Below are 72,089 nucleotides of genomic sequence, written 5' to 3'. Positions count from 1 at the left end.
AAAAATTTTACTGGATGAAAAGAAACTCATGCCTCTCAACCTTTCATCATGCTAATGTGGAAATGTGCTACTTCAGATATGTAAAGCATCTATGGATAATTGGAAATTTATCAGGCTATGGAAAATAAAGCCTTTGAATCTCAAATCAAGTGCTGCAGATGAAACCCTGTAGTTCATTACCTAAATTTCGATTTGAAATTTCAGTGCATATTATGGGAATGTGGTACAGTCCAAATGATAAACTATGGGAAACTGCTCTATGAAGGTTAGGGATAAACAGCGAAACCCAGGCACAACTGTTCAACCAACCTGGTTGTTTTCTAAACTAGAAATGGTATCTGTAACATTGTTAAATTTTAAATGGACCATATTTTACATGTTTAGAGGTTGACTTAACATTTGAATCTTAACATTCAAATCTTAAATGGTCCCCCGTCTTGAGGTGTAATCACATTTTGCTGCCCAAAGTTTGTTTGATCCTGATGCTTTTGTGACATAAATGTACAGAGGCAAAATTGTCTTGTATGAAGGCAGAATGCTGAGGATTATTCTTCAGCTTTTAATTATATGCCTTTTTTAGTTTGGAGATGGGAACCACCACTAAAGCCACGCAAGCATCTAGAAACTCACTAGCATTCAACTTAGAGCTCCCACACATTAAAAAGTTTGGGCAAATATGATTTTATTCAGTTCCGTCTATAATTTGTATCAGACTGAGTAAAACAAACAGTATACATGTTAAAACTGCATTTATGCATGCAGCATGTGATCAGAGCCCAGCATCACATTGAGTATCGTGTTGTGAAAATGAAGGGCAGTTGCTTGATTTTTTTTTTATCTGAAGCTGTTCAAGATCAGACCAAAGCATCATAGATATAAGGAACACAGATGCATATGCTACTTCTTCATCTAAAACATGGGCAGCCCTGATAGCAGCATGAGGAAAGGATCCTGGAAGAGTGAGGAGTGAGTACTGTTTGTCTATCAGAGAAATGGAGGCAAAGGGAAGATCCACCATACCACATGGGGCACTTCTGTGAGTAGAAGACTGGCCATTGACCACCATGAATAGTGAGGGCTATTGCAGTTTTGATTTTGTGATAGTAACCAGGGCTTGGCATTGCCTAGCAGGTTTAATTTGAAGCTCAGAATCCTTCACCATTATTATTTATTAATAGGAATACAGAATATATCCCATCTTTCCCATGGCTTCACAACGTCAGCGTAGATATCCTAACTTTCCAGGACAGTTAGTATTTGTGTCTGTGCCAAGTCCAACTTGCATTGGCAAAAGCACCAGGGATCAGAGAATGAGTTTGTGGGTTCTCTGCCACTTTTATTGAATGGCAGTCTGCTAAGGATGCTTTTTTAGAAAGCGAGTGAACTATCTGCTAGACCACACTGGATTGGGACTCAGGAGACTTGGATTGCATTCTCTGCTCTGCCAGAGACCAGCTGGGTGACGTTGGGTGAGTCACTTCACCTTCCGTGCCTCAGTTTCCCCAGTTGTAAAATGGGGTTAATGATACTGATGTCCTGTGTTAAGCACTTTGCATTCTATTGCGGAAAAACACTGTATAAGAGCTAGGTCTAATTATTACATCCCTAATGTACTAGTCTGTCCATGATAGATAGCTTCATTTTGTAGGCTGGCAAAGGAAAACAAGGAAAGGTCATGAAATTGAGAGGGAGAGAAAAGCACCCCCCAGGCCTTTCTGGTGGAAAGTCTTCTTCACTGCAGTCTCCGGTGATGTAGAAAGCTTTACTTCCACCAGCACCAGTTGTTTAAAATATCAATCAAGGTCAAAAAGAGTGGGAGGCAGTGTCAGGCCTTGCCCTAGTTGTATGAGGGAGTTCCTGAAATCCTAGAGATGGTCTTTGGTAGGGAGACTGAGTAGCCAAGAACTGGAGGACTCAAAGTGTGAGAAGACCTCAAGAAACTTATCTTCTATCTCCAGTGCAGGCCCATGGTTGCTAAGAGCAGTGGAGCAGGGTTTTTGTTTCCTGTTAGCATGAGATCATCTTTTATAGACTTGTCTTTTAAATCATTCAGTGTACTACAGCACTAGAAACATGGTCTCCCAGATCATGCCTTTAGAGGTGGCCATAAATATATTGTACTTTCATTTACACGGTCATCCCACTCTGATTGTGTATAGGGTAGGGCTGGTCAAGCAAACACAAACTTCCATCAAAATTGTTATTCAATAGAAAACTGGGAGGTTTGATGATACTTTTCAAGAAAAAAACAACAATCTATTTTATGTGAAAAATTTCTACTGGTCAAAAACCAGAACCCCCAAAGACCAAAATTTTTTTGGCTTTCAGTTGTAAATGGAAACATATCATTATAAATTTTTGATTTGGAAATGCTGCTGTTGTGCTTCCTGTCCCCAATCTCCTCTATGGGTGTGGTCCCCCATCTGAACTACATCGCCCAGGATGCACAGCAGCAGTTTGCCCAAGGGGTGGGGGTGAGACTGGGTACATCATGGGAAATATAGTCTAGCTAGGGGGCCCAATCAATAGTGGAGAATAGTGGCAGGAAGCATCTGAACTATAACTCCCATGAGTCACTGTGGCAGCACACCCAAATACAAAAATTTCAGCCAAAAATTTTCAGATTTTGATTTTTAACCAATACATTAATTCAAACAAGCTCAAATTCTAAAGGGAACTTGAAAGGATATAATTGTAATGTATGTCCCTTTTCGTTGCCTGGGCCACAGTGTAACCTTGAATTTGGGACTTTGACATTAATTTTCTGTTCATTAATGAACCGCTACACATGCCTTTATTTTGTAGCCTGGGTTTTAAGTTGAGAGTGTAGCACTATGACAGGTAGGCTTGTTGTTGTTAGAAGTGGTTTATTTCAAGCTTTTTTTACAACATTTCTGACACAGGCTTACTTCTCTCATATCTAACGGACATTTATTTTCCTAAACTGCATTTTTTTCCATTCTTCTTATTCAGAACCTTTAATTTTTCAGACTGAATTCTTCTTGGATAGACAAACAATAATAAAATTTGGCCACATTTACTGTTTAATTTGTTATTCACACTTTACATCTTGCGCTAAACTGATAAAATTGTTGCTTTCCACATGGGAAAAAGGATTTTGTTCAGCAGAAACATGCCCTTTGATTGTAGAGGGGTTTTATGTACTAGGATTTCCAGTCATATTATTAGTTGCCTCTGGGTGAGGAAAAGTGTGTTAATTTGAATGGCTGCTCCTGTTAATCCAAGTAATCTTGGTCTCTAAAGAGTTTAGCGTAAAGCCCATACATACTTGCTTCATTCTGTTCATGCTTCAGTGGTGTGGTTAGTTATGTTATGTTCTGTCTGTGCCTTCAAACAAACAAAACCATTTGGAAAAGGTCTTGTAATTAAAACAATAAGTATTGATTGAGAAAAGAGACAAAGAACTGGATTTGAAATGGATTACTGTTTTCCTAAAAGGAACAACTCAGCTCTCTAGTTGCAAAACTATTAAAACTGTCACATGGAAGTTCTTCCACAGCTCCAGGAAGTCCCAGGCTGACAAAGAGGAACAAGTTACAAGAGGAACAAAAATGCATGATCAGCCAGTATGAAAACTATTTGACTGGTGCTGAATAATATTCCAACTAATTTAAAGAAGCTGTAGTAGGCTTGAATAAATAGAACCCCCAAGACTATCTTCCTGGATATCTTATTAGTGTCAGAATAATACACATGAAAGTTCTTAAAGGGGCATTTTCAGTATACGAGGAAGTTTTCCTTATTTGGGCTGGAGCCAGACCTGATCCCAGGCCAAAAGCTCATCCAATTGAGCTAATTTTCAGGATACTATTTTTCCAGCTCTTGATTAGCTAAAGCCCATCATATTTTGTTACTTAGTAACATGTTACTATTGTAGATTGGTGGATATACCAAAATTATTTGCTAGGGCATACAATGTTTTGGGAGAGCTGCTCTCCAAAAAGATCCTGCAATAAGAGATTTGTATATTACCATCCCAGAACATGAATGTGTGAACATTTAGGAATATATGCATACTTCAAATGAAGTTTCAAATGAAGTTAACTAAACAGTTAAATAGATCCAAGACCCCCATGTTGGTGGTCCTGAACACTGGTATCCACAAGCTGACCAGTGTTAAGCTCATCTCTCCTCTGTAACTAGATACTCCAAAATGTACTAGCTGGAGCTGCTACCCAGACATATTACTGATTTGAACCGAAACTGCCTTGATATTTAGTCCTCTCTTAGCTCAGCTTTTTCTTTCACAAATCCAGCCAGTTCTGGTGCACCAGCAGTTTCATGTTCATTCTGTCTGGTGCACTGTCTGCATTTCCAGAGTTGCTAAAAAGGCCTCCTTTAGGGGGGTGAGCTCCTTCTGTTACTCCTGCATCTGGAGACTTGAATTATCCAGACCATTCTCAACTGTTTCACCCTCTTCTCTGTCATTTCCCCCAAAGCCCAACAGCCCCAGAAATTCTCCAGCATCACCTGACAACATCTGAGCTGTCACACTCAGAACTAGCTGCAAGTCACCTCTGTCTGCCCTTTTGCCTCAGATCGGGTGGCAAGGACTTGGTAATTACAAGGCTTGTCCACACTGACTGAAGTGAGAACTGGCAAGGCTTTCTTTTTCAGGTTCATGCTAAATATGCCTTAGTCTTTTACTTTGACCCATTGGTGAGCTTATGTATGATTTCAAACTAAATCAGGTAAGCCTCCCAGCTCATTTTGATAGCAAATGTAGGTGCTTTCTACCTCATCCATGGCTTCTGCTCTTCACTATCTCCTCTCACAACTGAGAATGTTTCATTCATGTCCCAGTTCCTTACTTGGTTGTCTCTAGCACTCTCAATTAATGAACAGAAACGTCACTATTTCATCATTTACCTCGTCCAGTAGGAACTATAGCTGCCTCAGCCTCCTCATCTTTAGTTTACTGCCTGCTCGTGACCTCATGTTAGCTTGTGTTTTACTGAAAGCAAAGCTCCTGATGTCATGTGATTATATGAAAACAGCTTTCCTTTGTTTAAAAAACCAGAAAGGATAGTTTTAGCCCTTATCCCTGAGGAAAAAAACATTTGAAAACGTGTAGCTTAAAGACTCAAAACACAGAAGGCAAATAAAAAGAACCACATTTTATTTTAATTTAAATCTCATGTTATGGGGGGATAACTCATGATTTTTGTGTGCATTGGTTGGACAGTACTATAATTACAGTCATCAGAAATGAAAGACTGGTATATTATGACACCAGTTCAGCAAGGCACTAATCACAGGTGTAATATGAAGCATGTGAGTGGTACCATGGGCTTCGGGGGGGATACTTACATGCTTAGTTATGTATATGCTTAAATATTTTGCTGTATTGCGGTCTAACTTACTACACCACATCCTGCCGCTATATTTTAAAATTACTATCAGTGAATATTGTGTGCTATGGTGATATCAAGTCTTCAGATCTCCATATTTGTTTCAAAGGTGACAAAGCCTTATTGCTATGTGAAATAGCCTTACTATTCCTTGCAATTTCTGCTATTTATCCAGTGTTTCACTGGAAAACAATGGAGTATTTATTGCTGACTTCTATTCAAATTCCATGTGTCAAACTAATAGCATTTGGAATAGATTTTATTTTAAATTGCTAGTTTAACTGGCAGAGGAACAGAAAACAATTGAATTCATAGACCATAGAGTCACAGTTGCCATGAGATGTTCCATGTCATAACCTATTGAGGTTGTCATAGTTATCATGGTTCACCCCCTGAACCCTTTCATTGTGAACTGTTCTAATTAATAAGAGTTTTGAAATTCTTTACTGAAGTTTAAGGGGTTGAGAGGGATGGGTTCTGAATACTGCTCTTTGAGAAGCAAGTAGTCTTGATCTGAGATATAACAACAGATATCTTCATGTAACTGATTTGTGCTTTAGGTGCCTAAGCACGAACTTGTGTCTTCTATTACATGGGCTCAGGAAAATACTGCACTTAAATATTGATGTGGGGGAATTTCCCTTATTGATAATAGTGGACCCCTGTGTTTAAGTACTATAGAATTTATTTACATGCTTCACTTGATTTCATGTGCTCAATTTCTTAATTAGGTCTCTGTTAGACAATGAAACCTTTTTCCTCCTGCACACGCAACTGGTCTCAGTGCTACTGTAGCTCAAATAATGACTTTTTTTTTAAATGAAAGGCTAATTTGCCACGTAAAGTGTCACGAAGGAAGTTTCAACATTTATATAAAATTAATTCTTAAATTGCAACTACACGAATGTGAATATATAATGCCACATCTCTGAATGTGTAACACTCCCACCTCCACCCCTGCCACATAGGGCCACATTAGAATAATAGAATATCAGGATTGGAAGGGACCTCAGGAGGTCATCTAGTCCAACCCCTTGATCAAAGCAGGACCAACACCAACTAAATCATCCCAGCCAAGGGTTTTTGTCAACCCCTAGGTCCTTTTCTGCAGAACTGCTGCATAACTATTCGGTCCCTAGTCCGTAGCAGTGCATGGGATTCTTCCGTCCTAAGTGCAGGACTCTTCACTTGTCCTTGTTGAACCTCATCAGATTCTTTTGGCCCAATCCTCTAATTTGTCTAGGTCCCTCTGGTGTTTTCTGGTCCCCGCATTCTGCCACCCTTGAATACTGAGTAGCTGTAAGGTGCTACTCAACATCAGTAAGGCTGGCAAAATCTAGCCCAGTAAAGGGTATGTTTAGATTAGAGTTCATGGTCCTGTTTTAGCTCAACTTGATTGCCAGACATTTGGGATTTACCCTAAGGTTCAATTTAGCATAAGCTACAAACAGTTGTGAAACATTTCAATTAACATATTTAAAGGTGTTAGTTAACTGACATTCAATTAGCTGCAGTTAAAACAGCACCACAATCTTTAGCATTGACCCTTCCTCTGAGTAATTGTAGGTTAAGTCACAAGATACCACTTTAACGTTATGTGCTGTATCTAAAGCTTTCTGTGTATGCTGGTATTCACCAGGAATGATTTTGATACCCCCTTCAGTGGTTTAGCTGAACTGACCAACAAGTTTAGATGTGGAGCTAAGCATCCTCCCAATCCCCACCCAACTTCTACAAAGGTGGAGTTAGGCAGGTCAGCAGGGAGCCATATAATATGATTGTGTATAGGAACTCAGACCTGTGCATTCAAGAAGTGCCTGATGAAGGAGAATGGGATATGTGGAGGAAGAAATAACATCTGAATGTTGCAATGCCTTGGATCTCTCATTTTTATGCTTGAACATACATGAAGTGGCATAAGGGTAGATTTTACTCACTTATGCGGGCACATAGCCCAAGTCACATTCTAGCCCTCTGAAATTAAATGTAAACATCTACATTAATTCAAAGTTGATTGTGCAGTCAAGTAGTCAAAGAACACGAAATGCACAAGTTACATTTGTTCAGGTGTTCTCTTATCTATATTCAGTGATAAGTGACTACTTTAGATTCTGGAATGATTTACAGCAGAAGCAAAGTGGATGGACAGTCTGTTAAATCAACTTTGTGTTAGGCATTAGGACACTTGTAATTTTCCTCTAAAACCAATTAATTATTTCTTAAAGCTAACAGGGATGGAATAGAAGGAGATATTGCAGGTTAATAATAAACTATGGAGGCTGACAATTGTGGAGATTGCTTAAAGAGTGCCTGACCTACTACCCTTTGAAGGGAATGGGAGATTTGGGTCAGGGCCAAAGTATATAACTGCATTATACCATCTTATATTCACTTTTATGCATACTAAATGTGCCACCCCATATGTACATTTTTTTAAACTGATCCCAGTGGTGCATCCAAAAGAAACATTGCTCTGAACAATTCAATCCCATCAACCCCAATAATAGCTTATAAAGTGATCAAGAAAACTAGGTGCTTTGCTAAATCTGTACATATTTTAATCAGTTCTTCAAACAAAGAAACAAATGAAACTAAACCCAGATGGAGTAGGATCAGTAACAAAATCAATCCTAGAAGAGACTGAATATTTTATTGAAGAAAATGTACTATGCCTAAATCTGAGACACCTGCCATAGGGTATGTTTTCATTTATTTAAAACAACTAGAAAAATCCATTCCACCAAATGGAATGCAGTGGTGCTTTATCACAATTACTCTTGGATAGTTACACTTCCAGGTATCTTGGGTTTCAAATTAAATGTCAAAAATCATTTGGCACTGAAAACACGATGTCTGTGACAGCCCATTTCAGAAAGCAAATAGCTCTATGTGCCATGCTTTCCATTGGCTAGTTTTGAAAAAGAGCCAAGAATGGTAATACCTCACTACTGTATTTCACAGTCTGGCAATAATCAAGCCAATTGAAATAAAAATGCATTCCTAGATTTATAATAATAACACTTAGCCTTTATATATATGTGAGAGAGATCACTTTGTTAATTAGTTTGGAAATCTAAAAATAAAAATGCAGAGATCGCTGAATAATTACTGGAATATCTTGAATTACAGACCAAATCTACTCATCAGGACCCAGCCTTGGTGCTGGAAAGATTAATGGATTTTTATGGCCAAAAGGGAGTACTATGATCATCTAGTTAACCTCCTACATAACACAGCCCATGGAATCCCTAGTGCACACCTCCATGGCAATGAAGGATCAGAGGATCCCAACAATGACAGATCCTGTGAAATGCCACTACTCCACTCCTGTACCCTGACCCTAACTCACCCTTTAGTTTTGGTGTAGGATTTTCCTTATTTTTATACTGAGGGTCAGAAGTGTAAATCAAGGTTTTATATGAGATCTGAAGAAGGACAGACCTTTTCAGAAGCCAGTTAGAGTGTGGCTTTCCTCCTGCAAACTGTAGCAAGCCCATGAGGTAGGGGAGGAGACTTCCATGTGGAAAAATTCACAAACTGAAAGTTTTTAGATCTACACTTTTTGGACTCAGCAGCAGATATAGGGGATTGTGATAGCGAAGGCATAAATCTCCCCCAACTATTCTAGAAAAAGTGCACAGCCATTAGCATTATTATTTCTAGTGTGATTTTTTTTCTGGTTTCAGCTTCCAGCCATTGGATCTTGATAAGCCTGTATCTGTTAGACTAAATAGCCCTTCTGTATCAGGTAAAAGATACAGAGAAGGGCAACAAACATGATTGGGGTATGGAACAGCTTCCATATGAGGAGAGATTAAAATGTTTGGGACTTTTCAGCTTGGAAAAGAGGAGACTAAGGGGAGATATGATAGAGGTTTATAAATTCATGAGTGATGTGGAGAAAGTAGATAAGGAAAAGTTATTTACTTATTCCCATAATACAAGAACTAGGGGCCACCCAATGAAAATTAATATGCAGCAGGTTTAAAACAAACATAATGAAGTACTTCTTCACACACCATGCAGTGAAGTTGTGGAACTCTTTGCCAGAGGATGTTGTGAAGGGCAAAACTATCCAGGGTTCAAAAAAGAACTAGATAAATTCATGGAGGATAGCCAAGGATGCAGCCCCATGCTCTGAGTGTTCCTAGCCTCTGTTTGCCAGAAGCTGGGAGTGGATGACAGAGATGGATCACTTGATGATTGCCTGTTCTGATCATTCCCTCTGAAGCACCTGGCATTGGCCTGCTGGGAGACAGAATACTGAGCTCAATAGACCATTGGTCTGACCTAGTATGGCTGTTCTTATGTTAAATATTAATAATTGGAGATATACCAATCTCCTAGAACTGGACCTTGAAAGGTCATTGAGTCCAGCCCCCTGCCTCCACTAGCAGGACCAATTTTTGCCCCAGATCCCTAAGTGGCCCCCTCAAGGATTGAACTCACAACCCTGGGTTTAGCCGGCCAATGCTCAAACCACTGAGCTATCCCTCCCCCCTTGGGAGTGTCAGATTTCAAGTAAGGTCCTCTTCTAGGATGAACAGAGAGAAAAGAAGAAGACAGAAGGGACCAATTAAGGAGAATCCAAAATGAGAAAATGAAGAGGGGGGAAAAAGGAGAGATGTAAAAGACTCTGGGGGCGGGGGGCCGACAGAAGCAGAAAGTATAGATGGTAGCACTTTCCTACTTGTCATCAAATATAACATTAACTTTACTCATGGGACAGTCATGCTTCCATTCAAGGACTTTTTCTGTTAACTTCTCTAAGAACAGGATCTAGTCCCAAAAGCTTTATTAAACAAAAGTCATATTCTAGCCTTGATCTTCATGCAAAGTTCCTGTTGATGACAGTGGGATGTCTGTGCTGGATCAAGGGTAGTATGTGGCCCTAGCTAACTTGTGCTAGTCCACGAGCCCTAATTTAAAAACATGATTTGGATCTCTCAAGAGTAATTTTAACTGCTTTGCTTTAAATGATGTGTGTAGTATTACCATGACATCAGTCACATCTTGCTGTGCTGCCAGACATTGAATAGTTCAACATGACAAGCTAGAAAGTAATCAAACATGGTCAAAATAATCTAACAACCTTGATATATGTCAGAAAGCACTGTATTTGTGCAGCAGATGCTTTCTACCTGCCTAGTGTAATTTAAGATTGTGCACAGTAGAGGGACAACAAAATCGGTCTATAGATATGGACACTGGGAATGAAATTCATGATCTCCTATTTAAAACAAACAAAACAGGATTCTATTGCTTGAGATAAAGGACAATCTTCATCAGGTAAAGAATTAGGAACAGTAGTGTTTATAGTGTATCTTCTTTTTAGGCTACTAGAGGCTGAGACTGTCATATTGAGGGCCTTCTCCAGCAATTATTTGGAATTTTGCCTGAGAAATACTACAGGATGGTGCCCAAAACACTCAGATTGATTTCAAAGTAGTATTTTTAATTCAGGAGTTTAACCTGGCATGTACATTTACAATAACTTCTGCAATACTTAAAATGCTGTTATAGGATGGAGACAATCCAACTAACACCCCCCACATTACTTTCACTACAACTTCACTAGTGTCTAAATCCTAAGGTCCTTATTCAGTTTTTACTCCATCCTTTTCTGGACAAACTGATTGAAATTGTTGAGGTCAGAGGGAGTTTTTCTCTGTAATAAGTAAGACTGAGTTAAAAAGGAAAAATGTTTGTTGTGAATTATTGGACTCAACCTAATATTCAAATACTAGTTTCCTAGACATATGTCAAATTACTTTTTTTTGCTCTTTTAGCGTGGACAGTTCAGAGTCCTAAGGACACCATTAGGTGATTGTCATCGTACAAGACTCGAGCTGTTAGGAAGCCAAAGAAATATTATCTGTTAAGGAGCTGGAGTGTTGTGTTTGTGTTTTTTCTTACTTATTGGCCATTTTTATGTCTAAATTAAATAGCCCAAATATATGTCTTTCCTATATGTCAGACAGTTTTCATAGACATACAAACATTTAATATATCTTGGATGACTACTAGATTTTGTATCTTGGTGGAAAGATGACTTTGTGTACTAGCCTCTGGTAGAAAATGATTTCACATGAAGAAGGCAAGGAAGTAGAGGTTATAAAAATCCATGGAGACGTGGACGGAATTGTGCACTGATAACCATTTGACATTGGGAGTTCATGCTGTCAAACTTTGAAATTTCAAGGGCTCAGAGGTTTCACAAAAAACATTAAGGCCCACTCCAGGGTTAGTGATCAAGAAAGTGAGTAATTGTGGTCTCTGTGGCTTGTTGGCTGGGAGACTGGGGCTGGGAGGGTAGAATTACTCATAACAAAGGTGACTGAGATTGCCTTGTAAACTCACAATGATGCTTCTTCACATAGGGCAGAGTGTGAATACTCACTGTTCTCTCATTAGTGAGAGAAGAAGAAGAGGGGTGGAAAGAACAGAAGCAAGGGGAAATTCTCTGGCATAGCAGGAAATTTCTCTGGAGCGTGGAGACAGTGTTTGCAAGAATGCATTGGGGACAATCAAACAGTGTAAAGAAACAGCAGCAGGTGTAGGAAAATATGGGCTTTCCTATGAAGAAACCACTGGCTTTCAGAGCATAGAACGGTAAAAAATAAAGTGAAAATATTTTTGCCTGGTGCTGTTTCAGTTTCAAGATCCAATGATAATCCCACTGAAAAATGCATTAGAGTACATGCCACCTTTTCTTCCATGGCTCACTTGGGCAACAGTTTCCAGGAATTGGCTCAGACAGTTTTATCAGTCAAGATTACAACATGAGCTGATCATTCACTGAAAACTTACAACACTGAAACTTCTGCTGTTTTTAGTATCGGAAGTTTGCCACTGACTTGAGTGGAGCCAGAATTTCACCTTGAATATTTATGGCCAGTACAGAGTCAACTGCTCAGAAAACTGAGAAAGATAGTGATAGGTATGTTAGTGACTGAAGAGTCAGACCTAAATTGAAATTGATTACACTGCAGTTTTACTTGCTGAACTTTTATCCTAGTTTTTCTTGGGATAATCATTGCGATGAACTTTTCCATTAGAGTCGTGCCTTTTATTTTTATTTTTTGGGGGGTAGGGGGAGGGGAGGTTGAGAGCGTAAGATACTCTTTTCCAGAGAACAGTCAGAAAATTTGGGTCTGTTGACTGGAGGTGTGTGGAGTGGGAAGGTTGAAGCTAAAGTTTTTCAAAGAATAGGAAACTTATACTTAACTAGGTCTACGCTAAGGAACAAACTAACACCCATTCCTACTTTTGATTATAATGGACACGTTGATGCATCAGATAAGGGAAGAGGCTCTATAGGGCAGTCTTTTAACTGATGATGTTATATTTTGCTGTGTAGATAAATACAAATTGGAAAGGGACCTCGAACTACTTAGGGCTGCATTTGAGGAAATTGGATTACATATCAGCCAACAAAACATGGAAGACATGTGATGCTTCCTTATGAGGATGAGAAGCCAGTAAAACTGGATAGTGTAGACAACAACTTAAATACCTCTATTTTTGTGTTGAGCCAGGATAGGAATGTGGATGTGGGCAGTAGAAGCAACATAAAGAGCACTTGGTGCAAATGGAGGGAGATGACAGGAATTCTCTGTGATAGCAATATGCCAAGTAAACTAAGGGCAATTAGGCCAGACATGAAGTAAGCATCAGAATGTTGGCCAACAAGGAAGAAGGAAGAACAAATGGTCCATGCTGCCAAAATGAGAATATTCAGGTGGATGCTGGGTAAGATGAGCGCTGATCTGTTACACAATGAAATGATATGAGCCATTATGCACATAACCCCCTTCATGGAAAAATATGGAGTATCAGCTGAGATGACTGGGTCATGTGAGATGATGAGATGATATGTTGGCAACAGAATACAAGAACCTGAAGTCACAGGACAAACCATGAGGAAGATCTAGAAAAAAGTGGTTCGAGATGTTGAAGAGTACATGAAGAAAGTTGGTGTCAGATTAGTAGATACACTTGTCATGAATACTTGGAGATGAAGAACAAGAGCCACTGACCCCAACTGATGGGACAAGGTGGAGAAGGAGAAAAACTTATGTCTGTTTCTGTGAAGTAGTTTCGTTACATAACTCAGAAATGTTCTTTAAGGTTCATTTTATGGATCCTATTACTTAAATGGCTCTCTACAGTATATCAATAAACAAAATTTGAGTATCTGCAAAGGTATTTTGTATAGTCTCTTTTTATGCTGCTGACACTCAGCAGGACTGCCTGTTGTTCTGAGGATAGGATTTAAACGTACAAGTCAGAAGAATTCAGGTGCATTTGCCTCATTCTCTATCCTATTATCCCCTGGGTTTCTCTAGTATTTCCCCACATAATTTTGCAGAATTATCAATTTTACAGGATTGATTGGGTATGAGTAGGCAGCTAGGTTTTTGCATTCAGAACTTGGTATAAATTAACCCAAGAAAAATCCAAATACACTTTGCAGTTGGCCAAACATTGATGTTTTCTTTCAGTTTTTACCCTTCCTTACTCAGGCTAACTCCAAAAGAAGTCAATAATTCTGCCTACGTAAAGATTGAATAAAAACTAAATAAATGCCTCAGGATTTGGCACAGGGCAAGGAAATTACTATTGGATAAATGATCAGCCAAGCTCTTCAAGAGAGAACAAATATTAAGATTTCTATTTATTAAAAATTCAACACATGTAATTCAAAGTGAATGAAAACATCAATCACTGATCCATTACTGCTCACAGGAAAAATGAGGATGATTATTTTTTAATACTGCACACTTCAATAGTGCTTTCCACTCAAGGATCTCAAAGCACTTTATAAAAATGAACTCATTAATTATCACAGAACATAAGAACGGCCATACTGGGTCAGACCAAAGGTCCATCTATCCCAGTGTCCTGTCTATCGACAGTGGCCAATGCCAGGTGCCCCAGAAGGAGTGAACCTAACAGGTAATGATCAAGTGATTTCTTTCCTGCCTGCCATCCATCTCCACCCTCTGACAAACAGAGGCTAGGGACACCATTCCTTACCCATCTTGGCTATGGACTTAACCTCCATGAATTTATCCAGTTCTCTTTTAAACACTGTTATAGTCCTAGCCTCCACAACCTCCTCAGGCAAGGAGTTCCACAAGTTGACTGTGCGCTGTGTGAAGAAGAACTTCCTTTTATTTGTTTTAAACCTGCTGCCCATTAATTTCATTTGGTGGTCCCTAGTTCTTGTATAATGGGAATAAGTAAATAACTTTTCCTTATCTACTTTCTCCACATCACTCATGATTTTATATACCTCTATCATATCCCACCTTAGTCTCCTCTTTTCCAAGCTGAAAAGTTCTAGTCTCTTTAATCTCTCCTCATATGGGACCAATTCCAAACCCCTACTCATTTTAGTTGCCCTTCTCTGAACCTTTTCTAGTGCCAGTATCTTTTTTGCGATGAGAAGACCACATCTGTACACAGTATTCAAGATGTGGGCGTACCATCGATTTATATAAGGGCAATAATATATTCTCTGTCTTATTCTCTATCTCCTTTTTAATGATTCCTAACATCCTGTTTGCTTTTTGACCGCCTCTGCACACTGCATGGACATCTTCAGAGAACTATCCATGATGACTCCAAGATCTTTTTCCTCATTTGTTGTAGCTAAATTAGCCCCCATCATATTGTATGTATAGCTGGGGTTATTCTTTCCAATGTGCATTACTTTACATGTATCCACATTAAATTTCATTTGCCATTTTGTTGCCCAATCACTTAGTTTTGTGAGATCTTTTTGAAGTTCTTCACAGTCTGCTTTGGTCTTAACTATCTTGAGCAGTTTAGTATCATCTACAAACTTTGCCACCTCACTTTTTACCCTTTCTCCAGATCATTTATGAATAAGTTGAATAGGATTGGTCCTAGGACTGACCCTTGGGGAACACTACTAGTTACCCCTCTGCATTCTGAGAATTTACCATTTATTCCTACCCTTTTAACCAGCTCTCAATCCATGAAAGGACCTTCCCTTTTATTCCATGACAACTTAATTTACATTAGAGCCTTTGGTGAGGGACCTTGTCAAAGGCTTTCTGGAAATCTAAGTATACTATGTCCACTGGATCCCCCTTGTCCACATGTTTGTTGAGTCGTTCAAAGAACTCTAATAGATTAGTAAGACACAATTTCCCTTTACAGAAACCATGTTGACTTTTGCCCAACAATTTATGTTCTTCTATGTGTCTGACAATTTTATTCTTTACTATTGTTTCGACTAATTTGCCTGGTACTGACGTTAGACTTACCGGTCTGTAATTGCCAGGATCACCTCTAGAGCCCTTTTTAAATATTGGCGTTACATTAGCTATCTTCCAGTCATTGGGTACAGAAGCTGATTTAAAGGACAGGTTACAAACCGTAGTTAATAGTTCCACAACTTCACATCTGAGTTCTTTCAGAACTCTTGGGTGGATGCCATCTGGTCCCGGTGACTTGTTAATATTAAGTTTATCAATTAATTCCAAAACCTCCTCTAGTGACAGTTCAATCTGTGACAGTTCCTCAGATTTGTCACCTACAAAAGCCAGCTCAGGTTTGGGAATCTCCCTAACATCCTCAGCCGTGAAGACTGAAGCAAATAATCCATTTAGTTTCTCCGCAATTACTTTATCATCTTTAAGCGCTCCTTTTGTATCTCGATCATCCAGGGGCCACACTGGTTGTTTAGCAGGCTTCCTTCTTCTGATGTACTTAAAAACATTTTGTTATAACCTTTTGAGTTTTTGGCTAGCCATTCTTCAAACTCCTCTTTGGCTTTTCTTATTATGTATTCACACTTAATTTGGCAATGTTTATGCTTCTTTCTATTTACCTCACTAGGATTTGACTTCCACTTTTTTAAAGATGCCTTTTTATCTCTCTGCTTCTTTTACATGGTTGTTAAGCCACGGTGGCTCTTTTTTAGTTCTTTTACTGTGTTTCTTAATTTGGGGTATACATTTAAGTTGGGCCTCTATTATGGTGTCTTTAAAAAGCATCCATGCAGCTTGCAGGGATTTCCCTTTAGTCACTGTACCTTTTAATTTCTGTTTTACTAAACCCCTCATTTTTGCATAGTTCCCCTTTTTTAAATTAAATGCCACAGTGTTGGGCTGTTGAGGTGTTCTTCCCACTACCAGGGATGTTAAATGTTATTATATTATGGTCACTATTTCCAAGCGGTCCTGTTATAGTTACCTCTTGGACCAGCTCCTGCACTCCACTCAGGACTAAATCGAGAGTTGCCTCTTCCCTTGTGGGTTCCCATACCAGCTGCTCCAAGAAGCAATCATTTAAAGTATTGAGAAATTTTGTCTCTGCATTTTGTCCTGAGGTGACATGTTCCCAGTCAATATGGGGATAATTGAAATCTCCCACTATTATTGAGTTCTTAATTTTGATAGCCTCTCTAATTTCCCTCAGCATTTCATCATCACTATCACTGTCCTGGTCAGGTGGTCGATAATAGATCCCTAATGTTATATTCTTATTAGAGCATGAAATTACTATCCATAGAGATTCTATGGAACATGTGGATTCACTTAAGATTTTTACTTCATTTGATTCTATATTTTCTTTCACATATAGTGCCACTCCCCCTCCACCCCCTGCATGACCTGTTCTGTCCTTCCGATATATTTTGTACCCCGGAATGATTGCGTCACATTGATTGTCCTCAGTCCACCAGGTTTCTGTGATGCCTATTATATCAATATCCTCCTTTATCACGAGGTACTCTAGTTCACCCATCTTATTATTTAGACTTCTAGCATTTGTGTACAAACATTTTAAAAGCTTGTCACTCTTTGTTTGTCTGTCCTTTTCTGATGTGTCCGATTCTTTATGTGAATGTTTCTTGTCTGATCTGGCCCTTACATTATCCTCTTCCATCCTCTGCCCCTGACTATAACCTAGAGAATCTCTATCAATAGACTCTCCTCTAAGAGAAGTCTCTGTCCAATCCACGTGCTCCTCTGCAGCAGTTGGCTTTCCTCCATCTCCTAGTTCAAAAACTGCTCTGCAACCTTTTTAATGTTAAGTGCCAGCAGTCTGGTTCCACTTTGATTTAGGTGGAGCCCATCTCTCCTGTATAGGCTCCCCCGATCCCAAAAGTTTCCCCAATTCTAAACCCCTCCTCTCTACACCATCATCTCATCCACATTGAGACTCTGAAGCTCTGCCTGCCTACCTGGCCTTTCACATGGAACTGGGAGCATTTCTGAGAATGCCACCATAGAGGTCCTGGATTTCAGTCTCTTCCCTAACAGCCTAAATTTGGCCTCCAGGACATCTCTCCTACCCTTTCCTATGTCATTGGTACCATGACCATCAGCTCCTCCCCAGCACTACACATAAGTCTATCCAGATGCCTCGAGAGATCCGCAACCTTTGCACCAGGCAGGCAAGTCACCATACGGTTTTCCTGGTCATCACAAACCCAGTTATCTATGTTTCTAATGATCAATTCTCCCATTACTAACACCTGCCTTTTCCTAGTGACTGGAGTTCCCTCCCCCGGAGAGGTAACCTCAGTACCCTAACACCATCTGGAAGGAGGGTACCAACTATGGGAAGGTTTCCCTCTGCTCCCATTGACTGCTCTGCTTCCCTGGGCCTTTCATCCTCCTCAACAGCACAGGGGCTGTCTGACCGGAGGTGGGACAATTCTACAGTGTCCCGGAAAGCCTCATCAACATACCTCTCTGCCTCCCTTAGCTCCTCCAGTTCCACCACCCTGGCCTCCAAAGCCCGTATGTGGTCTCTGAGGGCCAGGACCTCCTTTCACCGAATGCACACATACGCCACCCACCCACAGGGCAGGTAATCATACATGCTGCACTCAGAGCAATACATTTGATAGCCCCCACTCTGCTGCTGGGCTTCTGCCTGCATTGTCTTCTGCAGCTACCTAGTTAATGAAAGGGTTTTGTTTAAATCAAGAAGTTTTGAATGTAGTTTAGTTTACAGGTTTGAAAGAACAGCAAGTGAACCTTGCCCCCTTCCACTCCCCTTCCAAGCTCCCTTGCAAAACTCCCTGTTAGCAGCCCCTGGTCGCTTGTGCTCTGCTTTATAAAGCCCTGGCCTTCTTGATAGCCCTGCCCACTAAGGCTCAGCCAATTAACAGAGGCTTCTAGCTTTCAAACCTTACTTTGAAGCTCACAGCTTCCAACTGCCAGCCACAGCACACGGTCCTTCAAACAACCAAACAAGCACCCAGGTCTGAGAACTATTACTATCTCTGTTTTACTTATTGGGAATTGATGCACAGAGGAGTTAAAAGCCAACTTTTCAGAAGCAGAATGTGCATGATTTGTGTGAGGATAAACTTTTATTTTCCTGCATATTGCTGGTTATTTGTATATATAAAATACGGTGCATATAATTTATTCTAGATCTCAGAGTGCATAAGAGTCATGGATGGGATTATAGCCATTTGGGTTCCCTCATATAATCATTGGACACCAGTGGTTCCTATAGATGTGGTAAAAAAATTTGAACAAAAAGTGACTGCCTTTAGAGCTATGGCCAATTCCCACCCCGTCCCCTTCCCGGAGAGATGAATATTTTTAGTGGTGAATATCTGAATATTTGGCAAGAAAAATGAGATTTTCTTCCTAGCTTCGTTTTTCAAGTCTGAAAGTGCTCTGCTGGTGACATATGGAGACTTGGTGTGGGAACAGCAGATAGGAGGTACGTAGAATCCCTTGCCCTATCCACTGCATTTACTTCTGCTACTCCTATTGGGACCTCAATCAAATTCATTGAGTTGTACATCTGGGTAAGCCACCTGTTCATGACAGCAAGGGATTTGAATTGAAATGATACATATTTTATATGTTAAATTAAAGAACACAGGAAAACACACACATAACGGGGCAGACTATACACTCTCTCCGTTGCACCAAAACCGATGTGTGGTGCATGCTCACTAGAAGAGGAGGACTTAACCATACTGATGGTTTCTGCTTTTAAAAGCATCAGGGCTAAGGCTTAAAAACAAAGCCTGGTTATTCATTTCAGTTTAAAATGGTTTGTAAAACAGAGGCAAGGGCACTAGTAACAGAGACACAGGAATTAGTGAATACACATACTACATAAATGTATATATTTGTAGTTACTGTACAATATATAAATTACAAAAATATTCATTGACTTCTTGTTTACTTTTATTATTCACTGGTCACCAGATGCTAAGAAAAGCTCCATCTTGTTATATTTTGAAGCCTAAGTCCTCTGAAATACATCCCAACAATGAAATGTATACAAGAAAGAGACCATACATTAAAAAAACTAGGGAAATACAACCTTGATGGAGCTACTATAAGGTGGGTGCATAACTGGTTGGAAAACCATTCTCAGAAAGTAGTTATCAGTGGTTGAGTCAAGCTTGAAGGGCATATTGAGTGGGTTTCTACAGGGATCAGTTCTGGGTCCTGTTTTTCATCAATCATTTAGATAATAGTATAGAGCATTGGTTCTCAAACTTTTGTACTGGTGACCCCTTTCAAATAGCAAGCCTCTGAGTGTGACACACCTTATATATTAAAAACACTTTAAAATATATTTAACACCATTATAAATGCTGGATGCTAAGCGGGGTTTGGGGTGGAGGCTGACAGCTCGCGACCCCCCATGTAATAACCGTCCCGACCCCCAATTTGAGAACTGGGAATTTGAGAGAGTGCACTTATAAAGTTTGCAGATGATACTAAGCTGGAAGGGGTTGCAAGTGCTTTGGAGGATAGGATTAAAATTCAAAATGATCTGGACAAACTGGAGAAATGGTCTAAAGCAGTGATTCTCAAAGCTGGTCTGCCGTTTGTTCAGGGTAAGCCCCCTGGTGGGCTGGGACGGTTTGTTTACCTGCCTCATCTGCAGGTTCATCCGATCACGGCTCCACTGGCTGCGGTTCACCGCTGCAGTCCAATGGGGGCTGCGAGAAGGGCGGCCAGCAGATCCCTCAGCCCACGCCACTTCCTGCAGCCCCCATTGGCCTGGAGCGGCGAACCGCAGCCATTGGGAACCATGATCAGCCAAACCTGCGGATATGGCAGGTAAACAAACCAACTGGCCCGGCCCGCCAGGGCTTTCCCTGAACAAGCGGTGGACCAGCTTTGAGAACCACTGGTCTAAAGTAAATAGGATGACAAATGCAATAGGGACAAATGCAAAGTACTCCACTTAGGAAGGAACAATCAGTTGCACGCATGCAAAATGGGAAATGACTGCCTAGGAAGGAGTACTGCAGAAAGGGATCTGGGAATCATAGTGGATCACAAGCTAAATATGAGTCAAAATGTAACACTGTCGCAAGAAAAGCAAATGTCCTTCTGAGATATATTAGCAGGAGTGTTGTAAACAAGACTCGAGAAGTAATTCTTCCGCTCGCCTCCGTGTTCATTAGGTCTCAACTGAAGTATTGTGTCCAGTTCTGGGCACCACATTTCAGGAAAGGTGTGCACAAATTGGATAAAATCCAGCGAAAAACAACAAAAATGATTAAAGGTCTAGAAAACATGACCTATGAGGAAAGATTGAAAAAACTGGGTTTGTTTAGTCTGGAGAAGAGAAGACTGAGAGGAGACATGATAACAGTTTTCAAGTACATAAAAGGTTGTTACAAGGAGGAGGAGAAAACTATTCTCCTAACCTTGAGGATAGGACAAGAAGCCAGGGGCTTAAATTGCAGCAAGGGCAAGTTGGGTTGGACATTTGGAAAAATGTCCTCACTGTGAGGGTGGTTAAGTACTAGAATAAATTGCCCATGGAAGTTGTGGAATCTCCATCATTGGAGATTTTTAAGAGCAGGTTAGACAAACACCTGTCAGGGATGATTTAGTCCAGCCATGAGTGCGGATCACTGGACTAGATGACCTCTTGAGGTCCTTTCCAGTCCTATGATTCTATGATTAATTATAAACAGTTCATCAAGTTTAGTGAAATAATTTTAACAGCTCTTATCATTATATTTATCTGTTTCTAATGATCCTCTCAATTTCTTTCTTTAATGTCATTGCTTTGAATTTTAATAGACATTCATTGTTGACTAGTTGTGATTTAGATTTTGATGAACATGTACTGTAGCTTTACTGGGGACTTTAATATTTTAACTCTGTTAAATTTTAATGGCCTTGTAATATCAAAGCTGAAGGACTCTCAGCTATCAAAATTTCAAGGCAAGTTTTTCCTCCTTGCTCTTTAATCCATTGGCTGGAAAATGAAACACACAAGTTAGGCTATAAACTCAATCCTGTAAGCAACCCATAACCAGTACTTCTACTGAAGTCAAAGGGAGTTCCATGCACAGACCATTTGCAGGATCTCACCTTTTATTTAAAATATCATTAATTGCCAAAGTAACAAATAGGAAACTTTATTTCTTATCTGCCCTCATGTAACATGGGCACGCCCAGTACTAGGTTATTATGTATATATCACAATAGCTAAGCACAAAACATGAGGGGATCAAGGCTGGAAATGTGCAGCAATGCCATGCATGAGTAATGGTATGTATGTAATTTAAAAATCATTTGAAGTGAGATCATATTTGTCATTTGGGTTCAGTGCAGTTCTTCAGGATATTGCTCATAGACTGAGAATTTTTTATGGTTCACTCACCTGTAATAATGAGTTTGGCTGACATAAAACAAGCTAATGCAATGCAGTTGGTCATACAATTCACAAAACGTGTGAAGCACTGATTCTCTTCCCTTCCTGTATTGTGAACAGAACCTGTTATATTTCAAAGACTCTGCCTCTGAAATTCCACTTTTGAGGGATGTGAGAGATCCAGATTTTCCTTATCGGAGCTGGACAGGTGTCTGTCTTTCCTTGTTTTTCTGGTGGGGAAGAGAATAACAGGTCTGAAACCTGTCAGAACTGTACATTTGACAGTTATTCACACATCCTTCCTCTTTAGTTGAAGTACTACAGTTTTAGCCAACCATTTTTCCTGCAGGCAAATCTTTGCGGTTGAATTTTCCCAGCCTGACTGAAAACTTTACTTGAAATGAAACTTATGATTACGTTTATGCTTACATTTCAGGTTTAATCTCTCAGCTGTTTTATTTCAGATCTAAGAATCAATATCAGGACTTCAGCTTTCCTGCTCTAAGTTTCAGGGACTTACCTGCAAACCTTTACCTATGTGAGTAGTCTTTAATGTTGATTTGAATGGGTCTATTCACACAATAGGGCACAATTCAAATGAGGAAGAGTTTGCGGGGTGATTACTGGGGCATTACCCAGAAGTATAGTTTGTGGCTAAAACTGCAATTATTTTGCTCTGGTGTAAATTTTAAGAGCAGTAATTGGAAACATTATTTTTTACATCTGCAGGAGCGTCGAAGCTTGAGACCTAAGCATGAGACCTCAAACTGTGCTATTGCCTTGAACATTGACACAGGGTTACATTTAAAACCATGGTTAGGCCCCATATGCACAACAAAACAGACCTTGTTATAACTGATTATAGTTGTACTTTAATATCAAATATCAGATGTGCTAAAATTGCCTTTTACTATTTTTCACCCATCTTAAAAGCAAAAAGTAATAGCAGCTTGAATGACCCTTTAGAGTACTTGGAATGAAATTCCAAGTTGCGATTTCTCAGTCTTTTCACTTGCTCTTTTGACAAAGCAAGTCACAGATTAGTCTGTATTGTAAACAATGCTTGTGGCCTATTTATAACTATGGCTGCCTCAAGAAAGAGCCTACAAGAGATGTGATCAAATCAGACTTTACAACAGAGCACATTAGGCAAACATGCAATTTGTGCCAAGGAATAATTTGAAACTTAAGGAGAAAATGTCAAAAAAGATGACTAAAAACCAACTCTCTTTGAAAATTATGTATATGTGGCATTTGCCAATTTTCCATTCTTCTTCAGCTGGGAGGCAGACATCAGTCATATCTGCACTTCAGCTTTGCTAAATTTTTGCAGTGGATTTCTCCCTCTGAGGTGGAGCAATGTACACTATGTTATAAATGGAATAAAGCCATTCACAGTAATATTTCATTATGACCATTTCTATAAACAGATACAAAATAGTTTAGCCTCAAACAGATTTCACTATGTTTCAAAAGATACACATCACTAAGGATACTGGTGCACTCAATTAGTTTTAAAAGAAGAAAAGCTGTTCCTAATTACTGTTGGCTTATAACTATTATTCCAGTAATTCTCTCTCTTCAATGCCTATATTTGTCATGTACATTTAATAGAGCTGGTTGAAAATTTTTTGTGATGGAACAATTTTCTATAGGAAAATGCAGTTCTGTCTAAATTGAAACACTTAGAAAGGAGAATGTTGACTTTTTAACTAAATTGTTAATGTGAAAGTCAATGGCTTTTGATTTTGACAATCATTTAATTTCAATAACATTGAAATATTTTGTTTTGACTGTTATTTTTATTTTTTACTTATATTAAAATTTAATTTTAATATTGTTATACTTGTATATTCTGTATTTTCAATATTATGGTTCAACATTATTGAAATGAAAAAAAAATGAATGGCTCTGAATTGAATTTTTTTTTGCATTTTCATTCAGCAGGAAATTTTGATGTTTTAATTGGAATAAAAACAAATATCAAAAAGTCAAAATTTCTTATAAAATTGAAATGCCATTTTCTGACCAGGTCTAATATTTAACTTGTATATGTAAGAATAATTGAGCCACATCCTCAGTTAGTGTTAATCAGCCTGGCTGTATTAAAGCTAACAGAATTAAGTCGATTTACATTTGCTAAGGATATGGCTCTGTCTCACGATCCTTAATTTGATCATTGAGGGTCATATTCTTGTTTAAGTCCTAAGCAACCTCATTGATATCAGAGTGGGACCTCCAGATTTACTCCCATGTAACCGAGATCAGATTTTCACATCTGTGGGTTTGCTTTTTATTTTTATTTTTATTTGTTAAGTATTTTAATCATTAACATTGCCAGCTCACTTAGTGTTGTCTTTTTTCCTGTGGCATATTTAGTTAGTATAGTATTTAGAAGAGGTCTACTTGAAACCATATCATATTGTGCTAAAATATTTGTTGTCATTTACACTAGCATCTGTAAATATCTGGTTATCTATGTAAATCCCAGGTATGATGAGGCACCAAAGGTTTACAAAAATCAACTAGCCACATGCACATATGTGACATTACATCTATACATTACACAAGAGTAAATTCAGAGCCTTCAGTGCAGATTTCTCTGGCAGTGAGGAAAGTGCTGTCAGAGCAGAAGGAAAAGCAAATTGGTTAGCCCAAATTTATTGGCATCTCACTAAATAACCCAGGAGTCAGGATTGTGTCTATGATGGTAAGTCCATTTCCCTTCCTGATAGTTTTTTATTATTGCCAGTATTCTTATTTCGTAGCCCAAAATGTCATTTAGGTTATTTGTGCCATTTAGGCTCAGCCCTGTTTTGGGGAGGAGGTAGAGTTATGCCAGTCATGAGGGAACTCACTGAGGGGAATCTGTCTCAGGGAAGATGACTCATCCCCATGCCTACAGAATAAGTGTGATCACTGATACAACTATTGGGAGCACACTTTATTCCCTTCAATGTACTGTAAACCACTGGCTGCGGTTCGCCGTCCCAGGCCAATGGGGGCGGTGGGAAGCTGTGGCCAGCACATTCCCTGGCCCGTGGCGCTTCCCGCCGCCCCCATTGGCCTGGGACAGTGAACCGCAGCCAGTGGGAGTTGCAATTGGCTGAACCTGCCGACGTGGCAGGTAAACAAACTGGCCCGGCCCACCAGGGTGCTTACTCTACTGAGCCGCGTGCCAGAGGTTGCCGACCCCTGTGATAATTAAATCCCCCTTTCCGAGCCTTCCACTGACACTGATGCTAGGAATGAAGGTATCTGCTATCCCTCTGCTTTCTGAGTTCTTCCAGAGGTGACATTATATGAGTGTTGGGCAGGTGAGCTTTTGAATTTCCCCTGTTTTTGCCATTGGTGCCTTTTATGTGGCTCCTGGGGCCTGTCAGAGATTTGGATTCCAAGGAGACCCTCACAAAGTGTGTCACAAGAAACAGGGGGGTTAATCCTCTTTTCTGGCTTGCCTGCTTGCCATTTTCATAACTCTATTTTGTTACTATTGAATTGTTTATTTATTTATAATTAAATATCTGTTTTATTTTTGTCTGGAGGGGTGATTGCTCTGCACAGACTAATGTAGGTTCTGAGCTTAAAAATACTTCTCCTTGTGTTTAACTTGACTCATATGAATAGTCCCATTGGAGTCTGTGGAATTACTCACCCACCAGAAGTCAAGGAGCTATAGGTTGTTAATCATTGGGTTACTTTCTCTCGCTCCTTAGCATTGTTATTGGGAGAGATTTTTGAAGGCAGAAAACAGGAGTTAGCTGCCCAGATTTTACAGGGCATTTGAAAAATCTCCCACTCATTCTTAGCTTGGGCTAACATGCCTTATGGTGGCCTCTTATACCTGCCCGCAGTCTGGATTTAAAAGAAAGTTGTAAGGTAAGCATGACAATTTGATTGTCAAATCCATATCTGTTGGCTGTTCTGTGACACCAAATGGGACTTACAGAATAAAGAACAGGTTGTCTTTGTCCTCTTACATTCATTTATGGTCACCGCCTGCTCTTGCTGAGTTGGCTGATGTCCAGTTAGCTAATCAGGATCCTGCCCCTAAAAATAAAGCCCAGCAATAGGAGGTACTTACAAAGTTACGCTGGAAATTATTTTGGTGGCTACTCAAAGCCTAGAGTCCAAATTTAATTCATTTGCACCATATTTGGATCAGATCTAGTCAAAAATGGTTGACTCGGAATGGAGAACTGAGTGTGTGGAATATGAAAGATCTTTATGCTGAAATTAATGAATCACAAATGCAAATTGATAATATGAACTCTTTGGCAGGCATCTTACTTAAGAGTAATGTGTTTGCTCACTGAAAACTTGAGGTGATGGGAAATTTTGTAAAATCTGGTAATAGGAACATTTGAGCCATCCCACAGTGCTAAGAGAGTGGGTCTTTGTGAAAATAAATTTCTCCTCCTTTGCTAAATTCAACCTCTGTCTTTGTACATTTAGAAGAAAATTTGGAATATTCTTACCTATTTATTAGTTCTTACTACTTCTGCTTCACTTCCCTTTACTAGAAACTTTGGCATCTTTGTGGGAGAGTGAATATACCGTGACTGATATCTGGAAGATGAAAGGAAATATATAATTTCTATACAAAAAGGTTTTTATATTTCCTGATATTAATAAAGCAACACAAAATTATAGAAGGAAGCTTAACCTTTGCTTGCTGGGTACCCATCATTGCTGTGTTTATATCATTAAGTGTTTTTATGCATCTTTACTGTTTTCTGCAAAACGTAGATTAATTAAAGATCAAGGGGTATATGTATGTAAGTATTTTTGACTATGACAATGCCAAAGATGATTATGGGTACAATTTGATAAAAATAGAAGATAAGGTAGGTTCTGAAGTGGAAGTATTGAATCATTATTTTCTGAGTATGAATATTGTCCATTTTTCTTCCCTTTTTCTTTGTATGCATGTTGATATGGTCCATTTTTGTGGCTACTGCCTAAAGTTCTGGAATGGAAGATTGTTCTCTTTGATATATTCTCTAAATATTGCTATGCTTGCTTTATGGGCTAGATTCACAAAAAGATCTAGTGCCTAATTGCCACTTTAGGCACCTAAACCCCAGAATCACTCTCCACTGGGAGTCACAAAATTCCCACTCAGTTGCTGCTGAACCCTGGAGGCACCTAAACTTGCTTGGCACCTAAATTTTTGTAGTAACCCTTCCTAGGTGTCTGTTTCTGCTTCTGCACATGTGTGCTGCAGCCTCATTCCAGGCATCTGAATGCCTAAGCCTAGTGTGATGCACAAACCAAGGGAATATAGATATTCCTCCACCTTAGGCCAGATCTGGTAAGCATCAGGGCCTCAGCCTTCAGCTGAGAAGTGGCAGATTCCTGTTCAAGTCTCTTCTCCCCATCAGGTGGAGGGGTGACTTGACTTGGGGTCTCCCACATCCCAGGTGAATACCCTAACTGCTAAGCTAAAAGTTATGAAGGAGTGCCTCCTCCTCCTCCTCCTTCTATTCTCCTACTTCCCAGCTTCTTGCAAGAGCAGCATAGGTGCCTAACACCAGGAGAGGGTTTCCAGTTGAGAATCACAAGTTGTCTCCCTCCTGCCTGGACTAAGGCACCAAACTCCCTGAGAAGGATGGATTTAGGACATGCCCCTGAAGCTGGCACCTCCCTTTGGCTTGTTTAGGTAAGGAGCACTGGCTTTTCTGAATCCCATTCTAAGGTGCCTTCCCATTCATGGTATAGGTAGCCTAGTGCCTAATTCAAACTTTATGAATCCCAGTGATTTTTTTAGGTGCCTAAAAATTAGAGGCAGCAATGCTCAGCATCACCATGACTAAGCTCCTTTGTGAATATAGTCCTCTATTGATAATAATTTTTTAGCCTGTGGCAATTTCATGGGTGTATTTTTCAGTGAGGATTTCTTCAAACTTGTGAATATTTCACAAAGAGGAAAAATGTTCTACTATTGTATTCCTCTGATTAAAAATGGCATAACTGTAGCTTCAGATAAATGGTAAGAAAAGCCTGATTTCAAGTGAACATTAAGCAGGAGAAAATGCTGGCATGGTTAAAACAAATCTAAGTAGATTAGCTCCATTTATGTCAATGGAGTTACACCAGCATAAATTGACGTGAGATCAGAGTCACATATTTTCTCTGTACTACATACCAATATTGTCATGATTGCAGATACAGACAATTTGACCTCTTTGGCAAATGAACTATACTGTTTAAGATGTGGGTTCTGTTTAAAGAGGGACAAATAATATTAGTATCTGCATCGGTAATTCAACACAGGTACATGTATGAATACATGTTAAATGAATGTTAGGAACTTTGGGTCACATCCTGTTTTCATTCTCTCACACTCTCACACACAGAGCAGCTGCAGGTACATTTTATTGTATTTTGGAAAAGGATTGGGAAAATAATTTTCAGAAGGCCTACCGTTATTTTGATGCCATGTCTGTAGTTTTCCATTGACTTCAGTGAGAGTTGAGGCAGGCCCTGAATGAATGAAACCACGCTAGGTATTTTATACTGCATTTTAAGTATATAACTATTGCCTGTTTATCCCTAAACACAGTATACTGTGTTATCTGTAGGCATTAGAACACATTGCGAATTCTATAATGCTGTAAAGACTGCTTGAAAAAATATATTATATCAACTCTTTGTATTTTACAAACATAATGGCCAATTCTACAAAATGCTACCATACCAGCAAAAATTACAAGGGTGATCATCTTTAATCGTAGGCTTCAAAATATGGCCAGTTAGAATTAAATGAAATAGAAAGTTTGTGATTTACATTTTTTTTGAAGGCCAGGTTTGATGTTACTTTTGTAGGCTGGGATAAAGTCTTCCTTTCTTGTTTGTTGGTGGTCTATTACATTTCTCCAGTGTTAGTACACTTTCACTAGCTTTCCATCATCATGTCAAGGTAGTACTTCACAATATTTTTCACATTTTCTGCCTCATACATCAAACTATAGAACGTTATCCATAAGCACAGCTGTCATTCTGCAAAATTTTTAGCAATGTTCTCATTTTTATCTGACATCTAGAAATACCTAAAGTAATAAAAAATCATTTCTACCTCATATTTGCTTTGGTGCTCATTCTGTCCTTGTCGGTCTCCATATAGGATAGCAAGTGAGATTTATATATCACCTTACAGGAGTTGTGCAAAGGCATGCATAGAACCCCAGTTTGTGCACTAACTCTTAATTACCAAATATAAATAAAGTAATTTAAAACACATAAATTATTAAAAGCGGAACCTTTAGAAGCTTTAATTTCATGTATGGTGTGCATTACTTCTCTAATTTAGCACTTACACACAATAGTTCCGTATCCATAATGGAAGAATAATAATTTTACTCTCATTTTGCTATTTTTCAGGCCAGATTCTGCCACACTATCTCATGTTCTGTAGTCCTTAAATAGCCCATTGACTTCTGTGGGACTCCTTGTAGAGTAAAGTACTATTCAACGTGAGAAAGCATATCAGAATCTAGCCCTTAATCAGCAGTGAACATGCTCTCCAGAATGTGGGTATTCAGTTGAACTAGATTGTATTTAACAGCTGAAATTCAATCCTCTAGGCACTCAGAAACATCATGCAGAAAATATGAAATAAATCTCCTATACTTTTAAAAAGTGATGATTTGTATTAAATACAGAGATCTGCTATGAGAACATATGACTGTGAAAGAAAAAAATGAGTTTGAGTTTCCAACAGTTAACTTCTTTATTTTGATAAAAAGATCAATTCCAAGCACCTGACATTTTTGCTCCAATTAGTACAAAGATTGTGTGTTTAAAAACAAGCAGCTTTCTTCGTGAATCTTATGCCAGCTTCAAAGGGATAAATAGGATGTACACAGCACTGTGCCTGATCCTGTAACTCACATATGTAGTTCCAATGAAATCAGTGGGACTATTATTATTATTTATATTTGTGTTATAGTAGTATTATGTGTTCTACGCTAGTGCTAGGTGTTGTATAAACATATAGTCATTGCCCCCAAAGAGTTTACAATTCGACAGATAAAACTTACACATATTTGTAACTTTACCTGAGCAAGTGTTTGCAAGTTGGGCCAAATGTTGTCTTGCTTGCAAAGGTGAACAGATTTGAGTTTGTTGTTGCAAAGCATTCTGTGTCCAATATTAGCAATGCAAATAAGGACCACTGCTTCATATCAGAAGAACAAAAACTGTCACAGTCTCAGAAGTAATTAGACTAAACAGACAATTAATTACATCTTCTTAAAATGTAAAAGACGTGTGACAAATTGTACTAATGGTATGTTCTTATATATCTGAAGAGGTCAGGGTACTTAAAAAGTGTGGTGTTAATGGAAGACAAATGTAGTTTTATGTGCTTGATAGGGATGTTATAAACTACATTATTTATTACTCCTTTGGACACTTAATAATTTTAAGTTTTAAATTAAACTGCTCATTAAACAGGAGAGACAGCATAGAGCCCTGAAAGTAGGCTGTAAAAGCCTTCTGCCAATGTAATATTAATGTGAAGGTCTAGTCTCTTCCGACACTATAGCGATACTTTTATTTTAAAGTACTTGAACCAACCCTAGGGAAGTACGATCTTTTTAAATATGCCACCCCTCCACAATCAATCAAATAATAATTTAAAAAATGTATTTAGTAATATTTACTACAATTTATATAAAACTCCAAATCTCTCTTAAGTCTTAGCTATCATTGTGAACTGCTGGTAACTTTTCATTATAAATGGATAAGAAATAGAAGAATAAAAGGGATACTGGAAAATATATACAAGTGGGTGATAGAGAAAAGAATAAAGAGAGAGGGAAAGAGATAAGGGAGTGGGGGCCTGAAAAAGATAGGGGAAGAATTGTAATAGTTTCACATTTGATCTAGCAGCCCTGTGGAAGCCAGACCCTACCTTTTGGTCAGGGTGCAGAATGATTGCTCCCCATGTCCTCCAGGTCTTTGGGGATGAAACCAGGGAGGCTCAACACACACACAGTCCTGGATACACATAATTTTCTCTGGTGCCATGTTGTTTAATTATTTGGGCAGTTGACTGTCCCCACCCCATATAATTGCTGCATCACTAAAAATTCAGTGTGGTGAAGAACAAATGAATGGCCAGATCCGAGGATTATTATATAGTTTTTTAACCTTCCTAGATGGCTGAGTTTTTTGCTCTTATAAAAATTTCAGAAAACGTTTAAAAAAATAGCTTCAGGTAATTGGCATTTGGTTTAATTGTCATGTGACAAAGGTAAAGAATCATAGGAGTCACTTGCTTCTAACACTGACGAATGACCTTTATTAGAATAAGGAATACTCTATGGTATTAACCTTAAAACTACTCTGTCTCTACCCCTACTCAAGCTGCAGAGCTAACTACACTCTTTTGTCTCTGGGTTTTGTGCCACATGGCCACATATGCCTAGAATCCCCTCCTTAAAATATACTTATTCCAAAAGTCCTTTTCACCATTGTCCTCCCCCTCAAAAAGTGTTAAGATAACTAAAACAGTAACCCCTCTTTTACCAGTGACTCCCCAACACCAAGAAAAGCCAAATGAAAATCATGAAATTAATAATTATCTGTCCAGTAAGACTGCTTTTATTCATTCTAGCTCTTGTCTTTAACTATACTTTATATGTTAGGTTGTAGAATCTTTGCAGAAAGAATCATGTTTTCAAACCTGTCGGAAAAGTATGCAGCACACAGTTACAGATAATGAGTCAATGTTATGGATTAATTTCAACTTTATAAAGGCCTGATTCCATTGTTTGTACTCAGGAAAATTGACCTTAGAAGTCAATGGGAACTTACCTAAATATGAACTATTGAATTGGACCCTAAATCTACCATGTCTCCAAAGATATATTTCAAAACCGAGTTGTTTTTTTATTTCTAATGTGGAAATTGCTTGATAAACTCTGCGGAGGCTTGTATTTTGAAAAAGCATTGTTTCTGCAAATCTCAGTGAGTCTTTCTAAATTCATAGACTGTAGGTGTTGCAAGAATGAAATTAATGCCTCTTAGAGCTGGTATCATTTGTCTATGTTTTCTCTGGTTTTGCACCACTGGATGTGTTTCTGCAATATACTTTTCTTGATTAAAGAGAGAAGCTAAAATCATCTTTTTGATTAGTTCAAATAGACAAGAGTAATATCCTAATTCTATTTAAAGAAGAAATCTATTGATATATTTTCTAATGGCTGATGCTGTCAGAAGATAAATTATAGTTATTAACATTGTAGATTATAAAGGCAAGAGAGAGCATGGAAGTGGACAAATCTAAACATAATATATTTTTCATTATTAAAGTAATAATTTATGTGCTTTGAACCATTTATATAAAATAAATGTTAAAAATCTAGTCACATTTATTATTAGAGGCCCCAGTAAAGCAAAGTGCTTAAGCACATGCTTAACTTTAAGCACGTGAAGACCTATTGACTGCAATGAGCTACACAGATGCTTAAAGTTAGGCTGTGATGGTTCTTGCGGTACCAAGGACTGAAAGTCATCTTGTTACCTCCTACCTCTAGTGAGCAGAAATCTTGCCTGTGGTATCTGGGTGTTAACTCCCTAACATCACACAAGCACTTTCCTGAAGGCTATGCAAGCCCTGTCTTTGCCCAACAAGAGGTATGCCTCAGTTCCTTTGAAACATTCTCCTGTGATGTCCTGCTCTTGACACTCGGTACTCAGATATTCCAGATCCTCTGCACCCAAAGGTCCAGTGTTCCCTAATTTCCAAGTTTTACCTTAAACCACCACTGCTGTAAATCACACAGCATTTGTGAGCATTTATAATAAAAGGTTTATTTAAGAAAAAAATAGATATTCCTCTGTGTAAACAAGAGAGAGAGTGATGGATACAAGTGGTTACAATACAAAACAAAATAATAAAATTTGAACTAGGGCCCACAAGTATTAATGGTTGCCTTGCCTATCTAACAAAGTAGGTTCCTCCCAAAGTTCAGTCTGTTGCAGGGTGCGTTGGCTTCACAGGAACTAGGATCCAATTTTTCATGAAATACCCTGGTTCAACAAGATGTCTCCTCAGTGAATGGATGCAGAATCTTTCTCCACCCTGTGATATATTGAATCAGTCTTTTGTCTTTACACAGACTTTGTAATTCCCCGTTTGTTATAATGTTCCCTTTTCCCCTCCATGTGGTTTTGTTTGCAGTTTACTTTGATGGTTTTCCATTGCCTGTTCAGAGATGGAGCAAGTGGAGATAACTGAGACTTGCATTACATCACCAACTAACCAGGGAGGGGTGACAACTCCCTCCCCCTTGAATGGGCCATCACTGAGACATATTGTTCCCTGGTCACTAACTTTCACGCCAAGACCATACAGCATACTTTTCAATATAGTTACATTATTCCTTAAATATTACCTGTTCATACATCTCACAATGATTATGAATATAGTTACAAGCTTTCAGTAGAGATCTCCCTTGCTACTGTTTATGGATAAATATCATGAAAGTGGTATATGAGGTTGTGACGTTATTGATATAAATTGAGACCATATAGAACATGGGTTGCAACCAAGGTCCTATAGTGGCACCAGATCTTAGGTAAAGGGGGTCATATAAGGTGTCTAAGACCAGGTTATGGGTTGCTGGTTATGATTATGCTGTCTGTGTGCATGTATCATTTTTAGTTGAAGTTATGAATATTGGCTCTATACTGTCTGTATTTCAAATTGGTGCTGTGCTTCTGGGAAACATCCCAGACAAGTTGGTGTTAGCTCTGCCTAGTCTGCTTGATGGCCCATTAAGGACCATCAGCTACACAATTGACCCATGGAGAGAAGGCAGACACGCCTTGTGACTCAGCAAAGTATGCAGGCACTGGCCCATGTGACTCCAGACTCCATTTTGCTGTAATTTTCCACAGTAAGGACAAAGAGGTTCTTACACCTGGAAGAGCCTATATAAGGCTGATGCCTCATCTCCATCTTGTCTTCAGTCCTGCTTCATACCTCTGGAGGGACTTTGCTACAAACTGAAGCTCTGCACAAAGGACTGAATGACCCATCCCAGCGGGGTATGTACTCCAGAGACTTGATTTAAACCTGCAGTTTACTCCATCACTGCTACAAGCCTGAACTAAGAACTTTGCCATTACTGTATGTAATTGATTCCATTTAACCAATTCTAGCTCTCATCTCTACCTTTTCCCCTTTATGAATAAACCTTTAGATTTTAGATTCTAAAGGATTGGCAACAGTGTGATTTGTGGGTAAGAGCTAATGTGTATATTGACCTGGGTCTGGGGCTTGATTCTTTGGGATCGAGAGAACCTTTTTCTTTTATTGGGGTGTTGGTTTTTATAACCATTCATCCCCAGGACGAGTGGGACTGGTGGTGATACTGGGAGACTGGAGTGTCTAAGGAAATTGCTTGTGTGACTTGTGGTTAGCCAGTGGGGTGAAACCGAAGTCATTTTTGTCTGGCTGGTTTGGTTTGCCTTAGAGGTGGAAAAACCCCAGCCTTGGGCTGTGACTGCCCTGTTTGAGCAATTGGTCCTGAATTGGCACTCTCAGTTGGGTCCCGCCAGAACTGCATCATCACAGAGGTGTAGTGAGTTTTTCAGGTCCGAGACAGGAGTTGATAGTAATGAACAGTGAGCTTTTGCCAGTTGGCTCCAATGGGCCTCTGAGTCACACACAGATGTGCTTAAGTATTTTACTTTACTGGGACTAGACGTAGGCCAACTGGTTTAGCACTCTTGGGGCTTGTCTTCACCTACTGGTGGATCGATGCTGCAGCGATCGATCCACCGGGGGTTGATTTAGCAGGTCTAGTGAAGACCCACTAAATTGACCACAGATAGCTCTCCTGTTGACTCTGGTACTCCACCGGAATGAGAAGAGTAAGGGTAGTCAACAGGAGAGCATCTCCAGACGACATATCATAGTGTGGACCCCACGATAAGTAGATCTAAGGTACGTTGACTAGAGTTACGCTACTAACGTAACTCAAATTGTATAGCTTAGATCGACTTTCCCCTGTATTCTAGACCTGCCCTTGGTTTATCTAAATCTCATAGACTCATAGACTTTAAGGTCAGAATGGAACATTATGATCATCTACTCTGACCTCCTGCACAACGCAGGCCACAGAAGCTCACCCACCCACTCCTGTAACAAACCCCTAACCTATGTCTGAGTTACTGAAGTCCTCAAATTGTGGTTTAAAGACCTCAAGGTGCAGACAATCCTCCAGCAAGTGACCCATGCCCCACATGCAGAGGAAGGTGAAAAACCTCCAGGGCCTCTGCCAATTTGCCCTGGAGAAAAATTCCTTCCCAACCCCAAATATGGCGATCAATTAAACCCTGAGCATGTGGGCAAGACTTAGCCAGCCAGCACCCAGGAAAGAATTCTCTGTAGTAACTCAGATCCCACCCCATCTAACATCCCATCACAGACCATTGTGCATATTTACCTGCTAATAATCAAAGATGAATTAATTGCCAAAATTAGGCTATTCCATCATACCATCCCCTCCATAAACTTATCAAGCTTAGTCTTGAAGCCAGATATGTCTTTTGCCCCCACTACTCCCCTTGGAAGACTGTTCCAGAACTTCACTCCTCTCATGGTTAGAAACCTTCGTCTAATTTCAAGTCTAAACTTCCTAGTATCCAGTTTATATCCATTTGTTCTTGTGCCCACATTGGTACTAAGCTTAAATAATTCCTCTCCCTCCCTGATATTTATCCCTCTGATATATTCATAAAGAGCAATCATATCTCCCCTCAGCCTTCTTTTGGTTAGGCTAAACAAGCCAAGCTCTTTGAGTCTCCTTTCATAAGACAGGTTTTCCATTCCTTGGATCATCCTAGTAGCCCGTCTCTGAACCTGTTCCAGTTTGAATTCATCCTTCTTAAACATGGGAGACTATTGCACACAATATTCTAGATGAGGTCTCACCAGTGCCTTGTATAATGGTACTAACACCTCCTTATCTTTACTGGAAATACCTTGCCTGATGCATCCCAAGACTGCATTAGCTTTTTTAATGGCCATATCACATTGGCGGCTCATAGTCATCCTGTGATCAACCAATACTCTGAGGTCCTTCTCCTCCTCCATTACTTCCAACTGATGCATCCCCAATTTATAACCAAAATTCTTGTTATTAATCCCTAAATGTATGCCCTTGCACTTTTCACTATTAAATTTTATCCTGTTACTGTTACTCCAATTTACAAGGTCATCCAGATTTTCCTGTATGATATACTGGTCCTTCTCTGTATTAGCAATGCCTCCCAGCTTTGTGTCATCCGCAAACTTTATTAGCACATTCCCACTTTTTGTGCCAAGGTCAGTAATAAAAAGATTAAATAAGATTGGTCCCAAAACCGATCGCTGAGTAATTCCACTAGTAACCTCCTTCCAGCCTGACAGTTCACCTTTCAGTATGACCCATTGTAGTCTCCCCTTTAACCAGTTCCTTATCCACCTTTCAATTTTTATATTGATCCCCATCTTTTCTAATTTAGCTAATAATTCCCCATGTGGAACCGTATCAAATGCCTTACTGAAATCGAGGTAAATTAGATCCGCTGCATTTCCTTTTGTCTAAAAAATCTGTTACCTTCTCAAAGAAGGAGATCAGGTTGGATTGGCATGATCTACCTTTTGTAAAACCATGTTGTATTTTGTCCCAATTACCATTGACCTCAATGTCCTTAACTACTTTCTCCTTCAAAATTTTTTCCAAGACCTTGCTTACTATAGATGTCAAACTAACAGGCCTATAGTTACTTGGATCACATTTTTTTCCTTTCTTAAAAATAGGAACGATGTTAGCAATTCTCCAGTCATATGGTACAACCCCTGAGTTTACTGTTTCATTAAAAATTCTTGCTAATGGGCTTGCAATTTCATGTGCCAGTTCCTTTAATATTCTTGGATGAAGATTATCTGGGCCCCCTGATTTAGTCCCATTAAGCTGTTTGAGTTTGGCTTTTACCTCGGATGTGGTAATATCTATCTCCATATCCTCATTCCCATTTGTCATCCTACCATTATCCCTAAACTCCTCATTAGCCTCATTAAAGACTGAAGCAAAGTATTTGTTTAGATATTGGGCCATGCCTAGATTATCCTTAACCTCCACTCCATTCTCAGTGTTAGCAGTCCCACTTCTTCTTTCCTTGTTTTCTTCTTATTTACATGGCTATAGAACCTTTTACTATTGGTTTTAATTCCCTTTGCAAGGTCCAACTCTACATGGCTTTTGGCCTTTCTCACTTTATCCCTACATGCTCTGACCTCAATAAGGTAGCTTTCCTTTCTAATCCCTCCCATCTTCCACTCCTTGTATGCTTTCTGCTTTTTCTTAATCACCTCTCTGAGATGCGTGCTCCTCCAGCTTGGTCTACAACTCATGCCTATGAATTTTTTCCCCTTTCTTGGGATGCAGGCTTCTGATAGTTTCTGAAACTTTGACTTGAAGTAATTCCAGGCCTCCTCCACCTTTAGATCCACAAGTTCTTCAGTCCAATCCACTTCCCTAGCTAATTTCCTTAATTCTTTAAAGTTAGCCCTTTTGAAATCAAAAACCCTAATCCCAGATCTATTTTTGTTTATCCTTCCATCTAGTTTGAACAGAATTAGCTCATAATCACTCGAACCAAGGTTGTCCCCTACAACCATTTCTTCTATGAGGTCCTCACTACTCACCAAAAACAAATCTAAAATGGCATCCCCTTGGGTGACCAGATGTCCTGATTTTATAGGGACAGTCCCGATTTTTGCGTCTTTTTCTTATATAGGCTCCTGTTACCCCCCACCCTCCGTCCCAATTTTTCACATTTGCTGTCTGGTCACCCTAGCATCCCCTCTTGTTGGTTCTTCAACTACTTGGCAAAGGAATCCATCAGCTATTGCATCCAGGAAAATCTGAACCCTGTTATTATTACTAGCACTTGTCCTCCAGTCTATATCTGGGAAGTTAAAGTCTCCCATGATCACACAATTCCCATTAGTGTTTATTTCATTAAAAACATTAAAAAGGTCTCTATCCATATCCAAATCAGATCCCGGCGGTCTGTAGCACACCCCAAGCACTATCTCAGGGGAGGCTCTAGTAGCTTTCTTTCCCAATGTGATTTTTGCCCAGACAGACTCTGTCTTATCCATTCCATCACTTCTTATTTCTTTACAGTCTACCTCATCATTGATATTCAATGCTACTCCACCACCTTTGCCTTTATTTCTGTCTTTCCTAAACAGCACATAGCCTTCAATACCTGTACTTCAGTCATGACTACTATTCCACCATGTTTCTGTTATCCCTATAATATCTGGTTTTACTTCCTGCACCAGTAGCTCTAGTTCCTCCATTTTATTACCTAGGCTCCTCGCATTACTGTACAAACATCTTAATTTTTGCTGTTTGGCTTCACTGACATTCTTTACCCGATTAGGCACAGACATTCTACCACCAGTATCACCTATTAGACTGGTATCTACACTACTCTTTCTCCTTATGTCCATTCTCATACCTACAGCTGTATCCTTTCTTACTTTGTTTTCTTCCCTTTCAATGTTAAATTCCGGCGTGGAGATTACCTGGTCATCTCCCAACCATCTCCCCCAAATTCCTAGTTTAAAGCGCTCTTAATCAGTTGTGCCAGCCTCCATCCTAGAAGTCTATTTCCCTCCTTACTCAGGTGAAGTCGATCCCAAGAGAACAGTCCTCTGTCCATGAATGCTTCTCAGTGGCCGTACATCCCAAAGCCCTCCTTATAGCACCACTGCCTGAGCCATCTGTTGATCACCATAATCTTGTCATAATCTGGAGTTTCTCTATATTGGTGGATGTTCAAACCCTAACCCTAACCTTTTCCCCATAACTTGCAGATTGTGGCATTAATATATAATTTTCCTTTCACTATAATATTCACCCTCAAGGACTGTGGAATAGTTGGTCTATTAGCTATTCCCATAGCTCCAAATCCTATAGAATGATGGCATGGGACCAGATACTGCAATTCTTCTGGATCCTCATGATAGTTCCCATATTCTTCTAGCTCTGCAAAAGCAATGTGCTATGCAAATATAACAAGTCAATTCTTTCTCACAGATAAATGTGACACTGATTATTAATAGTAACAGCAGGTGTTGTGTGTATATATATTTGAAATAGTATACCAATTGCTAAAAAGGGAAATAGCATAATGACCACAAAATAAGAAAATAAGTCTTCACATTCCAAAATTCTTCTCAGAAGTAATTCTTCCTCCTCACAAGCAGGCAGGGTCTATATATGTATTGATTGCATGAGTGTGATATTTCCTCCAAATCATTTCACATTTTGGCGATCAATTTGTTAATTTATATATCATTTATTCATTCAGCTGCTTATGCCAATTCTTTATGCTATACATACTACTATAAATACAGCACTTACTGTGCCATAGTATTTGACTTTACTACTGCAGTCTCAATTCTGTGATAAAATTCAGATACCATAACTGAGTAATTGTTTCCCTGATGATGGCACCTATTGTATCAGCCCAACTACTTCATCTAGAATACTCACAAAGGTCTAGGCTCTAGGGGATAGAGTAGAGGAAATGCAGTCATGAGGGCTGGGTGCTAATTCCTGACTGCTACTCAGCTACATTTTAACCTTGCACAAGTCACTTGTCTCTCCTGTTCATGCAGACCACTGTGAAACACCCTGAGTAGCACAACATTGCCAGCTCCGTGGAATGTGAAGAACAGGAACCTCAACACCTTTAGGGGACCTGGGACCCTAATATCCCCAACTTAACTACATCTTGGTAAGAAGACAGTGCATAAAAATGCCACACCCTATGAATAGACTTGTAATGCACTTGAAACCAATTCCTTTCAGTTTTCTCATGCAAAACAGCAGCTACTAGGTAAGCAGAATTCCCCTGCCTTAAGTACTCACAGATGAATGAAAAGTCAAGCAATCTGCAAACTGGCACCATCCACGGTCTGGTTTTGGATGAGTCACCCAACCTTATCTGAACCACCAACCCCTGGTTTAATATTGCCACCAGTCTGGTTGTTCCCACAGGTTACTCAATAGACCAGAAACAAAGAAGCATCCAAGAAAAAGGCAAAAAGAAGAAAAGGAGAGAGAGTTAGTGCATAAAGTTTCCCTGGCCCTTAGGTTAGCAGACCATGTAGATGCATTTAAAGCTTTTGGTTTGTACAGGACGTGAATTGCAATTTTATATCTAAAATGTTTCTTCATTTATTTGCAGAAGTGCATAAAGCCCCTCAGTTCCATCTTCCATGCTGTGCAGATCAGCTCAGGATCAGACCCCTCATTATAGCACCTCTTTCCCACCCCCGCACACACCCCACAACAATTAGTAAGATCTGGAAATAACATAGGGATGTTACTTACATGTAGCAATTGTAGAAACTCTCAGCTAAAGAGACATCACTCCAGCTAGTAATATCTTGAGTCTAAATAATCCACATTTACCCTTTAAACGCTAGAAAGGAATTCGATTTTCTTCGCACACGTCTTCCTGTAAGTCTAAGCTATTTCATACTCCTCTGAATCAAGTGTGTTACTATTAGTTTTAAGCCTCTCATTTCTAAAACTGGGGGAATTGTCCAGTTGGCTCTGGCACTGGATTGCTCAGCTTCAATTTAGTTCCTTTGTGACACAGATTTTGTTTTAGTCTATATGAGGGAGAAAAAATATGTAGGTAGTGTAATAGCCTATTTGGACCAACTTCTGTTGGTGAAAAAGACAAGGTTTCAAGCTACAAAGAGCTCTTCTTCAGGTCATTAATATACTTGGTAACTATTTGCTAGGTGCAATCAAGTTTGATAAAAATGCTTCCTGTCTCATTTCCCACATATTCAATATTTACCCATGTCAGAGTTCCATTGCTTAAAACAAAAATCCAAAGTGTCACTTCCAAGCAACGTAAATTCAGATATGGAATACTTGACTTCCCTTTTAATTTGTGCATGCAAAACCTCTTATTTCAGTGTAGGATTTTCCTTCTTTCCAAATAAAGGTTTAACAATAGTTTTAAATCTGTTTTTTATAGCCTGGCAGACATCTGTGGTGGCAACATGCTGAAATTATAATTGAAATGAGGAGCTGTGATCATCCTTATCATCTGCATATGTCCCCACATGGTGAGCATTAATTTATTCCAGTTTGCTCTCTTGGTACACTAAGACTGAATCCTACTTTAGTGAACATAATCAAAGACAACAGCTGCCTTCTTCTGTATCTTTAATAAAATCTAAGCTTCCCAACAATCTTTAGTCTGGGAAAATAACTATTTTCTTACAAGACCCAGTGCCTTCTCTTACTGTGCAATTATGCAGTGTTGTTTTAGCCATATTGGTCCCAGGATATTAGAGAGACAAGGGAGAGGAGGTAATATCTTTTATTAGACCAACTTCTGTTGGTGAAAGAGGCAAGCCTTCAAGCTTACACAGAACTCTTCTTCAGGTCTGGGAAAGGTATTTAGAGTCTCTCACGCTTTCCCAGACCCAAAGACGAGCTTGGTGTAAGCTCAACCGCTTGTCTCTCTCACCAACAGAAGTTGCTCCAATAGAAGACATTGCCTCACCCATCTTATATTTCTAAATTACTGTGCAAGGTCAGTTTGATGACTGGAATAAATAATTGAAGAAGTCCCATTCAAAAATGATTTTATTATGAAGGCATGAGTAAAAATTAAAATTGCAATGTAATTTCCAGTGAAAGTGGGACTAAAGTCTCTCCATTTGATACTTCAGTAGTTGAATTTAATTTCCAAACTTGGCACAGTAAGTCTTCAGAAGACCATTGAAATTTCTATGTAGTGTTCCAATAAAATATTTACAAATTTTGCAGAGGAAACATTTAAAGTTGTTTCTTTCTGAAATGGCGCCATGTTTCCCTCATATTTCTTTGGTATTCACAGGTAAACAACCACATCTCTCTCTCTCTCTCTTCTGATAACATCTTGGGCACAGACAAGGGTGCTGGAACAACTTTTATAGTTGGGGTGCTGAAAGCCATAGAACCAAACTGTCAACCCTGTACATAATGGAAACCATTTAAAGACGGGTTCAGCAGCACCCCTAGTTTCAACACCTATGGGCACAGATTGCTTTAGAAATTTTTAAGTTAAACACCTAAAGAATTAGCTCAGTTATTCAGGATATCATAACTGAATGTCACCAAGATTAGCCATGAGAATTGCTCACTTCTGTCAGCAACTTCTAATTTTCAATGCCTGCTTCTCTGATTTCTCAGCTATTCTCGGCACATACCCTAGTGAGCAAGAGGGGCAGGCTGGGTAGAAACTGGAGTACTGAAGAGCAGAGGATCTCTCGGGGAGAAATGGAGCCCTGGGAAGCGTTGGGGAGGAGTGGCGATTTGGAGGGCAGTGGGATTGAGTTAGTAGAGTTTGGTGGGAAATGAGAGGATGAGCAGGGATTTGAAGAGATGGGTTGGCAAGGATGTGGGAGAGATAAGAGCTGTGAAGATGGGTAACAGGCTGTGTCAAAGGGGACTATGTGTTGGGGGAGCCAAGTCCTTCTGTGCCAAGGCATCAGTGTTTAAAGGGCTCCCCTGTCAGGACCTCCTTGTGCACCGATGCAGCATCATCATGGAGGTCCCTTAAGCACCAATGTCTCAGCACAGTCCTTTGATTACCAGTGACACTGACATCTTGGCTCTTTAGTTCACTGAAGCAGGGAGAACTGGTTGTCTCTCTCTCTCTCTTGCTCGCTCCCCCTCTCGTCACGAGTACGGCATTGGCACACCGACACAGCACAGCTATGAGGAGCCTTTTCTGTGCCAATGCCTTGATGCAGAAACACTTGCTATGGAGGAGAAGGGACGTGGCATGTGCTGTGGGTGCTATATGTGACTGAGATAATAAGAAGGTGAAATCATGGTTGTACATTGCTAGGAATGGCTGTAGATTAGAAAAGAGTTTCCTATCATTTTTTATGGTTTTGTTGGTGGATTTTTTCACTAGAGCAAATTTACCTTTTTTTTTTTTTTGACGCAATGATAAAGATAATGGATTGGATACTGCTTTCATTCACACTTATGTAAATTCAGAATAACTCCATTGAAGTCAGAATTTTTCTGGATTTACACCAATGTAACTGATCCAAATCTAGCCCACTGGAGTTAGACTGGTATAAAATCAGTGTGAGGATTGGGCTCATTACATTATTAATAATTTATTACGTTTATATATGGCACAAAAGAGCATTAGGTTCATTATAGATATACAACAAGACATATTCCTGTCCTGAACAACTTACAGTTTTTGGTGTTGTCTGCATGAGAAAATTAACTGTAATAATTATTCCAGAATAAACTATTCCAGAATACCTTCCCATCTGAATACTGTATTATGGGATTAAAAACTTTTTATTTCAGAATAATTATTTCACTTTGGAAGTGCACTAAATTATTCTGAAAAAAAGTGACTTTTATTCTGGAATAGCATGTACATATGGGGAGCTATTCTGGAGATGCTAGTGTGGAATAGTTTATTTCACAATAGCTGTTCTGGTCAATTTTGCCACATAGACAAGCCATAAGGCCCTGAGCAAGCAATGTGGTCTGTGTGACAGACTCCTACAGCCACTTGGGTACATTTACACGTTGAGCTGGAAGTGTAATTTCCAGTTTGGAGAGACATGTGTACACTAGGTCTAATCAAGTTATCACACTAAAAATTGAAGTGTAGCTGCAGTGTCGTAGCTGGCAGGACAGGCTAGCAATCCAAAGTACAGTTTTTCCAGGGGCCCTAGGTACATACTCAGGTGACTAGCCCTTCCCGTCCTTTAATTTCAGTGGACCCTGTTGTGGCCCACCTATGTGGATCAAGTGTAGGGTCTGGGCTTAAACGGACAACATAAATATAACAGTGTGAAAAAAGGAAGAAAAACAGGATTGCTTTTATCTGCGCGCTTTCCTTTTTTATAAACCCTTGTCCATTTGTCTCTATTTTTTGTTCATTTATTTTCCTCTATCTAATTTTAAACATATCTGGCCCTATTGAAGTCAATACCAAAACTCCAACTGATTTCAGTGGGGCTGGGATTTCATAAAGAGTATCCTGTTTCCTAATTTTTTTTAAATTGCTGCTGATTTTCTTTTAGTTTATTTTTATGTCTCTGGATATTTAGATCAATTGGTGCTGGCTATTAGTTGTAATCCATTAGTCAGAAGACCTGAATTCTCTAGTAACCTATCTGTCTCTGAGTAAGGATTATTTTTACAGGTACGTAGATAGATAGATATGTATTTTAATGTATCAAAAACAATAGGATGGTATCCGATGCCTGAAGGCTTTGTGTTTCCACAGCCACGGAATTTTGCTGTAAAACTGACAGCTTGCTATAGAGGCTATAGAACAGGCTACATTCCTCTTATTCTTTTGTGAATGTCATTTGTCAGCGTCTCAGAAAACTGAGTCTGCGCTTTTAATCTAAGTGGGTAGTTCTTCATCCTGGAAATGTTTAGGAAAGTGTCTGATGCTGAGACACTAAACAGCCACCCAGAGCAGCCATGAAGGGAGGTGTTTACACTTGCATTTTTTTAACCTCTAAAATATTTATTGGTGTTATTAGCAGGGCATCTCTACCAGTGGTAGGCAATGGTGTGTGTATAGGCCGGCCTTGGGTGTTTTACCCAATATGGTGTCAAATTCATTGCTGATCAGGTCTAGAACACACTAGTGACTGCTGGTATCTTATCTACACTAGTTCTCACCTTTGTTACTGCTGGTGGAGCTGCATTGGTGGCAGGGCCGCCCAGAGGATTCCAGGGGCCTGGGGTCTTCGGCGGCGGTGGGTCCTTCCGTTCCGGGACCCACCGCCGAAGTGCCCCGAAGACCCGCGGCGGGGGCCTCCCCCGCCGCCGAATTACCACCAAAGCCGGACCCGCCGCCGAAGTGCAGCCCGGTCTTCGGCGGTAATTCGGTGGAGGGGGGCCCCCGCCGCGGGTCTTCGGGGCACTTCGGCGGCGGGTTCCGGAAGGGAAGGGCCCCCCGCCGCCGAATTACCGCCGAAGACCGAGCTGAACTTCGGCGGCAGGTCCCGCTCCGTCTTCGGTGGTAATTCGCCAGCGGGGGTCCTTCCGCCCGCCGGCAAAGACCGGGAGCAGAAGAAGCTCCTGTGCCCAGCCCCGCAAGAGTTTTCCGGGCCCCCCGGAGCGAGTGAAGGACCCCGCTCCAGGGGCCCCGAAAAACTCTGGTGGGGGCCCCTGTGGGGCTCGGGGCCTGGGGCAAATTGCCCCTCTTGCCCCCCCCCCCCGCCGGGCGACCCTGATTGGTGGTAGGAACAATGGGAAATTTTACGGAAACAAGTCTTAGTCATTTCTTTAAAGATTGCAACATCTCCCACCAAACCCCTACCACACATAGAAAGGGATATGCTCGATAACTTTGTTTACAATGTCTAGATGAATAAACTTTCCTCAACTTGCAGAAAAGGGCATATGAAAGCTTAGAAAGTGTCTGTGAGGCCTTTTAACCCAGTGAATTCTCCAACTTTGATCTGCAGAACACTTGTTGGTGAGCAGAGAGCTAGATGATTATGCATGGAAGGCTCCCCTCTGTTTCCAGCTACTAAATTGCATTAGAAGGTAGTTAAAACATGTTTCCTAATACCCTTTTTTCATGATAGCTACTGTTGTAGTTGCTATAGGGATGTTGTGTGATGGTGAATAGGTCTGGGCAACTGCAAAGAGGAGGTGAGGGAAAAATCTATTTTTTAACTGTGGTTCACTGAAAGAAATCACTGAGAATTCCTTCTTCTAACCTCTTTTGATTTTTCTATAGGGTCCCAACAACTCAGATTAGACCAGGCCTCCTCTAGCTTTCCTCTTGTAGCAGCTAGCCCAGAGTTAATGGGAAGTTGGCTTGTTTAATAGGTGGGTGGGTGAGTCAGGGTGGAGGAGACTATTGTTCATTAGGTTTTGAAATAATGTTGCTATATTTTTTTAACCACACCATTTAAAATCCTTTTAAAAGTAGTATTTTATACCACCATGTTCAGCAAAAAACAGTAGTAGGGCTATGTGGTTGGAGAGCTGGGACTCGTATTACACTTTTAAAGGCCATTAGATGATGTATAAAAACCACAATAACATAACTTAGTACACCTTAAAAAAATCTTCTCTTCCATACCCTGAAGTAGTGTCTCAGGTTTTTAATCATGCTGCTGGGCTACTTAAGCCTGAGCTAGCAGCTGTTGTTTGCTTAGCATCTGATGAAGTTCCTAATACTGGCATCACTTACTAACCTAGAGGTTTGCAAAACCTGGAATTCTATACTTGCCATTTAATTAAGAGATGCAGGATAACATAGTACAAAAGCAGTTCACCCAACAGCCGTGCACCAGTCATCCATTTAACACTTGCTTACATGGTTTAAGGATATCTGGCTGGTCATATAGATGCTAGCTCTCCTCCTTGTTTCCAGCTGTGAAAGCAAAGTAAAAGAGGCTAAAATACTTTAAACACTTTTTCTAGTATTATTCTGCAATGCAGCAACTGTTGTAGGTGATAGGAAAAGACGGTTACTCACCGTAGTAACTGTTGTTCTTCGAGATGTGTTGCTCCTATCCATTCCAGTTAGGTGTGCGCGCCGCGCGTGCACGGCATCTCGGAACTTTTTTACCCTAGCAACTCCGGCGGGCCGGCTGGCGCCCCCTGGAGTGGCGCCGCTATGGCGCCTGTTATATACCCCAGCCGGCCCGTCCGCTCCTCGGTTCCTTCTTGCCGGCTACTCCGACAGTGGGGAAGGAGGGCGGGTCTGGAATGAATAGGAGCAACACATCTCGAAGAACAACAGTTACTACGGTGAGTAACCATCTTTTCTTCTTCGAGTGATTGCTCCTATGCATTCCAGTTAGGTGAATCCCAAGCCTTACCTAGGCGGTGGGGTCAGAGTGAGACGTGGCAGAGTGTAATACCGCGGAGCCGAAGGCTGCATCGTCTCGAGACTGCTGTACCAACACGTAGTGGGAAGCGAAGGTGTGGACCGAAGACCAGGTGGCCGCTCAACAGATGTCCTGGATTGGAACGTGGGCCAGGAAGGCGGCCGACGAGGCGTGCGCCCTCGTCGAGTGTGCAGTGAGGCGGCATGGCAGCATGCGAGCAAGCTCGTAGCAGGTCCGGATACACGCAGTGACCCAGGAGGAAATCCGCTGGGAGGATATCGGCTCGCCTTTCATGCGGTCAGCAACCGCGACGAACAGCTGGGGTGAACGCCGGAAGGGCTTAGTCCGCTCGATGTAGAAAGCGAGCGCCCTGCGGACGTCGAGGGTATGCAGCTGTTGCTCCCGAGGCGAGGCATGCGGCTTCGGGAAGAACACCGGGAGGAAGATCTCCTGGTTGAGGTGGAAGGCTGACACTACCTTCGGGAGGAAGGCCGGATGTGGTCGAAGCTGCACCTTGTCCCCGTGGAAGACGGTGTATGGCGGACTAACCGTCAGAGCGCGGAGCTCAGAAACTTGTCTCGCTGATGTAATGGCGACGAGGAAGGCCGTCTTCCAGGAGAGGTAGAGCAGGGATCACGTGGCTAAGGGCTCGAAAGGAGGACCCATCAGCTTGGCCAGCACGAGGTTCAAATCCCAGGTCGGGGCGGGACGCCGCACCGGCGGGTACAAGCGGTCCAGGCCTTTGAGGAAGCGGGAAACCTCTGGTTAGAGAAGATGGACCGACCTTCCACGGATGGACGAAAGGCGGACACTGCTGCCAGGTGAACTCTCAAGGAGGAGACCGCAAGACCTTGCTCCTTAAGGTACCAAAGGTAGTCGAGGATGGTAGGGACCGGGACTACGAATGGATTGAGTCCTCGTTGATCACACCCAGAGTGGGAATCTCTTCCATTTCGCAAGGTAAGTGGAGCGAGTGGAAGGCTTTCTGCTCTCAAGCAGGACTTGCTGAACTGCTGCGGAACAGTCCCTCTCCGCGTGGGTCAACCACTCAGGTACCAAGCTGTAAGATGGAGGGACTGCAGGCTCAGATGGCGGAGTCTGCCGAAGTCCTGGGTGATGAGGTCCGGCCACAACGGAAGCGGGATGGGATCCCGAACGGAGAGCTCGAGCAGCAGAGTGTACCAGTGCTGCCTCGGCCAGGCCGGCGCTACGAGTATGACATGGGCTCTGTCCCTCCGAAGCTTCAGGAGCACTCGGTGCACGAGCGGGAATGGAGGGAAGGCGTAGAGGAGGCGATCCGTCCAGGGGTAAAGGAAGGCGTCCAACAGGGAGCCTGGCGAGCGACCCTGGTATGATCAAAACAGGTGGCACTTCCTGTTCTCCCTGGAGGCGAATAGGTCTACTTGGGGAAACCCCCACCTCTGGAAGATTGTGTGCACGACATCGGGACGGAGGGACCACTCGTGGGAGAGGAACGACCTGCTGAGATGGTCGGCCAGCGTGTTCTGCACTCCCGGAAGAAAGGACGCTTCCAGGTGAATGGAGTGGGTCACGCAGAAGTCCCACAGGAGCATCGCCTCCTTGCAGAGGAGGGAGGAGCGGGCTCCACCCTGCTTGTTCACGTAGAACATTGCTGTTGTATTGTCCGTGAACACTGTCACACAGCGGCCTTGCAGGTGGGTGCAGAAGGTGCGACAAGCCAGACGGATCGCTCGCAGCTCGCGGACATTGATGTGCAGAGCGAGCTCCTGGGGCGACCACAGGCCTTGGGTGTGAAGATCGCCCAGGTGAGTTCCCCAACCGAGCGCTGATGCATCCGTGGTCAGAGTGGCGGATGGGCGAGGAGGGTGGAACGGGACTCCGGCACACACGACCTCCGGGTCGAGCCACCAGCTGAGGGACTCGAGGGTCGGCCTGGTGACCGTGACCACCATGTCGATGGGGTCTCGATGCGGCCGGTACACCGACGCGAGCCACGACTGGAACGGGTGGAGGTGGAGCCGCGCGTACGCGGTGACATACGTGCATGAAGCCATGTGGCCCAGGAGGCGGAGGCAGGAGCGCACCGTCGTGGTCGGGAAGGTGACGAGGTCCCGGATGATGGAGACCATCGTCTGGTGTCGAGCGCGAGGGAGACAGGCCCTGGCCACCGTGGAGTCGAGGACCGCTCCGATGAACTCCACCCGCTGTGACGGAATCAAAGTGGACTTCTCGACGTTGATGAGAAGACCGAGCCGCTGAAAGAGGGACAGGATTTCTGTCATCTGGCCCATTACGAGCTGTTGAGACTGTCCGCGAACCAGCCAGTCGTCGAGATACGGGTAGACGTGTATCTGACGATGGCGGAGGGCTGCGGCAACCACCGCCATGCATTTGGTAAATACCCTCGGTGCGGTGGAGAGTCTGAACGGCAACACGGCGAACTGGTAGTGGGCGTTGTTGACCACAAACCAGAGGTAACGACGATGGGGAGGATAGATCGCGACATGGAAGTAGGAGTCCTTCATGTCGAGGGCGGCAAACCAATCTCCCGGATCCAGAGAGGGAATGATGGTTCCCAAGGTGACCATGCGAAACTTGGGCTTGAGCAGGTACTTGTTCAGCTCGCGAAGGTCCAGGATAGGACGCAGCCCCCCTTTCGCTTTGGGGATGAGAAAATAATGGGAGTAGAATCCCCTGCCCCGCCTGTCTTGAGGCACTGCTTCTATGGCACCCACGCTCAACAGAGTCTGAACCTCTTGTAAGAGGACTTGCTCGTGAGAGGGGTCCCTGAAGAGGGAAAGGGAGGGTGGGTGGGAAGGTGGGGGCGAAACAAATTGCAGGCGGTATCCCGACTGGACTGTTTGAAGCACCCAGTTGTCTGTTGTTAATTGGGACCACGCCGAAAAGAAATGGGAAAGGCGGTTGTAAAATAACGGGGAAGGATCCGGTAGGGAGAGTGATGGGCAGTCCTCGAGCGTCCCATCAAAAGGCCTGCTTGGCCCCCTGAGGGGCCTTGGAAGAGGCCTGGCCCTGGCTACGCCGGTTGCCGGAGGGACGACGGCGATTTTGAGCCGGTCGCCGGCTATTGTACGGCCGATAGCGTTGCTGGTAGAAGGGCCGGGAGGGTTGCTGCCGGAAGGACCTGCGCTGTGTCGCCGGCGTGTGCATCCCGAGGGTGCGGATGGCAATCCGGCCGTCCTTCAGGGTCTGGATCCAAGAATCCGTCTTCTCGGAGAAGAGACCCTGCGTGTCAAAGGGCAGGTCCTGAAGAGTATATTGCACCTCCGGCGGCAGGGTGGAGGACTGCAGCCAGGCGATGCGCCGCATCGACACGCCGGAGGCTAAGGTCCGAGCTCTGGAGTCCGCAGCGTCAAGGGTGGCCGTGATGGAGGACCTAGATGATCTCCTTCCCTCTTCCAACAGCGCCGCGAACTCCTGGCGAGAGGCTGATGGCAGGAGCTCTGTGAACTTCGCCAGGGATGTCAAGATGTCATAGACGTACCTGGCGAGGAGGACCATCTGGTTAGGAATGCGCATCTGTAAGCCGCCTGCCGAGTAGACCTTGTGCCCTAGCAGGTCCATGCGCCGGGCGTCTTTGTACTTAGGCGCAGGGGCAGGTTGACCGTGCCTCTCGCGGTCGTTAACCGATTGCACGACCAGCGAGTCCGGGGTCGGGTGGGTATAAAGGTACTCATAGCCCGTAGGGGGAACTGAGTATTTACGCTCAACCCCGCGGGCCGTGGGAGGAATGGATGCGGGTGTTTGCCAGAGCGTGGTGGCGTTTTTCTGGATTGTTCTCACAAAGGGCAATGCCACGCGCACGGGAGCGTCCGCGCCCACCATGTTGGTAATGGGGTCCTCGTCCTCCTGGACCTCCGCTACTGGGAGATCCATGGCTGTCGCCACCCGGCGAAGCAGATCCTGGTGGGCCTTCAGGTCAATGGGCGGCGGTTCCTTGGCTGAAGCACCGGCCACCGCCTCGTCTGGGGAGGACGATGAGGACAAGCCCTGCACGACGGCCTCCGCCGCAGGGGCTGTTGACTGCGCCTCGGCTGGGTTGTGCTGCATGGAGGACTGGTGGTCCGGTGGAACGGAGGGCTCGTGTCGAGGAGAAGGAGCCAGCCGGCTAACCGTCGCCTCGGGGACCCTGCACTCAGAGGCCAAGTCTCTCGGGGGAAACGGTACGCCCTGCGTTTCATGCTGGGCCCAGGGAACCCAGAAGCCCCACCGTTGAGACCCCCGAGGATCGCCGTGTGGGGTCGGTGGCAGGTGCGCGGTGCTGTCCACGCCGGAGGCCACCGATGCTGGGCGGGATGGCCAAGGAGGTGTTGAGGCGCTGATGGATTGTACAGCCGAAGGCGGCAGTATCTCCGCAGACGGTGCCGAGGGATGGTGTGTGTACATCCGGTACCGGGACGGTGACTGAGACCGCCGGCCACCGCGGTGCCGGGAGCTCGACCGGTGCCGGGAGCTCGACCGGGAGCGGGATCTGCGGTGCCGGGAGTGGCTGCGGGAGTCGCGGTGTCGGGAACGGCACTGGGACTGAGACCTCCGGCGGTGCCGACGCGATGGCGATCGGGACCTGGATCGGTGCCGGGAGTGCGACCGGTACCGAGATGACGAACGGTACCTGGACTCCGACCGGTGTCGGGATGGTGACCGGTACCGGGACGGCGAGCGGTGCCGAGATCGGGAATGGCGAGAAGGCGACCTTCGTCGGGACCGGGAGCGTGACCGGGACCGGGAGTGTCGCTTGTGCCGGTGGTCCGCGGAGGGCGGCCGGATCATCATCGCCGGCTTTCCTACGGACGCGACAGCCCGCACCGGCGGTGCCGGGGGCCGGAGGCTCGGTGCCTCTACGAGCTGTATCAGCTCACGCGCCGCGGAGAATGTCTCCGGCGTCGACGGCAGTCGTGGCTCAACTGCGGACGGTGCCGGGGAGCGTGGCGGAGCCGGACTCGACGGCCCTTGCGGCGCCGGAGTCAACTGCCCGGTGCCTGCCTGGTGCATGGCCACCGCGGGAGTCGCAGGTGGCGCAATAGTCATGGCTGAGTCCTCCGCGCGGGACTTAGCGATCGCCTTTGCCAGCTTGCGCTTCCTAGCAGGCGAAAGGGAGCGGTGCTGGGTCTTCTCAGTTCCTGACTGAGGCTGCGGCGCCGCGGTGCCGAAGTGGCTCGGAGCAGCCGGTGCGCTCTGCACCGATGAGGCTCTCGGTGCCGGCGCGGCCGGTGCTGGGGGCTGTAGTGACGCCTCCATGAGGAGCTGCTTAAGTCTATTGTCCCGCTCCTTACGCGTTCTCGGCTTGAAGGTGGAACAGATCGGACACTTGTCTGTGCGATGACCTTCGCCGAGGCAACGAAGACAGGCGTCGTGCGGGTCCCCGATCGGCATAGGCCTCTGGCAGATTGCGCAGGGCTTAAAGCCTGGTGCCTTGGGCATGAGCCCGCACCGGGGGAGGAAAGGGAGGGGAAACCCCCCTAACCTTATCACTAAAACCTAACTAACTAACTATAACAACTAACTACATGTACTATGAACTAACTATATACAAAAAACCTTTAGCGAGAGCTAGGGTAGTGGAGGACAGAGAGCACTCCACAGTTCCAACTGGCTGTCACGGGCGGTAAGAAGGAACTGAGGAGCGGACGGGCTGGCTGGGGTATATAACAGGCGCCATAGTGGCGCCACTCCAGGGGGTGCCAGCCGGCCCGCCGGAGTTGCTAGGGTAAAAAAGTTCCGAGATGTCGTGCACGCGCGGCGCGCACACCTAACTGGAATGCATAGGAGCAATCACTCAAAGAAGAAGCTTACGTTCTCATGAAGGGAGAATGAGGTGTCCTGCATAATTGTGATGTGGAGGGAAGTATGGTTCATGAATGGACCTCTGCTCTTATTCAAGTGGTTTATATATTTGTTCTTCAAAACAGCAGTAACCTTCACTGGATTTGAAAATACCGGTTGTATTTTTGTGGATATCTGATGGGATAGTTTTCTTAATCAGAAGGAAAATCACAACAGGATTCTCTGTGTAAAGCCAAAACCTGCTATCCTTTTTTATTCCTTCCTGTGCTACAATACAAAGTGCTGAAATGTTTCAATTAATTCCACAAGCAGTGAATGATTTCATGAGCATAGAAATATGAAAACCAAAGAATGATCCTGGAAGTATGCTGCTTAAGATATACAACTACTGATACAGGGTCAAATTTTGACATTAGAGCCCAGTGCATAGTTCACATTTACCTCAGTGGGAACCCTTGTGCTCAAATTCAAATTCAGAATTGGCCTATAGTTTTTACTGCCACAGATTTTGTTGTCTTTTGCCATAGACATTTGTGCAAAAGTACTGCAAAATTCCAGTGACTCTGGTTTTCAAGATCCACATCTTTGTGACTTGACACAATAGAAAAGTAGTAAAGATGTGGAACAGATAATGTCACTGAAATAAATATGTGAGATAAGAACCCACAGAAGAGGTTAACAGTGTGACAGACTCACGGACCTATCATTAGCTTAATTCTTAAAGGTGCGTGAGTGAAAAAATTAGTTAGCAACTACTGGTGGGCAGTTATCAGACAATGCTTAAGCCAGATCCAAGGGGGGACATAAATATAGCAGATTTCAGAGTGGTAGCCATGTTAGTCTGTATCAGCAAAAAACAACAAAGAGTCCTTGTGGCACCTTGGAGACTAACAAATTTATTTGGCATAAGCTTTCGTTGGCTAAAGCCCACTTCATCAGATGCATGGAGTGAAAAACACAGAAAGCAGTATAAATGTTACAGCACATGAAAAGATGGGAATTGCCTTACCAAGTGAGGGGTCAGTGCTAACGAGGCCACTTCCACCTTAATTGAATTAGCCTCGGGTAAGGGTGGGGAGAGAGTCAGGGGTGCACGGAGGGCCCACCACAGTCCCAGAGTGCAAACCGGGGGGATCTAGTCACATAGAGTATTGGGGTTCTTAGGGACTGGCTTATTTTGGCCTTGTTTTGAAATGGGATTAGCTTGATTTTTGGCTTATTGTGAAAGTCAGTGTGCTTATGTATTGCGTGAAAGTTGGCAACTGTGAAATAAAGGCATAAATTACACACTGGTAAATCCTCAGAAATCAGTATATGCTGATGAAAAAGGGCGTGATTGTAAGATGGCATAATTTCTATACTGGAAGTGGAATGGAGTTTTAGCATGAAAAGCAACCACCAGGAAGTTGTCAGAGCTGTAAAATAACTCCCTTCATCACAAACTCACACAACATATACACTATCTCACACTTGCATACACTGTCTTCCTTTTGGTTTCTTTACGTGATACAGCCATGTCCTTCCCTCTGCAGTGTCTGTTACACCATCTTACACTCACCATTTTGGGTCATTTTACCAATCTGTATCTCACTCCACCATTTACATCACCACCAGATTGGGCTGCCAGGGTAAAATACTGGCCCCACTGAAGTCAATGGCAAAATTCCTATTCGTTGTGAATCATTCACTGAATTCTACTGTACTTCCTCTGTGTCACAGAGCAACTGGACAATGGGGGATAATGCACTTGCCCAACACCAAAAACATCTTGGACCAGGTGGCTTGTAGGTGGCTGATGGGGCCCATGTTAGTACTTAGACAGATACAATAACTCCTCACTTAACGTTGTAGTTATGTTCCTGAAAAATGCAACTTTAAGTGAAACGATGTTAAACTAATCCAATTTTCCCATAAGATTTAATGTAAATGCAGGGGGTTAGGTTCCAAGAAAATTTTGGGGGGGCAGACAAAAGGCATTATCTACTGTACAATACTGTACTGTACTGTGGTGGGGAGGTGCCCCTAGCTTACCCCTGGGGCTCAGGGCTGAGGGTGCAGGGTCTGGGAGGGAGTTAGGGTGCGGGAGGGTGCTCAGGGTGGGAGTACGGGAGGAGACTCAGGGCTGGGGCAGGCAGGAAGTGCAGAGCACTTACCTGGGGCAGCTCCTGTTTGGTGCAGGGGGTGTGCAGGTGGCTCTGTACAGCACGGCACCGCCCCATGGCTGTGATTCTGGGAGCCGCGATTCTGAGAGCTGCTCTCCAGCCCCCGGCAGGCAGGGCCACAGGGGCTTTATGGGCTGCAGGGACCTGTGCTAAGGGGGCTCTGGGGCCCTGGCCTGCAGCTCTACAGCCCCTTTCAGAATGCAGCCCTGCGAGCACGGGCAGGAGGACACAGGAGGAGCAGGGCAGCCGCGCAGCCAGCCGGCTTAGTGCTGGGAGGGAGGAAGGAAGGGAGGGGGAAGAGGCGGAGAAGAGGAACTTGTGCAATGCTCCCTTGTAAAGTCAGCCAAACGATGTTATAAGGGAGCATTGCACAACTTTAAACAAGTATGTTCCCTAATGGAGCAGTGATGTAACTTTGAAACAACGTTAAGCAGGAGGACGTTAAGTGAGGAGTTACTGTAGTCTGAATTTAACTTTGACTCTAATGGTACACCTATGCTGCAAAACAAAAACAAAAAAAAGTGACAGCAAGTCTCAGAGCCTGGGTCAACTGACTTGGGCTTGAGCTCTGGGGCTAAAAATAGTAGTGTAAATGTTCCCACTTGGGCTGGTGCCCAGTTCTGAGACCTAGCAAGAGGGGAGGGCCTCAGAGCTCAGGCTCCAGCCCTAGCTGGAACGTCTACACTGCTATTGTTAATCCCATAGCACGACCCCAAGTTACTTGAACCAGGCTCTGAGACTCACTGCCGCAGGGTTGTGTGGGTTTCTCTTCCCACTCCCACTCCACCCCGTATAAACATACTCTAAACCCCTGAAACACATCATCTGGGGGAGTGTTTAATTTGAACTGACAACCTAGGTAAATGTTTGCGAGGATTTTCAGACATACAGAGAAACTTCAGTCTGTCTGTCTGGGAATTTGAAGGTCGAGCAGTTTTTGCTTAAATTCTGTAAACGGCACCATATATGTCTTTGCTTCTTTGTTGAGGCTTTGTCAGGCTTTGCTGTTACTTTTTCTGTAAATATCTATTTTACTGAAAGCAATAGCAACATTTTTATGCATATACTGTAACTAAAAATAGATTAGGAAAATAATATTCTGAATCTGTGTCCACTTACTCTCTACCAAGAAGGAAATAACCTACTTCTGGCATCTATATATTTCCTGACTCCTTGGAAACCATAACAGTATGAAGGCATGGCATGATGTAAAAGAATATAAATTCTAATGCCAATACCTGAACTTTGCCTTTATTCAAATTGTCTCCCTCTATGGGATTTCTGCATCTGCCCCCTTTCTCTCTGAATCCAGTGGCTTTGCTGCATGTACTTTTTGGAACTTCTTACAGGAAAATGTGAGAATCATCTAAGGTATAATATTGTATATAATTTAAACTTTGTTCAGTAGCAATTCTTGCCACCTTTCAACAAGTAGGTAGGATCCTATGAAATAAAATTTGCCAAAAGATTGGTCACCATAGGTTTTTGTTGTTGTTTTTTAACCCTACATAAACATGAGGGACTTTAACTGAGAGCCCAACTGTCATTATAATAGGAAGAAACATCGGGGAGGAAGAGGAATCATTGCTTCTATAAATCACTGCCAGATGAGTCACAAAAGCCAGCTTAAGTTTCAGATCTTTAGAGGCACATTATCAGAAAACTGAAATACTAAGTACTGCTTTATTTTGGATGCCTGGTAATATCTTATGTCTAACATACTATAAATGCCATCTACTTTGATTTAAATGATGCAGCAAGGTAATTGTTTAGAGTTTTTTAAACTTTCTTTTTAGTCTCTTCAGGTTTTTAATGCCTTAAAAATGCATTTCCCTCCCCCCATATTGATTTTATCCTCTTGCATTTGGCAACATTGATTTGTTTTCCCATCTTTTAAATGGAACAAAATCCAGTCCAGCCGGATTTAATTTAACAACTTCCATTTATATAGCACTTTAATATCTTTCTTACTGCAGCAGCATCTTTGGATGATGTTAGCATAGATCAGAGAATAGTGTTTGAAGGTTTACTGATGAAGTCAGTAGAGAGGACATGATATATTATTTTTGTGCTGCAAACAAAAAGAGAAGCTGTTTTTTATTCTTCTTTTCCATCTCCCCGCTCAATATTTCTGCAGTGCAGAATAGATTTGAAAAGAAACAAGTGGAACATTTAGGCCAACATTTTTCAAACTTGTGTGCTTAAAATTAAGCTTTTAGATCCATATTTAGGCCCTCATTCATTAAGGTAATTACGGATGGGGCCAAGCTTAAGAACATGAATAGTCCCATTCATTTCCCTGCTTAAAGTTAGATCCTTACTTAGGGGCTTATGGTTTAGATGCCTAAATAAAAGTGGCCTGATTTTCAAAGAAATAGAGATCCTATAACTCCTAGTGAATTTCAAAACCAGATCTAGACCTGAATTATATCCCTCAAGTCCATCTCTACTTAAAAGGCCATAAAGTGTCCCATCAGTTACTCAGAACCAAAACCTTAAGAGCAACATTTCCTCGTCCTGGAAAATGTGTTCTTCAGTAAAAGTTAAACTTTCTGTTTGAGGTTAATTTCAAATTTCTTTATACTAATATATTTTGTTTACTAATCATTAACTGACACACTCCATAACTTATTAGTTAGCTCAGATGCAGGTGCTTTTTGAAACCATAATTTATAACATTTAGAATAACCTGTGTGAGATACAGATCTATGTGGTTGGATCTATTTATCATAGACGGCTTGTGATGAATTAAGGAAATAATTTTGCCATCTGACTCTGATCCTGTGCTTCAGTCTCTTTGTGACATTCTGCCAGTGCAAAGGAACTGTCCACTAGCAGATCCAGCCAGGTGAGGAGGATTTCCCCAGTATGTAGGAATCATTAGATGGTGTAAATCCCCTTGCCCCCAACCTATGTATGGGGTACAGCTTAAAGATGGATGTCGATGACCCCAGTGGTTGTTGTCAAACAATATAGTTAATAGCAGCCCTGAGATTATTCTCAACTATGATTGGGATGAGGCTGATGCAAAACTTGACCCAGGTCTGGTACATACAGTTCCTTTGTATCCCCTGCATCATCTGCACCCAGACCTTATTGGGTGCAGCAGAGAACCTAGCCTGTCATGTACAGAAATGGAAGCAGAACTTCCCCACCCTGGATTCAGTCAAGGGTTTCAGAGGCAAAAGTGTAATTTTATTTAAAAAAATACTAATTTAGCTTTCCTAGGAAGAAACGTCAATGAGAAAGCATTATCACTCATACTGAAGTCAAGAAAAAGTGCGCAGGGTTATTCTCTGCTGTCATTTACAGAGAAGCAAGTTTGTAAGCCTATATCATATTATGTTATTAGTACTGCCTGGCAGTGGTTAAGGCTGGCAGGCAGCCTACTGTTCACAGTGTGAGCTTGCCAACGCTGCATTACGTTGGAAGATCAATTCTCAGCCAGCTGGGCTTGGAGTGGAAGAGAGTCAAATAGTGTTAGTGTTCTGGGTCTTAAATTGCCACCATGATGTCTTCACTCAATGACAAATTATATGTATTCCTTAGAATAAGACCTTAAAAGACTATCTGAGAACAATATATGTTTTAATGGTGATACAACAGAAATTCCATCTGAAAATAAGATAGAGCAAGAGAATCTCACCAAACAGAGAGTTCTGATGATAATTATAAACAGAAATAAGATCAAGAAAGAACACGTAGAATGAAAACAACAACAAAAGTAGAGCCTGGAACAACCATAATGCTGAGTATAAAAATTAATAACCCCTTCTGCCTTTCTGATTTCCTTTCTTTCACTGGACAGTCTTTATGGTGAAAGCACCTGACCACTCTGATCTTGGAGTTCAGTGTTAGTTTAGTTTAGTAACTTGTGGCTACTGAACAATGGACCTTATGCTACAGTTTGCAGTGGGGGGACTAACCACAATCTGTGCTTTTGGATAAACAGACACAACAATGTCCATTATATGAATTCTCAGTAATTGCTAGGCAAATACATCACACATTTAAACTGAAAGTGCTCAGCATGATTAGTGTTGGCTAGTACAGCTAACTGCAACCCTGGTAGTAAATAGGTCTGCAGGAGGCTTGGTCTTGAAAATATTGACTCCCCTTAATCCATCCCTTCAGGAAAAAAGAAAAATCACCCTTGAAGATACATTCTACCTCCATTTAGAACACTGGTGAATTGTTTTAAGACTGTTATTACTCATCCTAAGCCATCTATTTGATTAAACTATTTAGGTCACATTTCACTTCTCTAAAAGTTTTTTTTTTTAAGACTTGTGCTAGGGAAATGAATCTGGTTTGTTTGATCTAATTTCTTCTCTACACACTAATATGGTAATTCCAACAGCGGCTTGGTATTACTTACTCTAGTGTAAATATTGAAGAAAAGGCCATCTCCCTGCGGTCACTTGGTGAATGGAAGAAAAGCTTTTATAATTTTTAAAATTTATAAAATTTGTATATGTTTTAAAATTGATACTTTTTTTCTCTATATCCATTAGGCAGTGCAATATTAATAGAGAAACCGCTGTTTTGCAATCGGAGTAAGGCCTTGTTTACACTACAGAACTATTTCGAATCTACTTAAGTCGAATTTGTGGATTCGACCTTATGAAGTCGAATTTGTGTATCCATACTAAATACACAAATTCGAACTTCTGAGTCCACATTCACGGGGCCAGCGTCGACTTTGGAAGCGGTGCACTGTGGGAAGCTATCCCACAGTTCCCGCAATCCCCGCCGCCCATTGGAATGCTGGGTAGAGCCCCCAATGCCTGCTGGGGGGAGAAATGTGTCGAGGATGGTTTTGGGTAAGTGTTGTCATTGAACCGTCAATCACAAACTCCCTCCCTCCCTCCTTGAAAGCGGCTGCGGGCAATGTGTTCGTGCACTTTTCTCGTCAGGGACAGCGCGGACGCCACAGCACTGCAAGCATGGAGCCCGCTGCGATCATCGCCGTTTTCTCCTCCTCGCACTTTATCGTCCACCTCTTCCACAGTCAGCTGCTGAGAAATTGGGCTACTTTTCAATGGTGCTGCAAGCAATGGGGGACCATAGGGGACGTTTTACAAACATCAACGTCGGGTGGCCGGGCAAGGTTCATGACGCGCGTGTTTTCAGGAACTGTGGCCTGCTCAGACCCCTGCAGGAAGGTAGTTTCTTACCGGACCACGAAATAACTGTTGTGGATGTGCAGATGCCTATAGTCATCCTCGGGGACCCAGCCTGCCCGCTAATGCACTTGCTCATGAAGCCCTATACATGTGCCTGGGACGGCGACAAGGAACTCTTCAAATACCAGCGAGCAGCGTGACCTGTGACTGTTCAGTTTCTTTACAGAGAAGCTGAACCTGCCCCCGTTTCTTTACCCAGTTACTGTTGACTCTCCTCTTCGGTTACATACCCCGTTCACCCCGTTACCCCCACTTCCAGCACACGTGTAAAAATAAAATACATGTCCCATTATTACTTAACAAAGGTTTCTTTATTCATGACTTTTCGTGAAAGGGTTGAAACTGGGACGCAGGCTGTGCTGGGTAGGGTGTGCGGTGATGTAAAGACCGCCTCTAAACTCAAGGAATGACAGGCTCCTGCTCCTAGAGCGGTCCGCAGTGCCGGAATGCTTCTTTCAACGGAGCCTGCCATTCCTCTTTATGGAATTCTGTGTGCGGGCGGATATGTGACCTTGTGGTGGAGGAGGACGGATACAGATTCCTCAGCTGCGTGACTCAGCGGTCCAGGACAAGGACCGCTGTATAAGATCTGTGACCGCCCTCTCCCGCTGCAAAGTCACATCTCCCCCGCCCACACAGATCCTCGAAACCACCTCCAAAAACCGACCAGGGTGCCTACTGACTGCACCGTGTGTGTGACCCGCTGCTGATCCTGCCCCCGTGTCTGTACCCTGGGAAAGGTGACTGTCCTATGCAATTAACCACCCCCTTCCCCACGCCCCCCATTCAAACACAGTCTTCTTTGAAAAAACAGAACGGAAACAGTAATTAACAGCAAAGCATTTTTATTAATTAAGTAGACAGTTAGGGGATGGGACTGGGATTGGGACTACTGTGAGTGTGGAAGCGAAGGACTTCGGCAAAGGTAGGGTATGAGAGCTTTTGGGTACTTGAGCACTGTGCTGTGGTGCAGTGACAGTATTCACGTCCACGGCCGCCCCTACTCCTGATTACTTTCGTTGAGGGGGGTATGGGAATTTGTGGCAGGGGAGTGCGGTTGCAGATACACTGCAGGGTGTCTCTGTCCTCCTGCGGTCCTGCAGAACATCCACAAGGCGCCTGAGCGTGTCCGTTTGCTCCCTCACTAGTCCAAGCAGCGTTTCAGTCGCCTGCTTGTCTTCCTCACGCCACCTCTCCTCCCGTTCGCTGTGTGAGCGCTGGCACAGAGAGACGGTCTCCCTCCACTGGCTCTGCTGGTCTGCCTCTGCTAGGTAGCAGCCCATACGTTCCTCGAACATCTTGTCCCTTGTCTTTTTCTTTCACCGCCTAATCTTTGCCAGCCTCTGCGAGGGGGATGCTGTGGCAGGTCTGGAGACAGTGGAAGCTGTGAGATGGGAAACAGGGAGTGAATTCCTTGCAAAGATACATTTTGGCGAACAATTAACTGAGTCTAGTCTGTCTCTGTGAATTCTGGGTTGAGACCCCTGTGCCTGCTGGGGCACAAATCATTTGTGGATTCTGGGTAAATGTCGCCAGTCATTCCTTCCTCTGGGAAAGCAACGGCAGACAATCATTTCAAGCCCGTTTTCCCAGAATTGCCCTGGCATACGCCATAGCGTGGCAACCATGGACACTGTTTTGCCTTTTGTGTATGTCACCGTATGTGTACTAGATGCCGCTGACAGAGGCGGGCCAGCAGCACTACACAGCAGCATGCTTTTGCTTTTGCATGACAGCAGAGATGGTTACCAGCCATATTGTACCATCAACCATACCATAAATTGGTAATAACATGGTAATAAGATGGGCATGGTTACCTGTCCTTTTGCACTGCAACATTTGCTGCTGTCATAAGTGCCCCTGGCCGAGCAGCCAGGGCAAAACTGGGAATGACTCCCTGAGTCAATCCCTCCTTTTTGGTATCTAAAAATAGAATCAGTCCTGCCTAGATTATGGGCAAGTGTACTAGAGAACCACTGTATCATAGAACCAGAGAGCACAGCTGCTCTGTGTCCGATCCTGCATAAATTATGAGCTGTATGCTATTCACAGGGGGTGCTACTGCAACAACACCACCTGTTCATTCCGTTCTTACCCCAGCCTTCCTGGGCTACCATACCATTGTCCCCCCACTTGTGTGATGAAGTAATAAAGAATGCAGGAATAAGACACAGTGACTTGTTTGTGAGAAATGACTGGAAGGAAGCCTCCAGCTGCAATGATAGTCCAGGCAGGACATTAAGGACTGTGGGTGAAGGAGCCCATCATCCCTCTGCTAGTCCAGGGGCAATTGAATCTTTTATTTACAATGAAGGGTGGGGGCTGATGGAGCTCAGCCCCCTGTTGCAATGATGAGGACGGTTACCAGCCATATTGTACCATCAGACATCAAAAATTAGGGCCAGGCGCCCTTGATTGACCTTACTGATACTAGTCGGCATGGTTACCAGCCCTTTTGCACTGCCCCATGTGCCAATAGGCTGATGATGAGGATGGATTTCCATCTTATTGAACCATCAGCCACCCATGGCGGGGGGGGAGCAAGGATGTTGGTGTTGAGTGCTGCACCATCGTGTCTATCTGCAGCATTCAGTAAAGATACGGTGACATGTAAAAGACTCAACAGAGGATTGTTTTCACTTCTGGTGGTGGGTGTGGTGTGTGCGCAAATTTCCGAACTATGCCCTGACCCACTGCAGACACTGTGTTTGACCCTAGAAGCATTTGGAGCTCATCCAGGAATGCAAATACTTTTCGGAGACAGCAGGAACTGTGGGATACCTTGCGTCCTCATTCCCCCCTCCCTCCATGAGCATCCATTATATTCTTTGGCTTTCCGTTACGCTCGTCACGCAGCTGCGTGCTGAGTCTGTGCTATGCCGTGTGTCCGTAGATTTTTTAAAAATACTTTGGACCAGGCGTAACATTACAGTAATTACCCTAATTAGATGCAGGAGTCTCCCAGCGAGATCACCCTGAGGAGGGTCACTGAAGGAGATATAGAGCGCATGCTGCGTGAACCAGGGCCCGATGCAGCTGTGCTCGGGGAGGTAGTGCTCCCTGAGTACCTCATGAAAGCCTGGCACGGAAAACTGTGCTACCACGGAGCACCCAATAAGGCAGCTCTCCCCAGGAACCTCCTGCGGAGGCTTTTCGATTACCTCCAGGAGAGCTTCATGGAGATCTCCCAGGAGGATTTCTGTTCTATCCCCATATATAGAGAGCCCTCCTTTTCACATACTTCAGATTCCTGTTATATTAAGAATAAATGTTTACATGTTTAAAGCACTTACCGACTGCTCCTTCCTCTGATTCAAGGTCCGGGTTAACGGCCGGGGAGGGTTGGTAGGGGATCTCCGTGACGGTGATGAAGAGATCCTGGCTGTCGGGGAAACCAGCGTTGTAAGTGCTGTTGCCTAACTCATCCTCCAGAAACCGTTCCTCATCTTCCCCGTCCGTGAACATCGCCGAGGAACTGGCCGTCGACACTGTCCCATCGTCAGAGTCCATGGTCACTGGTGGGGCAGTGGTGGCAGGCTCCGTAGCGTCCGTTTGCCGCTTTGATTTTCCGGTAGCCTTGTCTGGGGTCCTTGATTTTCAAGCGGCGCTGCGTTGCATCCCGCCTGTATCCTCTGTCTCTCATGGCTTTGGAGACCTTCTCGTAGGTCTTCGCATTCCCTGTTTTGGAGCGCAGCTCCGAAAGCACAGACTCCTCGCCCACACACCGATCAGATCGAAGAGTTCCCAGTCAGTCTATGCTGGGTCCCTCTTTCTATTCAGAGATTACATGAACTCCTCTGCTGGAGAGCTCTGCAGCGTTGCAGGTGCTGCGGAGCTCGCCCCGATGTCCAGCCAGGACGTCAGATTCAAAGTGCCCAGACAGGAAAATGAATTCAAATTTTCCCGGGTCATTTCCTGTGTGGCTGGTCAGAGAATCAAAGCTCGGACTGCTGTCCAGAGCGTCAACAGAGTGGTGCACTGTGGGATAGCTCCCGGAGCTACTAAGTTCGATTACCATCCACACCTAGCCTAATTCGAGCTAGCCATGTCGAATTTAGCGTTACTCCACCTGCCGGGGTGGAGTACCAAATTCGAACTAAAGAGCCCTCTAGTTCGAATTAAATGGCTTCCTGGTGTGGACGGTTGAGCGGTTAGTTCGAATTAACGCTGCTAAATTCGAATTAAAGTCCTAGTGTAGACCAGGCCTAAGTCTTTTAAAATGTGTTTGGAAGAGGCCTCTCTCTTTTTAACTGAGATATGGTGTGTGCACAGTGACTTTTTGTAACTAATCCAAGGGAAATCAAGGTCTGCACTTCAAAAGAACTATTGGAAAGGATTATTATTCCTTTGTTTCTGTCCATTCCCACAATCCCTCAATGTTCCGAGTGGTCTTTACAAATTAAATACATAAATGACAAAACAATAATACTCATGGGGCCCTTTGTTCGTTGAGCTAAAAATGCAGCCTATATGAATGAAACACATTCTCAGTTGATTGCTAATCCCCTATATATATTATCCCTATTGGTCTAGATAGAAAAGAATACAATGTAGGACATTACCAAATGCAAACAACAACAAATATCTACAGTAGTATAACTTGAGCTGATGAAAATCAGCTGGCAAATTTGGGGTTTAGGATGCTTTGGCAACCAGGCAATAAAAATGGATCAAAGATGGTGCTTCAGATCTTTGTTATGTAACTGAAAGTGAAGGATGCCAGCAAAACAGAAGGCTCTGGCCTGGTCCTGTGTCCATCAAAGTAAATGGCAAAACACCCACTGACTTCTTTGGTGCAGCATTATGCCCTTAACAACAAATCGCTTAGGGCCAGATCTTTAAAGGTATTTGGATGTTGCTTCGCTCCACTGTGTAACACCTGTCTTAGAAACCAAAATCTCATTTTCAAAAGGAATTTGGGCACCCTGAATCCTAAATCCCATGGGAAACTGGTGCCTAAATCCATTTGGAAAATTTGATTTAGGCTCCTAAATCAGTTGTGTTTTGCAACATGAAGTGCAGCAACACCTGGATACCTTTAAAAATCTAGGCCTTACGCAAATACATCACACATTTAAACTGAAAGTGCTCAGCATGATTAGTGTTGGCTAGTACGCACATGATTAATTTGAAGCATGGGAATGGGTCCCATTGGACCAGATTTTTATTCATAGTTATGGAAGGCCCATTTACACTGCTCTGGCAGCAAAAAGGAGCCTTGAAACAGGTATAAATTACCTTTCAGAGCCGTATAAAGTGGCCTTTGTGTAAACGAGAGTCAAGCCGATTGACTTCAATTGGACTGTTCATGTGTATCAAGTTAAGCACATGCTTAAGTGCTTTGCTGGATCAGGGCCAAGCTGTTGAAGAATTTTCACAAAAAGGGACTGCAAGGTTGTCTAGATAAAGACAAATGTGGGAAACCAAATTAAATTGTATAATATTTTGCTTTTCCAGGGGTTAGCCCCAGACTGTGGAATTAATTCCTGTAAGCATTTAGGATAACAAACCCCATTACTTTCCAATCCAAATGTAAAACTCATTTATTTGAAATTGCTTTCCTGCTAAGCAATTTTAGCATATTAGCTGCTTAAAGATGGATTTTTTTTTAAATCTATACACATGGTAACTTTTCTCTATGGGAGCACAAATATAGATGAAACCTCCCATGACAGATGTTAATCTATTTGTTAATCTTAGTTTCAGAAGGTACTCAGATACCACAATTATTAGTACAGAAAAAGAACCTACGTAGGATAGGTGGAATAATGGCATAAGAGATCACCTTTGATTCCCATGCCCTTTTGATGGAGCATTACATATTATGTAGACACATTTATATACTTTCTGATTGATTAGGATAGTAACCAATGTATTGTCTTTTATTTTCTTAAAGACAAACAAACTGAACCAGATACTGTTGAATGGCATGTGTTTTTTTTAACCCACAAAAATATCTGAGCTCTACTGTTTACCTGTTATGATTTCTCTCACAAATGACGAATGCTAGACATAGTGTGAGAAAAAGCTTTCTTGTGCTATTTCTGTCTGTTCCTGTGACTTCAAATCGTTCCTTGTGACATTACATTTAGACTCTTAAATTGTAATGGATTTCTTGGATTTAATCCAAGACATTCTTTTATTTGTATTTATTTTTTTGAAAAAAAGTCTTTGAGGGGTTACAGATGGAATTGAGATTTTAAAGTAAAGTTAAATCCCATGACAAAGATGAATAAAATTTTCAAACTAAACAAAATGTTTTCGGGATCATCAGTAATTTATGTAAGCTGTACCTATACCTATGATACTCATGTACTCTGATGATGAGGATGAAGGTACTTTTCTTTAAGAAAGTATGCTCATTTTTATCCATCTTTCACAGATTGTGTACTCGCCTCAGGCCTGACCCAAAACTATTTGAAATCACTGAAAATCTTTCCACTGAACTGAATGGGCTTTAGATCAGGCTTTTAGTTGTGGTCCTCAATGTTTTAATTTGGGTGACCTGAGAACCCCCCTGCTGTGTCTCAGTCACTAAATGTGTTAGTGTTCAGTATTGCTGGTCAGGTCAGAAAATGTTTTATTTTGTCTTTCGTGCAGAAAATGTCCAAAAGATGGATTTTTGTCACAATTTTCAATGGAAAATTGTGATTTTTAGTTGAAAACCCACAACCTGAAAAGAGAAATGTTTGGATAAAAACCAAAAAAATCCATTTTCAGCCAAAAACAATTCAGTTTTTGTTTTCTGATAGAAAAATCAAAATTTTCAAGGAAAACAGACACTTTCTGTGAAATATTTTCTTCTTGCTAAAAAAGCAAATTTCCATTGAAAAATGTTTCAGTGGGAAATGTTTGATCACCCCAATAGATCAGCTTCCTCTGGTGGAGACTCAGCAAGGTCCAACTAGAGTAGGATGAACGAGACAAAGATTTGCTGGGGGGTATGACATTTTTGTGGCCACATTTAGTCTATATCCATCCCTGCCTGCACACTCTCTCTCTCTCCCCCTCCCCTTAGGTCAATAATTCAGTTTGAATTAATGGGTCCACTTCACTCAAAATCCACCAATACATTATATATGATTTGAAGACTGTGTGTTTTGTTCTGAGCCTGATGTTTTGTTTTACCTGATTTGCTGGATGCCATGCATCTAAAATGTGAAACTTCCTTCCAGTATGGAAGTTCAAATGTTAACCTTTCTTTCAGGCTTGTTATTCATAGTGACTGTGATAGGGCATACAGGACTAAAGAGGAAGGATGGTGCAATGGATAGGGGGCAAATTTTCAAAGGCATTTAGTTGGCTAGAGATGTAGAAGGGCTCCTTTGAAGAGCCTAGTAGGAATGTACAGTATCTGCATTTTTAAGCATCTAACTACTTTTGAAAATCTGGCCCTAGGGCACTAGCTTAGGACTCAGAGGACACAGATTCAATTCACAACTCTGCTACAGACTTCCTAAATGACTTGTTCAAAGTCACACAGGGTATGTCTGCACTGCAGAAAAAGACCCATAGCAGTGAGTCTCAGAGCCCAGGTCAAGTACCTCAGGCTCATGCTATGGGGCTAAAAATAGCAGTGTAGACATTCCCTCTGGAGCTTGGGCTAGATGACTCACCATCCTAGACAGGTTTCGGAGCCTGAGCAGGAATGTCTACACTGCCATTTTTAGCGTAGTAGTGGGACCCCTTATAAGCCAAAGTCTTTTGACCCAGGCTCTGAGACTTGCTGCTGCAAGTTTTTATTTATTTACTTTGCAGTATAGACATACCTATTGAGCTTGCCTACATTACAGGTGCTATAGCAGCACAGCTATAGTGCTGTAACTGTGCCACTATCACACCGTAGTTTAGATGGTCCCTGTTGCTGTAGGAAATCCACATCACTGAGTAGCAGTAGCTAGGTCAACAGAAACATTCTTCTGAGCCATGTCTACACTAGGGGTTAAGTCAGCATATTTTTTTCACATCTCTGAGAGGCATAGCTATATCGATCTAAATTTTAAGTGTAGACCAGGCCACAGGGGCAGAAATTAATGGGAGTTGGGCACCTAAATATGTAAAAATCTGGCTCTTTGCCCCCTCTGGGCTTCAGTTCTTTGTCTTTAAAATGGGGATAATATCACTTCTTTTCCTCAACAGGAGTGTTGTGAGAATAAATGCATTTAAAGATTGTGAGGGCTCAGATAACATGGTAATGGGGCTTTTTATCTGTGATGGATGGATTTCATTTTAGCTGATGCAACTCTGTTGATTTCAATGGTTACATTGGCTTTAGTGGAGTTGTATACACTTGTAGCAGGTCTGAAGTTTGCCCTACTTGAAACAAAAAGCCCAAGTGAATATAAAATATCTCTCATTTTATTCATTAATTTATTTATTTGGCTTTCTACAATTAAAAAAGGGCAGCCATCTAAGCCTCTAGGAACTCCTGCCTCGAGTTACAAGAACAGTAAAATGTAATAGCAACTAACACCTATAGAGCAAAACTCAACCCTCTATAAAACACAAAACTCCTCCCCCAAGATCCAATCTCAATCTTCCACAGCTACGCAAATAGCTATGCCTTACTCTGAAGGTCAACAGATCAGGGCTATTTTAGACTAGGATGGAGCTTTGTTCCAGGGGTGAGGTCCCATCTTGGAATACACTCTGCAACCAGCCCCCTTCTCTTAGGTTTTGTCTTCACTCGAAAGTTGTACTGCTTTAACTCTATTGATATAGTGAAAGTGGTCCACCTCAATCCTGGTCCTCCATTTGTGTTGTATCTTCTTTCCATAAGAGAGCAGGAATATAACCTATACTGGTATCCAGCACGAGCACCTTCAGTGATCACAACTGTAATAGTTTGGCTCACATTAAGCTGAATGGTAATATTCACTCACAAATGAGAACACCAAAACTCTAACTTATAAATGTATCTGTTTGTGGCATTTTTAGAGCCAATCACATTTGTATTGAAGTGCAAGTGAATTTATGTTATGTTTGTAGTTAGCATGGTTTTGAACAAAGAATGCTAAGATATTGGGCCCAATTCTCATTTAACTGCTGGCAGAATAAAAGGGCTTTAATGGCCACTCTAAGGCCCCCTTGCACTGTTGTTGCAATTCTCTGTACTAGTTCATAACAAATTACTATGGTCCTTTTTTTCACATGAAAGAAACATAACCCTAAAATTTCAGTAATAGTTGGTGTGAAAGATATATGCCAGATGACAATTAAGGAAGTCAGAAACTGAGATCAGTATGGCACGTATAGGGGCAGTACCAGACATGTATTTTATCAGCTCAGTCTTGCCACATAATTTTATCTTTAAAAGACAGCACAGCTAATACAGCACTTGCTGGGAAGTTAATACTTTAACTGTATGTGTTAAATATTTATGAGTCAAAAGAAAGCCACAGGCTAAGAGGTATATGCCATTTGCGAAAAGCTTAATGGACTCAGTTTAGGCCAATTTGAAACCTGTTTTGGGATCACCACTGCATATATTTAATGACACATGAAAATATTAGTCTGCGTTTGGCACAACATCAGCAAATAATTGGACTGAAAGAAAACTTAAGTATAGTGTGCAAGATTTAGCTTCAGAGGACAAAATGAAATATATGATTATAGATGGAGAACATGTGACTTGGACAACTGTAGCTCTGGGACTTTGACCAGAAAGTATTACAGCACATATATGTGATAATGCAGCTGCTGTAGTAGAGGTTTGCTCCCATGTGAGGTGTGGTGAACAAATATATTTGGTAGCACTGGCAAAGACACCTGCACCACATAAGACAATGAAGGCAAGTGCTCTAGTTAGGTACTTCAGATACTGTCCTATGGGCTGCAAATGGTCTAAATGTGCTCTCTAAAAATGCATACCCAAATACATGGGTCATAGTGGAGCAAAAAAAGCCTTTACTCATGGCCTAGGAAGGAGTGTCATGATTGGGTCATGGGCAGCCTGATCTAGCAGTCAATGGAGGAGTCACGGCTGGTCAGATACCAGGAGGTCAGAGTCTGAGACAGGCCAGAGGGCAAAACCAAGAGGCAGGATTGGGTTACCAGGAGATCAGCAGCAGGCAGTAGGAGCAGGTATTGCAGGGGAAGCAGTCCATGCCGCTGGGATCCCCCTGCTTACTACAACTTCCTATTTTTGTGCTTGGTTTAAATAGAAGCTGGTAACTAAGCAGAACTCACATCGCTCCACAAATTAGATCCGAGGGTAAGGGGTCCTCTGTCAGAGTTCTACTTCTATTCTAACCACTATTAGTCGGTCACTTTTGGGGCATGGAGGGTTGATACTTACTATTGCCTAGGAGCCCCATGGACTAGGGTTTAAGACCTGTGGTCCCCGATAAGGAGACAGTTATAGACCTGTGGTCCAATATCCTCAAAAGTATTTAGGTACCTATCTGCGTCTTTGGGCACCTAATTCTACCATTTAGGTGCTACTGACACTTTAAAAACCACTACTCAGCTACTGCGTAGCCCTGTAAGCACCTAAGTTTCCACTGCTAAATACATACAAAGCTAAGCATTTTATTCACCTTGCTGGCTTCTGAATATCCCTTTCTCAGGTGACTAACTCTCTGCATGCACTGAGGCTTCCATTAGGCAGTTGGCCACCTAGAGGTTAGGTGTTTCAATGTGAGTGGAGCAAACAACCTTGAGGATCTAGGCTGTACTGACTTGTGTGTGTAGCTCAGTAGCAGTCACAAGCAGCCCAGGTAAAAGAACATCATCTTATGAAACCAATCCCTTCATGCACTTATACTCCTCCCCTTCTTTCCACAGGTGCTGTGATAAGACCGTCCATTATGGAAGAAACCATGTGCAATGTGGACATCACCACTATCCTGCCTGTTACTCATGTCCATAACCTGGGTGTCATCTTCATCTCAGATCTCTCTCTAGGTCCTTGCATCCAGGCTGTGTCTAAGCTTTGCAGAATCTTTCTGCATAACCTCTCTAAGATATGGACTTTCTTATCCAGCTACAGTTAAAAGTGTTATCTAGGCTCTCAGCATTATTGCTGTATCCTTTTATCTGGCTTTGGCAAATGCAATCTTGCCTCACTCATATTTGCTGCAAAGATCGTTTCCATAGCCCTTTAACCATTGCATCCCTCTACTGGTTGCCACTTCTCTGTCATATCCAACATAAGCTATTTGTCTTCACTTACAATGTCTCTCATGGCCTATCCTCACCCTAACTATCACCACTCATTCAGTACTGAAAAGACAACCCTTGCCTCTGATCGCCCCATGATTCCAGCCTCCATTGCCCACTTGTTAAATTTTCAAACAAGCACCTTCATGTTTTCTTCCATGCTGCTCTCCATGCTTAACAGGTGCTCCCCATAAATATCTACAAAACTACTCTATTGTCCTTCAAATCCTTCCTTAAAACACTCCTTTGCTGGGATGCATACAAAAAACTTTAGCAGGCTAACTGCTGTCGTGTGCTGAGAACACATGCTGATCAATATTCTCATTGTTTCCTTGTGCTCCCTTGTCAGTCTATTTGTATCTATCTGCTGTCTGTCTTATACTTAGATTTGGGGCATAGGCTGTCTTTTTACTGTGTTTATATAGCATCTAGCACAATGGTTTCCTGATCCATGACTGGAATCCTACACACTCTGATAATACAAATAATAAAAAAATATTACTATTTCCTGCATTAATGGATGTTTTATAATGAAGCTGAATGACAGACTTGCAGCTTACAGTAAAATTGTCTACAGTTTTATTGATTGGCTTCCTATGTATTTCACCAAATACAACTACAGTGACATTGAACAATCAATTAGCCTCTACTTGCCCTATTTACATGATAAATATCACAGTCCATATTCTCACTTAGGATCTGGCCACTTTGCGTTGCTTGGGATCCAGATTCTGGCTATTACTGTCTAGATGATAAATTTAATACAAGGATAGGGCCTGGGCCAAAACAAAGCGGTTCTCAGGTCCTGTAATTATCTACTCTGTCTTTGGCTACAGCACATGGAGAA

General features: G+C 42.4%; 1 long non-coding RNA gene across 1 annotated transcript; it reads right to left on the bottom strand.

Annotated features, from left to right (window-relative positions):
• Positions 1-21,870: 21,870 nt before the first annotated feature.
• Positions 21,871-56,051, bottom strand: LOC120406972. Its single transcript, XR_005599711.1, has 5 exons — positions 56,016-56,051; positions 46,434-46,490; positions 28,440-28,499; positions 26,492-26,582; positions 21,871-22,243 (listed from the first exon to the last, which is right to left on the bottom strand). It is a non-coding gene; the product is annotated as an uncharacterized LOC120406972 (long non-coding RNA).
• Between the last annotated feature and the right edge of the window lie 16,038 nt (positions 56,052-72,089).

Source organism: Mauremys reevesii, linkage group 5, assembly GCF_016161935.1.
Source record: "Mauremys reevesii isolate NIE-2019 linkage group 5, ASM1616193v1, whole genome shotgun sequence".
In the NCBI taxonomy this organism is placed as follows: Eukaryota; Metazoa; Chordata; order Testudines; family Geoemydidae; genus Mauremys; species Mauremys reevesii.
This window is presented reverse-complemented; position numbering and strand designations above follow the sequence as displayed.